This window comes from Bubalus kerabau, chromosome 7, assembly GCF_029407905.1.
Source record: "Bubalus kerabau isolate K-KA32 ecotype Philippines breed swamp buffalo chromosome 7, PCC_UOA_SB_1v2, whole genome shotgun sequence".
In the NCBI taxonomy this organism is placed as follows: Eukaryota; Metazoa; Chordata; class Mammalia; order Artiodactyla; family Bovidae; genus Bubalus; species Bubalus kerabau.
The window spans coordinates 13,856,121-13,928,209 of NC_073630.1; the positions used below are offsets into that span (position 1 = coordinate 13,856,121).

The following is a 72,089-nucleotide window of genomic DNA, read 5'->3' on the forward strand; positions in this document are numbered from 1 at the left end:
TTCCGATGTAGGAGATATTAAGAGCCACAGATTCAATCCCTGGGTCGGGAAGATCCCCTGACGAGAGCATGGCAACCTACCTGGAGAATCCCATGGACAGAGGAGCCTGATGGGCTACAGTCCCTGAGGTCTCAAAGAGTCAGACATGACTGAAGTGTCTTAGCACACACAAACTCCAAATCATGGTCCTATTGTTTGCCATAGAGATTGTAGGGAATTATCTAGGTAAACAAGCAAAATTCTCTTCACAAACCTCAAGAAAAAATAAAATTTATGGAAGAACACAGAGGGTAGGGAAAAAAGGAGGCCCTCATTAAGGTCTGGGGTTAAGAATTGGGTTCAGAAACTGGGATTGCTGTTTTGGTTCTGTAATGCTTACCTATCTCTCTGCCTACAGACTGCCTTTTTCTGGTTCTCTGTAGCTCCAGTTCTCCATGCATTCCAGCTCCACTGCCAAAAGTCACTGGAAATTCTTCATTAACATTTCAAGTTTCTGTGAGAAGGCATTGGGTTAATCAAGCTTGGACCAGGTGTCTACCTCAACTGTGGGCCAAATAGCACGACTAAATAAGCCCCTGTTTCTTACCTGAAATTGACAGCTCAAATAGAAAACTCACTGAGAAAGAAGCAAGAGAGTGGGAAGGGAATTCTAGGATTCACTAGGGTACTAGATCTATATAAAGGTATGCTCATTATCTTCTCCAAATATAAACCAACAACTTCTTATGTATTTGACAACACTATGTTCCAAGAAATGTTAGAATATATTCTTGATACATTCACATATAATTCTCATATCAAACATGTGATTTAAGTATCAAGATTATGCTCATTTTGTGGATAGGAAATAAAGTTTCAAATATTTAATAAATTTTCCAGAGGTCATGTGCTAACAGGGAGCTACTTTTTTATTCTGTATTTGTCTTGTCACCACTTCCTTCAGAGAGAGTTGTGTGTTTTTTGTTGTTGTTGTTTTTAATCTCTTGAAACACTTAGCTCAGTGTCATGAATAGAGCAGGTAAGCAAATAGATTCAGTGAATTAAATTAAATGTTAAAAAAATAAACAGGTAATTTCAATCTTTACTTTGTAAATATGGTATAATATAGATTTATGGAGAAATGCTGCAACTGTTTTTATATTTAGATTGGCCTTTTCTGACTATGCTAAAATAGCTATATTCAAAAGTTTTGAGATTATCCTGCTTTTCAAATGAGCAGTTCCCCATAGTGAACTGGAATAGATAAACTAATTCATTTCCATGCCAAAGCACTTTAAATAAAGAACAATAAAAGTACTGCACATTATTGTAAAAGTCTTACATGAGTTGTTTGTTTTTAAATGTACTTATTGGGACTAGTTTCAATTTATTGTTGAAAAAATAATTTGTATTAAATCAGCTTATTTGAATCACAGAAAACTAAGAAATTAAATCTTTTGAAAGAATATTTTCAAGACTAATGAGATATTTCAGGGGAAAACCTAGTCATATGATTTAAGGAACAAATTTCCTTCTTGCTTGCATAAATGCTAGTGGAATTTACTAAGGATTTACTATAATATTTGCTAAGATTAGATGAGCAGGTGTGGCACATTATATTTCATTAATGTTAGTGACCACCTGAGCTTAAGGAAATGGTTTTTAACTTGAATGTCATTCAGACATATTTTTCAAACCTTTATTTCATCCAAATCCTCCACAGGCCATCAGGGGTGTGCTTACCACTAATCAGGATGGGAATTATTGCAAACAGTATGCTTAGGAATAAACAGAGGTAGTATCATGACTTTCATTTTGCTGAACTATATTCAGGGCCGTACAAATCACGTTGGATTCCAAAATGTTTGATCTGATCTATTTGTGAAGACAACAATGGGAGAAAAAACGCAAACTGTGAGTGTCCATCTGATTGATGACCTGTGTTCAACTTCTACGATGGTGAGCAAAAGTCAAACTGATCAGCCAAATAATATCCTGAGAGACATTAATCACACAGTGTTAGGGATGGAAGGGACCTTAGGGATCACCTGGTGAATGCCCTCACTTAATAATTTAGTAAACCCAGCCTCATAGAGAATGCAGTGTACTCAGTGTTTCACTTCGAGTTATTGGAAAAGCCAAGCTGAAACTTAGTGTTCCCTCCCTCTAAACCATTGTCTTTTCAGTTAGCAATTTTTGAGACATGGGTTAGAGAACGGAAGGATGATCTCTGAGGAAGGATTGGGGCAGTGGGGAAATGCTGCTGCTGCTAAGTTGCTTCAGTCATGTGCGACTCTGTGCGACCCCATAGACAGCAGCCCACCAGGCTCTACCATCCCTGGGATTCTCCAGGCAAGAACACTAGAGTGGGTTGCCATTTCCTTCTCCATTGCGTGAAAGTGAAAAGTGAAAGTGAAGTCGCTCAGTCGCCGCCAACTCGTAGCGACCCCATGGAATGCAGCCCACCAGGCTCCTCCATCCATGGGATTTTCTAGGCAAGAGTACTGGAGTGGCTTGCCATTGCCTTCTCCGGGAGAAATGTTAGTTCCTGTGATATTTTAATGAATGATTAATTTTTGCATAGTGCTCTATCCATGGTGTCTACCTGAATATTTACATACAAGAGACCAAGAAACAATCACAGGAGGTGAAAAGTTAGTTCCATTTTCTCCAGGCCATTTTCAATTAATTGTCTCATGTAATATGTTTGGATCTTGTGCTGAGAGTACACCTATCTTTTTCACATTAATATAAAACTTTATTTATTTAGTGGAGTGCTGGAGCTGCCCCATACCCATATAGGGCAATAGTTAGATTCTCAGGAATTGTATGATCTAGTGGTTAAATACAGGAATTACTAAAAATTAAATTATATAAAATTACAGTGAAATAAATTATGTTTCAATCATAGAACTAAAATACTCACAACTCATCATTTCCTGTTTATTTTACTGTGTGTGTGTGTGTGTGTGTGTGTGTGAGAGAGAGTCTATGTGTTGGGTTTCTGTGTGTTAGTTGCTCAGTCGTGTCTGATTCTTTGTGACCCCATGGACTGCAGCCTGCAAGGCTCCTCTGTCCTTGGGATTTTCCAAGCAAGACTACTTGAGTGGGTGGCCACTGCCTTCTCCAGGGGATCTTCCCAAACCAGGGCTTGAACCCAAGTCTCCTGCAGTGCTGGTGGGTTCTTTACCATCTGAGCAACCAGGGAAGCCTTTACTATGTTTTACTGGTCTTTATTATTATTCACTATTTACTATTTTACTAGTATTTTGAGGTTAATTATGTCTATCCTTACCTATATGATAGAAACACTACACAGTTAGCTACAGAAATCCCTTCCCAGCATCTATTCAGTCATGTACATTTGGCAGTCTGAAATCAGCCACAATGAGAGTATTTATACCAGGGAAACCAGCAAACACTACAAGCCAGGGCTTGATACCTTGATTTTTTTCTACTCCCAGAGAGCTGATTATTGCATTTACTAGCATGCCACTGCTGATAATCTACTTATATTCCACCTTGCACCTTAAGAATTTGAGATCTCAAGTCAGCTACTACTTAATAAAAAGTCCTAACTTAGCTGAATACATTTCAATTTTTTAGGAGGCTGAGGAATGTTTGTGTATTTATTCATAGGATGTGATAGTTTGATACAGTGGCAGGGAACTGGGCTATGGAGACAGATAGACCAAAGTTTCAATCCTGTTTCTGTGAACTTGTGACTTTGCTTAATCTCCTAGACTTTAGTTTACTTATACATTATATATTATACCCATACATACCCATACCCAGTAATACCTATCTTGTAGTGATGTTTTGAAGGTTAAATAGGACAAACAACATAAAATACTTGAAACTTTGGTTGAATTCACACACAATTAATATAATTAATACAGTCTTATTCCATAGTAACCAGAGAAATTTCTGTTATCTAAAAACTGCAATAGTAGCAACAACATCAAAATAAGTTTCTATATCAGCCTCATGTTTATGAATTTGAATTTGAACTCAAGATGGTATGAGTACAGGAGTGTTGAATGTGGCTGAACATTATCCACAGAGGTCACAGCTATGGAAGAAGCAATGACCCATAAATACTGGCACCATGATATGGAACCTCTGTAATGAAGTGGAGCAGACCCACTAAATCTTTGAGTACATCATGCATATAGAAACATAGGCTTGGATTAGCTTCATCAAAGTGTGAATACAAAGTAGGTGGCAACCACTATTGAGCCTGTGCGCTGCAACTACTGAAGCCTACACGTTGTAGGGCCCTCGAGCCACAACTCCTAAAGCCCACTCCCCACTAGAGCCAGCAGGCCACGACTATTGAGGCCACATGCGGCAACTACTGAAGCCCAGGCACCTAGAGCCTGTGCTCAGCAACAAGAGAAGCCACAGCAATGAGAAGCCCATGCACTGCAACTAAAGAGCAGCCCCCACTCTCTGCAACTAGAGAAAGCCCAGGCACAGCAACGAAGGCCCAGTGCAACCAAAAATAAAATTAATAAGCTAAAAAAACAACATAGGTGCCGGCCTACTTCCCAACCATCACTCCTCCCACAAGTGTATTAAAGAGTTCCCTGTCCGTCCTCATGACGTTTCATCTCTATTTACAGAATTCTATGTAGTAAAGCAGCAGATTTATGAAAATGTCATTGCAGCTTTTTTTTTTTTTTTCAAAGTAAGTACCCTGGAGATTTTTGTAATAACTCTTAAGCCAGTTGTTACTCTACAGCAGTACCATGTTATAGGTAGAAATAAAGGCCAGTTGATCAGAAAGCAGACATTGAGATTTTCTTCAGAAAAAGCAAATTGCCACAGAAACACACAACAGGGAATATTATATTTGAAGGTATCTCTGCACTTCCAGCCAGAGAGTGTCTGACTTCACTACCTGATATGGTCGCTGAAATTATATTGACAATGAAAGCACAGCATACGCTCTTGGGTATGCCTAGCTCTGGCTATAAGGTGCCGTGTTTTTGAGAAGTGACTGTATCAGGGACTGGAAAGAACAAGCAGAGATTTTCAAGAATGTAGCTTGGCCCTGAGATAGATGAAAAAAAAAAAAAAAAAAGAGCATCTGGAGAGAAAAAAAGCAAAGGGCTACAAAATGGCTAAGGGAATAGCTTTTGTTAGGGATCAAGTGTATTCATAGGGTTGCAAAGAGTCAGAAACGACTGAAGCAACTTGACATGCAAGTGTATTCTAAGTCACTGCTTCACTGCTCATTTTCAAGCCCACAATTCCTATATAAAACCTGATACATTAGCAGTTTCTCTAAAACTTTTATCCCTTTCTTTTCTCCTTAAGTCTTCTCCCACTCAGATAAAGTTCTTGCACTTGAATATAGGGCTATTGACCTACAACTCCCACCTAGAGCATTTTTGCTGAAGAACCTAATCTGAATCATTCAAGCAGCCAGGAAAATATGCCTATGTTTGTTCTCCCATTCCACTGCAATTCAGGCATATGGGCAATCAATATAGAGTGTGAATAGCAGGAGCACGCTTGGATACACATCTCTACCGGCCTGAGTTACCACCTCCCAAATAGCTTCAAAGGCTGGTGATGATTCTACAATGACAAAATCACCACTATTTACTATGCCCACTTGGAAAATCATTTTTAGCTCTCATAGTCCATGGTCCCATGCTGCTGCTAAGTCACTTCAGTCGTGTCCGACTCTGTGCGACCCCATAGACAGCAGCCCACCAGGCTCCCCCGTCCCTGGGATTCTCCAGGCAAGAACACTGGAGTGGGTTGCCATTTCCTTCTCCAATGCATGAAAGTGAAAAGTGAAAGTGAAGTCGCTCAGTCGTGCCCGACCCTTAGCGTGGACTGCAGCCCACCAGGCTCCTCTGTCCATGGGATTTTCCAGGCAAGAGTACTGGAGTGGGGTGCCATTCTTCTCCAAAACCTGCTAATCCCTCTGATAGGGCACTGATCCCTAATTTGTGGGACTGGAATAATTTTTACTATTTCCCTACTTATCAGTAACTTATAAAATATCTTAATCTAGTAATTATTACAGATTTATTTATAATATATTTGCAAAATATGTATTCTAAAACAAAACATTTAACTCAAGCCTTAGGATCATTTCCTGTTCATGGACATCCCCAGTGGCTTATACATAAAGTGAGACTTAGTTTAGTGGTTTTCGAGACATTTGAAAAGTGTTGTGGCAAAGCATAGTGCAGATTCTATTAACAGTTTCTGTTTAAACTGTGGTGTGGGCAATCATCCTTTCATCCTTTGTTTTTATCTAAGATCTGAGCTGTTTGAATCATAGTGTAACCTCGAAATGATAAGACCACAATAAAACCACCAGAAATATCTTATAGGATGAAAGAATTCTATAAACACCCATAAACTCCAAAAACACTGATTGAATTTTCTTTGGAAGACCAAACTGAGTGTGAGTACAGAGAATAAGATAAAGAACTGCTTTCTGCCAGTTTAAAGCTCCTAGGGGATCTCTGTGTGTAATATTCTACATACTGTTAAAATGGTGTGTGTGAGTGGGTACACAATACCAATGTATGATTATTTCAGAAAAAGATCAGATTGTGTCAGTAGTGTTCAGTTCTAATTTTTACTTATATTGGACAAAACAACAATTACTCCTTAGGTTCCTCATCAGTAAAATGACAATAAATTAGACTTCTCCAAAGCTCTCAGGAATTCAAACAACTATGCAAATGGAAAATCTCTTTCTTGGTATTTCAGTATCTATATTGAGATCTGCACTTTGTCCTCTGCAAAATATTCCACATAAAACCATATAGATTCACCCCCTGGAGTCCTTTTTCAGTTCTCCTGTACCGGAATGGAAAGGGAAGGATCACTTCTCAGAATTCTTATTCTAGTTGAAAATGGTTGAGACATCAGATGTGGCATTTTCCCCCCTTTCAGCATAGAATTTGGTGAATTGAGAAGAAGCCTTTGTAGGAGTAGTGTTTAACTCTATGTTCACTAGATCATCTTTTAATGGATTATAGTCTAAGAAAGTTTGTGAGTGTAAGTTAAGGAGAGGGAGAAAAAAGTTAACATATCAACTTTCTGAACACCCACACTTTTAAAAATAAATAAGAATCATATAGCAAGAGGTAAATCCAATTATTTTAACTAGTGAGTGTGCACAAAACAAGACTATTTATAAGAAATGCATGAAAATATTAATGGCTTACCCAAGCTATCCTCATATTCCAAACTCCTGGAATTGCTACATTTTAAAATTGGTAAATAAAACATCTTAAATTGACTTGCATGTATTAGAATTGTTTAAAATGGGCCAAAGAACTAAATAGACATTTCTCCAAAGAAGACATAAAGATGGCTAACAAACACATGAAAAGATGCTCAACATCACTCATTATCAGAGAAATGCAAATCAAAACCACTATGAGGTACCATTTCACACCAGTCAGAATGGCTGCAATCCAAAAGTCTACAAGTAATAAATGCTGGAGAGGGTGTGGAGAAAAGGGAACCCTCTTCCACTGTTGGTGGGAATGCAAACTAGTGCAGCCACTATGGAGAACAGTGTGGAGATTCCTTAAAAAACTGGAAATAGACATGCCTTATGATCCAGCAATCCCACTGCTGGGCATACACACTGAGAAAACCAGAAGGGAAAGAGACACGAGTACCCCAATGTTCATCGCAGCACTGTTTATAATAGCCAGGACATGGAAGCAACCTAGATGTCCATCAGCAGATGAATGGATAAGAAAGCTGTGGTACATATACACAATGGAGTATTATTCAGCCATTAAAAAGAATACATTTGAATCAGTTCTAATGAGGTGGATGAAACTGGAGCCTATTATACAGAGTGAAGTAAGCCAGAAAGAAAAACACCAATACAGTATACTAACGCATATATATGGAATTTAGAAAGATGGTAACAATAACCCTGTGTACGAGACAGCAAAAGAGACACTGATGTATAGAACAGTCTTATGGACTCTGTGGGAGAGGGAGAGGGTGGGAAGATTTGGGAGAATGGCATTGAAACATGTAAATATCATGTATGAAATGAGTTGCCAGTCCAGGTTCGATGCACGATACTGGATGCTTGGGGCTGGTGCACTGGGACGACCCAGAGGGATGGAATGGGGAGGGAGGAGGGAGGAGGGTTCAGGATGGGGAACACATGTATACCTGTGGTGGATTCATTTTGATATTTGGCAAATCTAATACAGTTATGTAAAGTTTAAAAATAAAATAAAATTAAAAAAAAAAAAAAATAAAATGTATATTGTTTTGAACATTTGAGCTTCTAGACATACTGAACTAATATGTTGCAAGTCATTACACTAGTGGATATGTCCTTTTTTTTTTTAAGATTTTTATTTAGAGCAGTTTTATTCACAACAAAATTGAGAGAAAGATTAAAGATTTCCCATATACCTCTGTCCCACAAACAGATAGTCACCCAATTATCCAATTATCAACATCTCCCACTAGACTGCTGCATTTTTACTATGGATGAACCTACATTGACAGATCATAGTGACTAAAGGTCCATAGTTCACATTAGAGTCACTCCTGGTGCTCTACAATCTACACATTTGGACGATTTTAGTATTGACTGTATCCACCATAATACTATCACAGTATATTCATTGCCCTAAAAATCCTCTGTGCCTGCCTAATCTTCTTTGTCCCTAACCCCTAGAAATCACTGATCTTTTTACAGTCTCCATAGTTTTGCTTTTTCAGAAGGTGATATAATTGGGATCATATAGTATTTAACATTTTCAGATTGACTTCTTTTATTTCCTATTATACATTTAAGGTTCCTCCATGTCTGTTCAGTCGCTCAGTCATGTCCGACTCATTGTGACCCCATGAATCGCAGTACACCAGGCCTCCCTGTCCATCACCAACTCCCAGAGTTCACTCAGACTCAGACTCATGTCCATCAAACAGCTATGTCATCCAGCCATCTCATCCTCTGTCGTCCCCTTCTCCTCCTGCCCCCAATCCCTCCCAGCATCAGAGTCTTTTTCAATGAGTCAATTCTTCGCATGAGGTGGCCAGAGTACTGGAGTTTCAGCTTTAGCATCATTCCTTCCAAAGACATCCCAGGGCTGATCTCCTTCAGAATGGACTGGTTGGATCTCCTTGCAGTCCAAGGGACTCTGAAGGGTCTTCTCCAACACCACAGTTCAAAAGCATCAATTCTTCGGCACTCAGCCTTCTTCACAGTCCAACTCTCACATCCATACATGACCACAGGAAAAACCATAGCCTTGACTAGACAGACCTTTGTTGGCAAAGTAATGTCTCTGCTTTTCCATATGCTATCTAGGTTGGTCATAACTTTCCTTCCAAGGAGTAAGCGTCTTTTCATTTCATGGCTGCAGTCACCATCTGCAGTGATTTTTGAGCCCCCCAAAATAAAGTCTGACATTATTTCCACTGTTTCCCCATCTATTTCCCATGAAGTGATGGGACCGGATGCCATGATCTTCGTTTTCTGAAAGTTGAGTTTTAAGCCAACTTTTTCACTCTCCTCTTTCACCTTCATCAAGAGGCTTTTTAGTTCCTCTTCACTTTCTGCCATAAGGGTGCTGTCATCTGCATATCTGAGGTTATTGATATTTCTCCCGTCAATCTTGATTCCAGCTTGTGCTTCTTCCAGCGCAGCATTTCTCATGATGTACTCTGCATATAAGTTAAATAAACAGGGTGACAATATACAGCCTTGACGTACTCCTTTTCCTATTTGGAACCAATCTGTTGTTCCATGTCCAGTTCTAACTGTTGCTTCCTGACCTGCATACAAATTTCTCAAGAGGCAGGTCAGGTGGTCTGGTATTCCCATCTCTTTCAAAATTTCCCACAGTTTATTGTGATCCACACAGTCAAAGGCTTTGGCATAGTCAATAAAGCAGAAATAGATGTTTTTCTGGAACTCTCTTGCTTTTTCCATGATCCAGTGGATGTTGGCAATTTGGTCTCTGGTTCCTCTGCCTTTTCTAAAACCAGCTTGAATATCTGGAAGTTCACGGTTCACATATTGCTGAAGCCTGGCTTGGAGAATTTTGAGCATTACTTTACTAGTGTGTGAGATGAGTGCAATTGTGCAGTAGTTTGAGCATTCTTTGGCATTGCCTTAATATTTCACTCCACCCACTTCTTACTTGCTTGGTTTCTGAGGAGAAGCCAAATGTAATTGTTTTCTTCCTCTACATGTAAGGCATTTGCTAACTTGCAAGCAGCCACCTACAAGTTGAGGAGCACAGCAGATTTCTAGCAGTCACAGAGAGCTGAAAACATAGAAACTGGAGTTCAAGTCCCACCCAGATGAAGCCCCCATGATAAACAACTTGGATTTTTAGTTGAAACTCCTGACTAATAATATAATACTAAGAGAAGGTAAGAAATTTACAAAATAAGCTGGAAACCTGTATCTAGTCAATTCAATCTTAGCTTGAACTTAATCTTTCCCTAGCCTAAAGTAAATTCTTGTTCGAAAGATGACATCATGCAGAACCCCAAAGAGGTTTTTTTTTTTTTAACACACAATGGTTGGCATCAATAAAAATGTATTAAAATCAATAAAAGCCAAAAGAAATTAAAAGACGGTGTCAAATAAAGTTAGGAGCAATAAACACTGAAATAGAAAAGAAATGCACAATATAGAAAAATTGACAATGACAAAATTGGTTCTTAGAAAAAGTAACAAATCTCTAAAATGTAAGAAGAAAGTAGTGGAGACAGAAGAGAAGGAGGAGAAGGAGGAGGAGGAGGAAGCACAGCAGAAGAAGGTGGTGAAAGAGAAAAGACAGAGAGAGAAGGGGAGGAAGAAGGGAGAAATAGAGAGGAAAAAAGGCTTACAGGTAACAAAAATGAAAGGTGGTCAGCATTATAAGTCCCACAGATATTAAAAACACATAAATACACTTCAAATAACTGTGTATCAAAAATTTTAATTTGAATTAAATTAGAAAAAAATTTGAAAAATCGCTAATTTTGATTATCATGGCATTAGGGAATTTGAACCCTTTTTTCAAAAAGAGAAGAAAATCTTCTCAGAAATACAACTATAAGTCTGAACTGCTTCTCTGAGGAATCCTTGCAAATAGTCAAGAAAGCAATACACTAATTATGTACCAACTGTTTCTAAGGGAAAAAAAATAACACTTTCCAATTCTTCACATCATATTAGAATAAACTTTAGAGTAAAATTCTTAAAAGATGTTATCTAAAGGAAGAATAAAAAAACCCTTTAAATACTTGGGAAATTTTTTTAACAAAAGATACAGTACTTTTAAATACTGAAATTACATATCTGTGAGGGGATAGAATTAAATACTGGAAATAAGTCTTGTTGTTCTTCAGTCACTAAGTCATGTCCAGCTCTTTGCAACCCCAGGGACTGCAGCACACCAGGCTTCCCTGTCCTTCTCTATATCCCAGAATATGTTCAGATTCATGGGAATAAGTCATTCACCTCAAATTATCTGTGCATTCAATGCAATCAAATAAATACCCAAATAAGTTTTTAACATTGACAATATTATTCTAAAAATTACTTTAGGTATAAAGTACCAAGATTTACTAAGACAATCTTGAAGAAAACAAAGTTGAAGAACGTGTAGTAACAGAAATTATGCTTTATTACAATGTTCTCCTATGGAAAACATTGTGGGTTTTGACACCAGGAAATTTAAAAAGATCAATGAATCAGATTAAGGTATCCATAACATTTATGTGAGAACTTGATTTATGATACATAATTCAAGACAAAGCAGTGGAAAAGGATGTTCTTTGCAAAGAACGTGTTGGCTCAATGGGATAGCCATATAAAATATAACGGATCTTGGCCACTTCTACACCATATACGAATACCAGTGCCAACTGGATCAACTGGATTATAAATCTAAAACTGAAAAATAAAATCATAAGTTTTTAAGAAGCCAGGCTTTTAAGCTTTTTAAGAAGCCAGGCTTCAACACTACATGAACCGAGAACTTCCAGATGTTCAAGCTGGATTTAGAAAAGGCAGAGGAACCAGAGATCAAATTGCCAACATCTGCTGGATCATCAAAAAAGCAAAAGAGTTCCAGGAAAACATATAATTTTGCTTTATTGACTAGGGCAAAGCCTTTGACTGTGTGGACCATGACAAACTGTGGAAATTCTGAAAGAGACGGGAATACCAGACCACCTGAATTGACTCCTGAGAACTCTGTATGCAGGTCAGGAAGAAACATTTAGAACTGGACATAGAACAACAGACTGGTTCCAAATAGGAAAAGTAGTACATCAAGGCTGTATATTGTCACCCTGCTTATTTAAATTATATGCAGAGTACATCATGAGAAATGCAGGGTTGGATGAAGCACAAGCAGGAATCAAGATTTCCGGGAGAAATATCAATAACCTCAGATATGCAGTGACACCACCCTTATGGCAGAAAGTGAAGAAGAACTAAAGAGCCTCTTGATGAAAGTAAAAGAAGAGAGTGAAAGAGTTGGCTTAAAGCTCAATATTCAGAAAACGAAGATCCTGGCTTCCGGTCCCATCAGATCAGATCAGATCAGTCGCTCAGTCATATCCGACTCGTTGTGACCCCATAAATCGCAGCACGCCAGGCCTCCCTGTCCATCACCAACTCCTGGAGTTCACTCAGACTCACGTCCATCAAGTCAGTGATGCCATCCAGCCATCTCATCCTCTGTCGTCCCCTTCTCCTCCTGCCCCCAATCCCTCCCAGCATCAGAGTCTTTTCCAATGAGTCAATTCTTCGCATGAGGTGGCCAAAGTACTGGAGTTTCAGCTTTAGCATCATTCCTTCCGCCAAAGAAATCCCAGGGCTGATCTCCTTCAGAATGGACTGGTTGGATTTCCTTGCAGTCCAGGGGACTCTCAAAGTCTTCTCCAACACCACAGTTCAAAAGCATCAATTCTTCGGCACTCAGCCTTCTTCACAGTCCAACTCTCACATCCATACATGACCACTGGAAAAACCATAGCCTTGACTAGACAGACCATTGTTGGCAAAGTAATGTCTCTGCTTTTCCATATGCTATCTAGGTTGGTCATAACTTTCCTTCCAAGGAGTAAGGGTCTTTTAATTTCGTGGCTGCAGTCACCATCTGTAGTGATTTTGGAGCCCAGAAAAATAAAGTCTGACACTGTTTCCCCTTCTATTTCCCATGAGTTGATGGGACCAAATGCCATGAGCTTCATTTTCTGAATGTTGAGCTTTAAACCAACTTTTTCACTCTGCTCTTTCACTTTCATCAAGAGGCTTTTTAGTTCCTCTTCACTTTCTGCCATAAGGGTGCTGTCATCTGCATATCTGAGGTTATTGATATTTCTCCCACAATCTTGATTCCAGCTTGTGTTTCTTCCAGTCCAGTGTTTCTCATGATGTACTCTGCATATAAGTTAAATAAACAGGGTGACAATATACAGCCTTGACGAACTCCTTTTCCTATTTGGAACCAGTCTGTTGTTCCATGTCCAGGTCGAACTGTTGTTTCCTGACCTGCATACAATTTTCTCAAGAGGCAGATCAGGTGGTCTGGTATTCCCATCTCTTTCAGAATTTTCCACAGTTTATTGTGATCCACACAGTCAAAGGCTTTGGCATAGTCAATAAAGCAGAAATAGATGTTTTTCTGGAACTCTCTTGCTTTTTACATGATCCAGCGGATGTTGGCAATTTGATCTCTGGTTCCTCTGACTTTTCTAAAACCAGCTTGAACATCAGGAAGTTCATGGTTCACATATTGCTGAAGCCTGGCTTGGAGAATTTTGAGCATATCACTTCATGGCTAATACATGGAGAAACAACAGAAACAGTGAGAGATCTTGCTTTTGGAGCTCCAAAATCGCTGAAGATGGTGACTGCTGCCATGAAATTAACAGATGCTTGCTCCTTGGAAGAAAAGCTATGACCAACTTAGAGAGCATATTAAAAAGCAGAGACATTACTTTGCCTACAAAGGTCCATGTAGTCAAGGCTATGGTTTTTCCAGTAGTCATGTATGGATGCGAGAGTTGGACTGTGAAGAAGGCTGAGCGCCAAAGAATTGGTGCTTTTGAACTGTGGTGTTGGATAAGACTCTTGAGAGTCCCTTGGACTGCAAGGAGATCCAACCAGTCCATCCTAAAGGAAATCAGTCCGGAATATTCATTGGAAGGACTGATGCTGAAGCTGAAACTCCAATATTTTGGTCAGCTGATGTGAAGAACTGACTCATTTGAAAAGATCCTGATGCTGGGATAGATTGAAAGCGGGAGCAGAAGGGGACAACAAAGGATGATATGGTTGGATGGCATCACTGACTCAATGGACTTGAGTTTGGGTAAACTCCGGGAGTTGGTGATGGATAGGAAGGCCTGGTGTACTGCAGTCCATGGGGTTGCAAACAGTCGGACATGACTGAGTGACTGAACTGAATTGAACTGAGGTTCTATTTAAAATGTGAAGTTCATTCTTGAGCAAACTGAATGTCAACCTCTTATTTGAGAGTCTTAAATTTACAGCTTCATGTGATGTCTGTGAGATACTACAACATCTAACTATCGAGTTACTGGATGGTGTTAATATACCCGATACTGATCTCTTATTTGTTCACTCAGAAAAGATTTTTCACACTGCTTAAAAGCTATTTACACATATGTAGGAGGAAAAAAAATAAGATTCACAAGAAAATAGAACAGAGATTTATGTAATTTTGTAGTCTATAACTTAAATGAGCAGCCTAGAGCAATCCACAGACTCCTTTAAACAAAATGAAGCATTGTGTTCCTTCCTTTTGATTGTTGTTATTTAAGATCATGTCTTTACCTGAAACTATCTTTAATGCTAAATGTTATTTTAACTCAACGGAAATAAAATTATCATTTTTATTTCTTGGGTTTCAAATAGTTTTACAGCCTACCCTCAATTTTCACTAGTAGACAACTATAGAAAATATGTGTTTAATTATAGCAGTTAGGTAACTGAATGGCAAATTTCCCTATAATTTCATTTACTACTAATTAAGGATGCTTTTTAACCGTGGTGTTGGAAAAGACTCTTGAGAGTCCTTTGGACTGCAAGGAGATCCAACCAGTCCATTCTAAAGGAGATCAGCCCTGGGTGTTCTTTGGAAGCTAAAGCTGAAACTCCAGTACTTTAGCCATCTCATGCGAAGAGCTGATTCACTGGAAAAGACTCTGATGCTGGGAGGGATTGGGGGCAGGAGGAAAAGGGGACAACAGAGGATGAGATGGCTGGATGGCATCACCAACTCGATGGACGTGAGTTTGAGTGAACTCAGGGAGTTGGTGATGGACAGGGAGGCCTGGCGTGTCGCGTTCATGGGGTTGCAGAGAGTCGGGCACGACTGAGCGACTGAACTGAACTGAAGGATACCAATTTTCCTGACAGAACATGACTATTTTTTACTTACAAATAATAAGGAAGAAATATTATTAAAGGGAACTTTGATTCAGGCACTATCCCAATGAGCTGATTATGTGTGCATGCTTGTGTATGAAGTGTACACAGTTGTTAATTCATGTACTCATCAAATATGTATCTAACAACAGTTGCTCGGAACCATAAAGACAAGAAATCATTAACTTGAAAGTTGATGTAACCATAAAATCCAAAATGAATATGCCAGTTTGGTATCTCTGAAATACCCACATTCCCTCAGCATCTATAGTTTAACAGAGAAGAAGTTAATTTGTGTGCTTTTGGCCCCTTTATGAACAAAATCTAATAGTTATTTAGATTTTTGTTGTAGATATATAGTTCTAGACTAGTTAAGAGTACCCTCCCTTTACATGTGCTATATAACTATAGAGAAGATACATAGAAAGTTTGGTGGTATTACTTAAATTTCAGGTTATTTTCTTACCACCTGCCTTGGGTGATCTAGTATTGCCTGTGGGATTAATTCTAGGTTTCCAACTTTTTAAGGGGAAGCTTATATATTTTTAGGCTTCATATGCTGCTTTATCATAATGCAAGTGAATTGAAGGTTCCTTCTCAATGTGTTTTTAAAAATGAAAGAATGGGCTTTCCTGGTGGTTCAGTGATAAAGAGTTTGCCTGTCAATGCAGGAGACACAGGTTAGATCCCTGATCCAGTAAGATCCCACATGATGCCTGTGCGCCACAACTATTGAGCCTGTGCTCTAGAGACTTGGAGCCACAAATACTGAGCCCGTCGGCTGCAACCACTGAAGCCCATGCACCCTAGAGTCCGTGTTCCATAATGAGAAGCCACTGCAATAAGAAGCTGGTGCAATGCAGCTAGATAGTAGTCTCTGCTCATCACAACTAGAGAAAGGCCCACACAGCAAAAAGGAGCAAGCACAGCCAAAAATAAAGTTGTGTTATTTTTTAACGGTGAAAGAATGATTTCTAAGTTCTTCTGTAACTCAAAATTTTGACACAAAGGAAATTTTAACCTGAAATATTCTTATTTAGAGTGAGAATGTTTAATATATGTTAATTATTTTGATTTTTATTCATTCACAAAAGCAAAGGGGAGAGTTTTTCAGAGTATATCAACTATAATTTTACCTCATATATCTGGATAATTGTTATTACTCAGTTATCTTTCGGTCAAAAAATATGATTTCTGCTAAAAGGCTACTGGATGTTCAGTTTCAGTTCAGTTCAGTCACTCAGTCTTGTCCTACTCTTTGTGACCCCATGAATCGCAGCACGCCAGGCCTCCCTGTCCATCACCAACTCCCGGAGTTCACTGAGACTCACGTCCATCGAGTCAGTGATGCCATCCAGCCATCTCATCCTCTGTCGTGCCCTTCTCCTCCTGCCCCCAATCCCTCCCAGCATCAGGGTCTTTTCCAATGGGTCAACTCTTCGCATGAGGTGGCCAAAGTACTGGAGTTTCAGCTTTAGCATCATTCCCTCCAAAGAAATCCCAGGGCTGATCTCCTTTAGAATGGACTGGTTGGATCTCCTTGCAGTCCAAGGGACTCTGAAGGGTCTTCTCCAACACCACAGTTCAAAAGCATCAATTCTTCCTCGCTCAGCTTTCTTCACAGTCCAACTCTCACATCCATGCACGACCACTGGAAAAACCATAGCCTTGACTAGACAGACCTTTGGTGTCAAAGTATTGTCTGCTTTTCAATATGCTATCTGGGTTGGTCATAATTTTCCTTCCAAGAAGTAAGCGTCTTTTAATTTCATGGCTGCATGTTAGGATTACTGAAATATAAAGGATACAGCTCTGTTCTTTGAGGATTGTATTTCAGGTCTTGTTGTTTACTGAATTGTGCATATAAGTAAATTCTCCTTTTACTATTTAATAGGTAGACAGTTTTAAAGATTAATCAGAAAAGCAACTAGCACAATTTTCCTCCTGGAAGTGAGAAAATCACTTTATGGTTTCCTTGTGGTGTTAAAAACCCCATTCCATATACTAATCAGGGAAAATTGCTAATTCCCTAAAATTAGAACCTGGAAATAGCCTCCCACCTAATTCAATATCATTCAAAATGTGGTTCATAGAACATCTATTTCAGTATCATGTAGTTTGTTAAAAATAAAGACTCTGGAGCTTCAGACTGAAAAATTAGAATCTTATAAAACATATTAAAGGCAAAAGTAAGACCAAAATTCATGTTTACTAACTTCCAGTATTATGTTTTAACCTTTCACTCTTCCTCCATTCCAAATAAAGTATTCATATTTTATGGTGCAAATTTTTTAACTTGTCAAATTAATTTCTGTTTATCAATACAAAGGAATGATATAGTGTAGCAAGGATCAAAATATTTATGAAGCTTAATATATTGATTGAACCTTTTTTCACTTTCTTGGGTTTAACATAATTTCATAATGTGGCAAGATTTGAGTCCAAATTTATTTGAACCCAGCCCTTGTAAGATTTCTCTGCAGTTTAACCTGATGAAATATTTGTAAATATCTATTTTCTTGTGATTTTACTAACTTTCCCCTTTCCAGTTCATATTGATGTCATGAAAGCATCTAGCTAAATCATTTATATTATAGATCTTTAAAATATCAAAATTTCCCAATGAAATATTTTATCACTGAAAAAGCACCAAGCAAAACATATTCTAGAAGAAAATTAAAAAATAAAAAACTACTTCTAGTAAACAAGACACCAAGAGGGAGGTACATTTTGAAATTATCTTTGTAATTAACATCAATTTAGCAATTTTATTTTAAAAAATATAGAATAATGGTTATTAACATCTGAACTAAATTGTCAGATGACACATATAAAAGCAAAAATCTAGTGTTTGAGAGATCAAAAACTTTGCAGAGAAATTCTGAAATCTTTATCATTAATAGCCAAATTAATCAAAAGTATTAAACTGCAGTGTAATTTTTAAAATGGCATATAAAAAATTAGAGAAAAAACTGATATACATATTTAAATGATTAATATAGCACATATGTTTTCTCCTTAGTTGAAAATTTAAGAAATAATTAAAATAATATTTTATGCACTTATTAGTAATATTTACTATATTAAACTGTTTTGTTTAATTTGTTCATGTACATTCCTGTGTTTTATCTTGTACAAGATTTAAAGAAATATAAATTTTGAAATGTTATGTATCTTTTTGAAATATGCCTCCAGAGAATATTTATAATTCTTTAATAAATGTCTGTGTCCTAAGAGGATGAGGACTATGGAAGAAAACTGGATGTATGTGAGTTCTTAGGGTTCAAAATGTACGGTTAATTCATAGTGGTAATTATTCAGTAGGGCTGCACATAAAATTAATACAAAAATAACTAGCTCTATATTATTTATTTAGCCCTCTTAATGCCTAAATTAAGTCTTAAAACAGAAAGTGTTCAATAAATATTTCTTCAACTGATTTAAACATAACACCTTATATAGTACCTTTATGTAAGTGATTATGGAAATGCTTATATCCAGTAACATTCCACAAAGTAAGTTTAAGTGAGTAATAAAACTAAAGTTAAGAGTTATCAAAGATCTTGGAGCTAAACAGAGACTCAAACCCTAATCTGCAGACTCTAAAGACCATCCACTATTGTACTCTTTAATACACAAGGTATTTTAAAGAAAAATATTTAGAACTCCATCACATAAAAGGTCAAGCCCTACATGTCTAGAAAAAGTAACATCCAGAATAATTCCTTTCCTAGATGAGTCAGAAATCACTACTCTGAATATTGTAAAACCATGAATGTTACACACAGGTCAGTTTAAGTACATTAGATATTGAATACTACCTTCTTCCAATTGACCCTTTAACTTATCTTCTCTATTGACTCATGAGGAAGTAGGGTTGACATATATACACTACCATGTGTAAAATAGATAGCTAGTGGGAAGCTGCTGTATAACTCAGCTCAGGGCTCCCTGACAACCTAGAGGGGTGGAGGTATGGGAGTGAGGCCTGGAGGGAGAGGATATGCGTGTACTTATAACTGATGCACATTGTTGTACAGTAGAAACCAACACTATTGTAAAGCAATTATCCTCAAATCTAATTAATTTTTTAAAGTACATTTAAAAGGTAGCTAATACCCAAATGTAGATCTATTAGGCTTCCAATATTAATCATGATATCTTTGGCATAGATTTTTTTCCTCCTGGTTTTGAAATCTTGCTTCAACACTCCTCAAGCCCCTACTGGATACTACAGTTTTCTGACCTGACCTTCCCATTATCATTTCTGAATCAGCCCTATTCTCCAAGTTCAGTACCTTCCCTTGTCTTGGGTGAGTCTTTTATACTCCAGTTCTCCACAATTTAGCTAAATTTTGTCCTTTAGCCACCTCTATTCCTGTTCTTAACCTTCTTTTAAAGAGAAAGACAATTCTAGTATTACATTGTCCAAGGCTATAGATCCATATAGCTAATGTATTAATATAGTATTTAGCTACATAAGTAATTTTGTAAGCATCTCTCTGGTTTTCAGTATTTACCCAAGAACTATAAGCATTTAAATTCAAGTTAACAAATGAACTTATTAAGTACACTCTACACCTCCACATTCAAGGGTGTATCAAGGATAGACAATGCACGTGATGTGGTCCATCCAAAACTATATTTTAATATGAATGAGTGTATGTGTGTTTGTGTGTGTGTCCATATACATATAGTAAGCATAATAAAAATCTCATTTAAAATTATATGTAAAAACTGAAGAAAAAATAGATATTCTGGGAAAACCACTCTGAATAATTCTATAAACAAAATTTAGAACTACCCTTAACAATTATTTTCTTTTGTCTATATTTAATTCTTTCACTTATCTTACAATATTCTTCAACCTTTCTGTCTGTGTGCTATTATATTGGAAGTATTTTCTGAAAGGTAACTTTTCAGTCTAGCTCAGTATTACATTTCTGGGGCTTAGAATATTGTCTAACAAATGTTGGATGCTCAAAAATTATTTATTTAATACCTGCAATTCAGTCGCTGATTCAATACATAACTGGCACTTCTAAAGTAATAACAATTATTAGTAAATTATAGTGGAATCACTGTTGTTAAGATAGTTACTATCACACTATTCTTGATCAATAAAAATATTTATCAAATCATCCAATGTATACATTCCCATCAATTAGATCTCCGCAAACTTCACTGTCAGACAAATAAGGATCTTCATGCAGAATTTCCTATCTGTGGATCATAATTAATGGTGGCAAACTTAATTGTTCAGTCACTTAAATTCATTACATTGAATCAGTGCCTTGACAAAGATCCTGGTTAATAAAGAAGAGGTATCAGAGAAAGGATAATCCAGTGGATTGTATTAAAGGAGTCATATAAAGGCTCTAAACTGTTTATATAAGCAACACAGAGATAATATGTATTTATAAGAATTTCTCTCATTTGATTCTGAGGGATTTGGGGGGTACCTTTTCATTGAAAAATACAATTTTGTCACTATAATAAAATTGTATTTTGAAAACTCATTAAAATAATTGCATTTTTCTTACTTCATGAACTGTTAGCCTATCAACTGGAAATTATAAATATCCCATTGCCAGTGACAATTTATTAGTTTCTCCGATACAGAAATCATAGTATTTCTTATTTTAATACAGAGTCTTGGAAATAAAAAACTATATTATCGTTCTTCTTTACATTCACATCTTTGGTGAAGTTTGAGTCATGTAGTAGAATTTATTATAATGGAAATGTTTATAACATGTTTTTAATTGGAAACTGATGTGAGATCCACAAACACAGCTTATTGAAGATCATTGGATTATTGAACTTGAAAACAGAAATAAACATTCAAACATAGTACTTAAAAACAAAGTTTGTGTGCTCAAAAGGTATTATTTCATAAATTTTTTCGTGATTGATACTTCACTGTAACAGGCTCATTTATTTAATTTTAATAAGCTATATCTATCTAAATAATAATAATATAATGGAATATATTCCAAAGTTAATTAACATGTTCAATGCTGTGGAGTTCATACATGGTATAATACTATAAAAATAATATAAAATTTGAACTAGAAAACAATATGGTATGAGTTTTTGCTATTGTTTTGTTCATTTTCCTTTGGAAATTATTGGCATATTTGTTTTAAAATCTTATTTTTCTCATTGTGACTTTGTCTCCTTACAGAAATGTAGATTATTTCTTAAATTTAATTGTATCAGAGCTTCAGAATATGTGTATGTGTGTGTTTGTGTATACAGAGAGACAAACAGCAGACATTCATATTTTTAGTAGTTAATTTCTGTTTCTTTTAAGGTATTTTCTAGTATTTTTATATAATGCAACACTATGAGAAATACTATGTATTTTTCTACTTTTAACAATTATGAGTATCGTGAGTAGACTTTAAATTCTTCATTCATTTGTTTATTTAACAAATATTAAGGATATGTTGCTACGGAGCACAGTTCCTGTTCAATTTAGCTTCCAGTGAGGAAGGAGATTTAATACAAATATTATACCATTTTTTCCCCATTATGATTGTGCTAAGTACCATAAAGGGAAGTTATCAGATCAGATCAGATCAGTCGCTCAGTCGTGTCTGACTCTTTGCGACCCCATGAATCGCAGCACGCCAGGCCTCCCTGTCCATCACCAACTCCCGGAGTTCACTCAGACTCACGTCCATCGAGTCAGTGATGCCATCCAGCCATCTCATCCTCTGTCGTCCCCTTCTCCTCTTGCCCCCAGTCCCTCCCAGCAACAGAGTCAACTCTTCGCATGAGGTGGCCAAAGCTATAGATTGTATAATAAGGGAACAGAATCTGGTTTATGGGATGGGGAGCCAGAAAGTCTTTCCTGAGCTCAGTTCTAAAGAATTTACAGGCGTGAGACTCACCAAAACTGAGGAAAGGATCTTTCCAGGTAGAAGGACCAGCAGGTTTGTGTAGGTTAGAACATGAGGTGACAAAATCCTAAATTAAATATAGGTTGTCTGCTGCTGCTAAGTCACTTCAGTCATGTCCGACTCTGTGCGACCCCATAGACGGCAGCCCACCAGGCTCCGCTGTCCCTGGGATTCTCCAGGCAAGAACACTGGAGTGGGTTGCCATTTCCTTCTCCAATGCATGAAAGTGAAAAGTGAAAGTGAAGTCGCTCAGTCGTTTCCAACTCTAGAGTATAATAATTAATTGGAGGAGAAATTCAAAGCAAAATGTTAGAGGTACGTGATAAATTTATTTATATAGTATTATAATCCTTACACAAGATTTTGCATAATATCTAAAAAGCCTGGAAAGTCACTGAAATATTTTAAGCAAAGGAGTGATCACTTAGGTTTGCAGCACCACAAACAACACTAATCTGCCAAGCCTACACAGGGATGCTGCTTCTTTTCTGCCTTCCAAATTACATAGGTATTTCTTGTGAGAATCACACAGAGAACAGAATTGTTGGAAGCATAGTTCCATTTTAGCTAAATTAACAGTACAAAATCACCACATTATTCATGATTAAGTGTGTGCGTATGTTTTAATTCTCATACTGACAATCTTCCAAGTTAAAAAATACAATGTATTTATTTTAGTCTTAAGAACTATGCAACATGTAAAGGTAACTGAATAGCCTGAATAGATATAGGGAGGTTATAATTTATTATATTTTATTAACTTCTTTGAAAATATTATATATAGATAGAATAACTTTATTATTATAATTAGTATTATTAGCAAGAATAAAAACTGGATGAATCATTAATTACTGCTGCCTTGAATGTGAACCAAGATTTTTTTTAATTATAAGATAGAATACTTTCTATATTTTTGTTTAATAAGATAATGATACTCATTGTTTTCAATAAAGACAAAAATAACAAATCATTCACAACACTGCAACATTTCAAAATTTATGTGATGTATTCTATGTTTTAGATTAACATGCTTCAGATCCCTATGTTTCAGGTTAACAAATTAAGCTCAGAGCTATTATGTACTCGGCAGAGGTCAACTGCTTGATATACAGTAGTAGTGAAAGTTAATTCAGGTTTATCTTTTTACTCTAATCACAGAGCTCTTTAACTATAATACACACATATGCATGCAACATATATATGTTTAAGGATATGCTTATATGCCTTGTGATTCAAAGTTAAAAATTAAGTCCATACATTTATCCTCTCTTTCCAAAGACACGATAAAAAAGCTAGTATATTGATTTTTTAAAGATATACATTTATATCAATGAAAGATCATAAAATTTGAGAGATTTCAAATATTTTCTCGAAAATCAGTATGGATGGAAGTGCAGTGGCTAAAGAAGCAAAGTGGTTTCGCAAACTGGAGTGAGGAGAGAGAGACTGAGCTCAGGGAGACAGAACAACCAGACACGTACACACAGAATATTATAAGTACCACAGAAGCTCCTGTCATCCTCACTTTCAGTCTGGCTCTCCCTTTGCAGCATATATAATTACTTTTGCTAATTAGTTCTGCCTATTTTTTTTTAATTTTACATGTGTTTATACAGTAAACACTTATTTTGTATAAACACTTATACTGTAAAAATATGTGTTTATACAGTAAAACTCTTGTGACTGGCTTCTTTTGCTCAACACTTTGTAGTAGTATTTCATGTTACATTGCTCAGTTGTTTGGTTCACTTTCTTTGCTAAATAGTGAACTGTTATATATGAATATACTACAACTTATTAATTCTACTCACGTTTGGCTTGCTTTCATTTTTAGGGTTATTTGGACATCACTGAACTTGTGCTGCTATGGACATCATTGCTGCTATGGACATCATTGAATTTGTTTTTCAGTTTACAAATATACACATTTCTGTTCCACTTATACCTGGAAGAAGACCTGTTGCTTTAGAGCCCATGCAAACATTCAATTTCAGTAGATACTTCCAAAAAGGTTCTAATCGTTTACATTCTCTAGCAGTTGCTTTACATTGTTGTCAATGTTGGTGCCAGCCTTTTCATTTCTGCACTCTAATGGGCTTCCCAGGTGGCGCTAGTGGTACAGAACCCGTCTGCCAGTGCAGGAGACTTAAGAGACACAGGATCAATCCCTGGGTCAGGAAGATCCCCTGGAGAAGGAAATGGGAACCCGCTCCAGTATTCTTGCCTGAAGAATCCCATGGAGAGAGGAGCCTGGCAGGCTATAGTCCATGGGGTCGCGAAGAGTCGGATATGACTGAAGTGACATAGCATGCAGCATGCACGCAATAGATATATAGTAGTAAGACGTTAGGTTTTAATTTGCATCTCCTTAATGACTAATGAATGTGGAGGAGAAAATCCCATGGACGGAGGAGCCTGGTAGGCTGCAGTCCATGGGGTCGCTAGGAGTCGGACACAACTGAGCGACTTCACTTGCACTTTTCACTTTCATGCATTGGAGAAGGAAATGGCAACCCACTCCAGTGTTCTTGCCTGGAGAATCCCAGGGACGGGGGAGCCTGGTGGGCTGCCGTCTATGGGGTCACACAGAGTCAGACACGATTGAAGTGACTTAGCAGCAGCAGCAGCAATGACTAATGAGTGTAGTATTAGTACACTTCTTGGTAATTTCAGTGGTGTCATTTGTAAAGTATCTAGTCAAGATATTTGCCACTTCATCATTTTCTTAGTGATTTATAAGAGTTTACTCTCATTTATTTATTTATTTATTGGCCATACCACAGGGCATGTGGAATCTTAGATTCCAGACCAGGGATCAAACCTGCACCCCTGCAGTGAAAACATGGGGTCTTAACTGATGGACCACCAGGGAAGTCCTTTAGTGATTTATAGGAATTTTATCTATAAATATACAGGGCATGAGTTCTCTGTCAAACATGAATGTTGCAAATATCTTCTCTCAATTTGTGCTTGAAGTCTTACTCTTTCAGTGATATCTTTGGAGGAACAAAAGGTCTTTATGTTTAACTTAGATTAGTTTACCAATTTTCTCCTATTTGTACTTTTCATGTCTCTTAAAAAAGCTTCACATATCCTAATGTCATTAAGATTTCTTTTTGTTTTCTTGTAGACACATTACACAGAGAAGGCGATGGCACCCCACTCCAGTACTCTTGCCTGGAAAATCCCATGGACGGAGGAGCCTGGTAGGCTGCAGTCCATGGGGTCGCAAAGAGTCGGACACGACTGAGGGACTTCACTTTCACTTTTCACTTTCATGCATTGGAGAAGGAAATGGCAACCCACTCCAGTGTTCTTGCCTGGAGAATCCCAGGGACGGGGGAGCCTGGTGGGCTGCCGTCTATGGGGTCGCACAGAGTCGGACACGACTGAAGTGACTTAGCAGCAGCAGTAGCAGCAGACACATTACAACTTGTCACATTTTGATCTGTAATACAATATTAGAGTCAAGAATTTTTTACGTGAATATTCAGTATTTTCAGCAAGTTATTGATAATGAAAACATAATCCATTTCCAATCACACGCCAGTGCTACTGCTGTCCTCAATCAAATGACCATATTTGTGTGGGCCTCTTTTTGGAGTCTCATTTCTCTCTATTCTCATGTTGCTATCACACTATCTTCATTACTGTGGTTTTATACTAGGTTTATCAACACACCAGATATGTTCTTCAAGATTGACTTGGCAATTCTGATTTTACAACTTAAAAAAAAATTCCAGAACACTTTTTTTAAATTAATAGACAGTTTGGAAGACAAAAGCAAGGAAATACGCTAGCATGTAGGATTTAAAAATAAAAGACCACAAAGTAAGAAAAATAAGAGATATAGGATAACAAAACAGGTGGTACAAATTGCCAAAATAGAATTTTCTTGGAAAAAAAAACAGAGACAGAGGGAGAGAAACCTGGCAATTATACAAATTTTTTAGAACAATTAATGACATTTTTAATGGAATTCCTAAGGAGCACATTTTTCATCTCAAACCCCTCTCCCTCCTTTAGTATTCTCAACAAACACCAGCCTAATCATTGCTTAAAATTGATGTTCTAAATGCCTGAGATTGCAAACATTTTTAAAAATAAAAGGGATAGCTCATTTTGATTTGATTAAGGTATATTTTTAGTTAAACATAAGCATTTCAGCAATTTAATGTCAGGGTTTTCAAGTTTTATAGTTTTTAACAAATGAGATTTCATTGCACTTAAAAACAGTGTCTTTTCTAAAGTATTAAGTTGTTCTCCTTAAGTATACAGGTAATACAAAGAAGCAAGTTGCTAATGTATACATTCAGATGTCCAGGAAAAGAATAAATTCAATAGGTAAATACCCTGTAAAAATTCAAGTTACATTATTTTATGCAATAAATCAACTTGTATAGTAAAAAATTATCTTTTTAAAATTTTAATTATTTTATGGTTTCCGTTTTTCTATCTTTGTAGTAAACCTCATAGGGCATGGACAATGCTTCTTTAAAATCTACTTGAATTTCCACATAATTGTGTTAGAAAATTAATGGATCTCTGAAATTTTTCAAGGTTCATTTAGATGCTCTCAGTTGATGCCATGGAGTTTTACTTTTGAATCATGTCCTTGTCAAGGAGTCTGGACTATTTGATTCAGGGTGTGATTATAACATAGTTTTTCAATTAATGTGTACTAGTTTCATGACATAACTCTAGCCAATATTAACACTTCAAACTCATTAAGATATAATGTTATATTGTTAGCTCTAATATTAATTCTCTGTCTTCAAGTAATTGGACCTAATAACACTGGTACAGAATTACTGATTTAATTTAGGCCATTTCTCAGTGAATGTCTTAAGCTAAGTTTAATGTAAACTATCATGAGTTGACCTAGGATGAGTACAAATAATATTATATTAAAATAAGAAATCATTCCTTTGGAAAGAATTGATATTATAGTTGTTCAAATTACAGGAGCAATGCTAACTGTGGTTGTTCACAATTACTGCCACTAAACTTTATACTCAGATTGTATGTGATCTTTGAGGTTAGAAAATGTATCCTGCTTGCTCTTATCAACTAATGTAATGATTGCACATATCAGAAAGAGAATACAGAGAAAAGAAAGAAGGAAGGAAAGCAAGCTAATGAGGAAAGAAAAAAAAGGATAGTTTAACAAGCTCATCCAAATTTTAAGAGATAATTGTTTTGGACAAAATAAAGCTACACCTTACAGTTGACACTAGGGTAGACGAGCAGGCAGTGTAGAGAGATATGGATGAAAAAAGAAACCTAATGTTTATTGAGAATTCATTATATATTTATCATTTCACAAAAAATATATAAATACACATACATATGTGCAACTTAAATATATGTTATATATATTACATATAACAACTTTAAGTCATATATATTTATATGTATTATATAGTTATATATATATATATTCATATATATGTATACATATATAAAACGTATTTAACTGTCATAAAAATTCTGGAAGGTAGATGTTATATGATAGTAAAAAAATGAAACCCAAAGAATTAAAAAACTTCCCTAAGGTAACAAAGGCAATAGTTGGGCTGTATTGTGTATGTTGTTTTTGCCTACTTTCTTTTGATAACTTTAAAGCAATTTTCTTCTGGAAACTGTGACTACACAGGTTCAATTCACCACATCTATGGGCTTTAGATAGAACTGACTCCCACCCTTGTAAGTTTTTTTTTTTTTTCTTTTTTTTGTAGGGGAGAAGAGGGTAGGGTGGACATATGAATTAAGCTTGGCCAGTCAGAGTGCTTCACTCGTGCCTAAGCTTTTGGTTTAGATATGAGTTCATGACCTAGGTCCAAAAATTAGTCTAACTTTTATTTGAGGTATCAAAAATATATTCTTTCTAATCCCAGTGAGCTCAAAAATGAAACAGAGGCTGTTAGTTATTGTCTAATGAAAACAGAGCTTGCCAGAAAATTGAGCCCAAGGGATGAGATTTAAGTTACTACAGGGAGAGAACCAATATTTAACTATAGCATTTGAACTCCTAGATTGAGCAGTAAGTAAAGTTTGACCACTAATAAATCTCTCTTCCACTTTTATTTTTTGTATTTTTTCTTGAGTCTGTTTGCGGTGGATCTTCTGTAAATGATAACCGAAAAAGTTCTCATAAGTTGAGAAGCAAAGTTAGGATTCAAACCTATTTTTTTGTACTATCTCCCTGTATACTTGCTGGAATTGTCCATGACAAGTAGCTTTTATGCAGGCTAAATATTTTAATAATTGCAAGTTGAATTAAAGGCAGGTAAGCATTTCCAGTAAAAAATGTTAAAATGTTTTCATTCAGAAATATCACAGATGAAGGTCAGGGAGACATTTCACAATAAATATAAATCATGATTCATGTTTTATGCCTCTTGTGCTGTGTGCAGTGTTAAGTTGCTTCACTTGTGTCCAACTGTGTTATCCTCTGGACCGTAACCCACCAGGTTTCTCTGCTTATGCGGTTCTCTAGGCAAGGGTACTGGAGTGGGTTGCCATGCCCTCTTCCAGGGGATCTTCCCCATGTCTCTTACATTTCACCTGCATTGGCAGGCATGTTCTTTACCACTAGCACTACCTGGGACTCCCCCTTTGTGCCACTTAAAAGGACATAAAATTCAAACTGAATGAATTAATAATGAGATAATAATAAGATAATATGAAATATACGATATGCTATAGAATAACCTTAGCTTCTAAGGATAAAATTAAAACCAAATATAATAATCAGGATTTTGCTAATTGTCTTTGTTTCTGTTTTTAACTACCTGAAGTCTCCTTCTTTTATTGCAGTCAGAGAAGGCAATGGCACCCTACTCCAGTACTCCTGCCTAGAAAATCCCATGGACGGACAAGCCTGGTAGGCTGCAGTCCATGGGGTCGCTGAGGGTTGGACACGACTGAGTGACTTCACTTTCACTTTTCACTTTCATGCATTGGAGAAGGAAATGGCAACCCACTCCAGTGTTCTCGCCTGGAGAATCCCAGGGACGGGGAAGCCTGGTGGGCTGCCATCTATGGGGTCACAGAGAGTCGGACACGACTGAAGTGACTTAGCAGCAGCAGTAGCAACTGACTAAATGTTAATGAGAAATATTATGTTAAATGAACAGTATTGCATTTCAATCAATTATAAAATATTTATTAAATATAATATTCATTCTCTCATTATGATGTGCATGATTTGAAAATATTGGCCTTCATAAGTATAAATCTGGCTGAGCAGATGAAATAAATTTGCATAATTTAACACATAACACTTCAGAGTAATCTGTAATACACAGTCATATATATGGATTCACTCTACCCATCAAACATCCTGCACAGTCATACAGACATCTTGGTAACATATGCATATACAAAAGCTAAGTTGCACAATAATCTACTAAAACAGCACCTTAAAAGATGTAGGCTGTCATGCTTCCTGTGATATGAGGCACCACCCAGCACTAAAGAAAAATTTAGTGCTCACTCTATTTACTAGCATTAGTTCTTAAAAGAGATTTAGACCATCTTGCCAGTATAACAGATATTATGCATCAGGATACAGCAAACAACTGACCATCAAACAAAAATTGATATAACAAACATTTTTTTCTGTCCCAGGCATGGTCATATCTAAAGTAACAGAGCAGGGAGGGACCATAGAAGTATAAACCAGAGATGCTGGTAACAAGGAATCTGTTGAGTCTGAGCTGTTTGGAACTCAGGGCTGACAGATAAAGAAAGAGAAGCAATCCAAATCAATTCATGGATGTACAAATGCCACTGTTCTGGAGAAATTCAAGAGACTTAGGGAAAGATACCCAAAACTCAAGAGACCTGGGTAATGAGACCAAAGATATCAACTCTTGACAAAAAGACATTTATGGGGGCCACTGCCCAATGACAGCTAAAGCAATATGGACTTTGGTTTTCATGGAAAAGAAGCTAAAATTGTGAAATCTTTCCTAGGTTCATAGATAGGTGTTAGGTGGTCTCTAGTTCTTCCAAAATTATATGCCAAAATTTACGTGTGTGTGTGTGTGTGTGTGTGTGTGTGTGTGTGTGTGTGTGCATGCCTGCACGTGCATAATTTCCTGGGCCAAAATCAAATTCTTAACAGGATCTATGATCACCAACAAATTTAAATGCCACCAACTCAAAGCCTAGTCCCAAATTCAAATGGGTAATAAAGGGAAAACTCTTAATTACTTGAATAGCTAACATCTGCCTAGTTCCAAGGGAAAGAAAGGAATATCCTTTGTACTTATTACTGACTACTGAGATCCTACTGAGATACTCCCCAGCATGAATTCAAAACAAGGCCAAAAATTATGGAGATGTTTTAACAGATTGCAATAATTTAAAATATGACATCTAGATATTATGCCTAGAAAACAAAAACTTGTATTTTTTTTAAATGTTACATGTTTATGTGTTACTCATGAGGTTGAGTGAATGGAAACTTTTCTCTCCCAAACTGCCAAAACCTCAGCCATGCACTGTTACACTGAACCTATACAAAGTCTTACCAGCCAGGTCCTCAATGCTTTTGTTCTCAGGCCCTGCTGGGCTCCATTACTATATTTTCTTCAGCTTGCCAACAGCATAGCCTTCAACTCAATAAGAGAATGGGGAAATTGTTCTCATTATCATTCCTGGGTCTTCACCACTTAATCCATCATCTCCTACCACACTCTTTATAGGAAAAAAAAAAAAAAAAGCACTTTCTCCCTTTCTCCCAACTCGTTCATTTCCAGTGGGCAGCTTCTCTTTTTGTATCTCTGTATTGCTGCTATTGAAAGATATATCAATTCATTTTTTTTACAACAGAAATTGGATACAATATTTGATATTATTCACTCGTCTTACTTGGCATCATTGACTAGTATAATTTCACAATTCCATTTAATTAAAGTCCAAGCAGGCACATTGAAATCCTAGCAATGAGAAACTGCCCACTGGGGAAGAACAGTGAGTAAATACAAACTTGTTGAATGAATAAATGAATGAATATTTGTGAAAGTTAAATGAAATGATATATAGGAGACTGAAAATGAAACAGTTTCATGACATTCTTTTATCATAATCCTTTCATCTGTGTTATCCACCTGTGAAGAATTCTTCACCTGTGATAAAAGGACTATAACAATAAAATGCCATAGAAGTGTTTCATTTTCAATCTCCTACATATCACTTCATTTACTTTTCACAAATATTTTTTTTTTCATGAATTCTTTTATTCAACAAATCTATATCAAATTCCTAACATGTGCCAAAAGTTGCTCTGGGCATGAGAAATAAAATAATAAAGTTAGATAAAGTTCTAGCCCTAACACTGCTTAAATTCTAGAATGCACAAAAAGGATATAGATATCCTAAATATAAATAGTGAAATTTCTAGTAATAAATAGGGTAAAGGGATTTATAATGGGAACGAATAGTAAGAGGATCTACAGTTTTAAACTATAGAAATGAAGTCTATATATTTTTCACTGAATATCTTGGTGGTGGTGGTGGTTTAGTCACTAAGTCATGTCCGACACTTGCAACCCTATGAACTGTAGCCTGCCAGGTCCCTCTGTCCCCGGGATTTCCCAGGTAAGAATACTGGAGTGGGTTGCCATTTCATTCTCCAGAACATCTTGGTATTATCTATTATAAATTAGTCTTCACAGAATTAGAAAACCGAGGCTAGGAAGGTTATTCTGCCTGAGGTCCTACTGCTATAAGTAGTAAAGGTCAGATAGGAACCCAGTTCTATTCCTGTCTCCAGGGTTTGTGACTTCAATCTTGTTTTCAATTCTACTGTAATTTGAATAATCAGTGGTTGCTTAGAAACCACGCTAAAGGAGATTGTCAGAACAGTGACTATCACTACCTGTTGCTGCTGCTAAGTCACTTCAGTCATGTCCGACTCTGTGTGACCGCATAGATGGCAGCCCACCAGGCTCCCCCATCCCTGGGATTCTCCAGGCAAGAACACTGGAGTGGGTTGCCATTTCCTTCTCCAATGCATGAAAGTGAAAAGTGAAAGGGAAGTCGCTCAGTTGTGTCCGACTCTAGTGATCCCATGGACTGCAGCCCACCAGGCTTCTCCGTCCATGGGATTTTCCAGGCAAGAATACTGGAGTGGGGTGCCATTGCCTTCTCCAATCACTACCTGTTGAGAGTAAAATAAATATTAAAGTCATCTTAGGAAATTCCTTGGTGGCCCAGTGGTCAGGATTCCATTTCCACTATAGTGGCATAGGCCTAATATATAGTGGGAAACTAAGATCCGGCATGCGGCATGACCAAAAAAAATACAAGCTATCTTAGAAAAAGAGGTATTTTTAATGGTATCATCAAGGAATACTGTGTTGACAAGGGTATGTTTGAGACAAGATGTGAAATAAGTGAACGAGCGAGTCTTGTAAGGCTCTAAAATAAACACCAACTAATCAGAAAGTTTAAAGCCAAGGGCCTGAGGCAGAAACCATCTCTGCCTATTCACGGATCATCTATTATTCTAGTAGTTTTCATATTTTTCACCAATAATCAAAATGAAACTCATAGAAATGTTGTGATCTTTCTCAAGACCACATAATAATATGATCTTTCTCAAGACCATATAATAATATGGTCTTGGGGATGAGTCATGTAGAGTCAGAGGCAAGATTGGTAACTGGTCACTCACAGGTCACAAATATATATACCACTCACCCAGAATCATCCTTCAGAGATGCATGATTCAGAGAAGGCTTGAGAACTTGTAAAGGAAAGTTGGTCACTGACACAAATGGAGAAATGTACATTCTCTCTCCAATGTCTCCTTAAGACAAAGAGGGTTAATTTTATTCATCTTTGTACGCTCAGCCATTGGTATAATGCCTAGTATCAGGTAGTTAAAATCATGATTACATTTAACTCTGAGATTTGAAGTTTGGGGTACTGAGTTCAAGGCTATATAATTTAATAACAATATACTTTTTTGGCCAATCACATAATTATTCTGAGTTTTATTGCCTCCTTTTTTATAAAAGAGAATGTAAAACCTTATATTGGTGATGTATTAATTAAAAGATAACTTATATGTGAAAAACATTCATTAAATATAATATTAAATATTTTATATAACTATAACTTTCTGTGTGTATATATATATATAATTATGTATATAAATTATTTTCACAGATGGCTGTGCCTAAGAGCAAGGAATATACTTATATGGTCAATGCTAAAGTATAGCCCCAGGAAATGTGCAAGGTGAATGTATAGCCTCAAAAGCCAAGGTTTTAAAGCACTTGAGGATAAATGGAAGCTATTTCTTTGGAAATACCAAAGAATCTTCTTATCAAATATATAAGGTAACATCAGTGTAAAGAATAGCAGAGAGGATAATAAAAAACAGAAGGATCAGAGGTTGATAATGCTGAAATAAGCCATGAATGTATATAAAGCTAGATAATCCCTTGACAATTATTTTTAAAGCAGGTTATTTTAATAGATCACCTGTTACATGCTTGGGTTATTCTGGATTAAAATATTGGAGTGGATGTGAACACCTATTAAGGACATATGAGTTTATTTGTTACAGTTTATACACTTCAAGATTTCCCCAAATGCAAAAGACTCCGGAGATGCAGGTTTGATCTCTGGGTCAGAAAGATCCCCCAGAGAAGCAAATGGCAACCCACTCCAATATTTTTGCCTGGAAAATCCCATGGACAGAGGAGCCTGGAGGGCTACAGTCCTTAGGGTCACAAAAAGTAGGACATGACTGAGCACATACACGTACATTTCAAAGTTTCTAAAAGACTAGATGTGAAATATTCTCACCGCAGAAAAAGAAATAATAATTAAGTGACATAATGGAGGTGTTAACTAAAGTGGTAAACATACTGTAATATATCAGATCAACCTAAAATTTATACAATGATATATGTCAATTATATCTTAAGTTTTGAAAAGAAAAATAATGGTTACAGTGTTATATAACCAGAAATCCTTATGATTTTTAACATATTGTAGAAGTCCAATAGAAAACTGTGAAACCAATTCCACAGTTAACAGTAGTCTTACTTGGGTAGGTCACCTAAGGAAACCAGCTTGGCTGAAGCACTGAAGTAAGAATTAGAATAGCCTGGAATTATATCCTACTTTCAAGCTAACAAGTTAGCCTGCTACAGTTTTATGGCTGCTGAGTTAGAAACAGAGAACCTTTTTACTCATGACATAGCAGTTATTTTAAATATAATGTTTGCTTTGGCTCTGCTTGTCCTCGAGTCCCATGAATATTGAATGGAACAGCTCCGTGGATGCAGGAAGTTTATGTCAATGGGGAACCCTGCAGAAACCTGAACCTAGGAAATCCCAACCTTAAGCAATTCTGTCCTATCTTTGCCCCAGAGGGAAACATCACCTTTATTATCCTGGACTACAAACAAATCTACCTTTGCCTACAAGGAGATACAAGGCTGTATCTTTCAAGGCTGTTTGTTATACAAATATTCTTGAAAAGACAGTCTAGAACAAAAGCTGTCAACCCCCCTGTTCAGAAGACATATAGAAAAGTAAGCGATCCAGACAAATTGTCTCCAAAAGGTAAACTAAGAAAAAAATGTATGAAAGCACTTCAAGAGTTCAAAGAGTATGCCTAATTAATGATCTAAGAATACATTTGAATCAGTTCTAATGAGGTGGATGAAACTGGAGCCTATTATACAGAGTGAAGTAAGCCAGAAAGAAAAACACCAATACAGTATACTAATACATATATATGGAATTTAGAAAGATGGTAACAATAACCCTGTGTACGAGACAGCAAAAGAGACACTGATGTATAGAACAGTCTTATGGACTCTGTGGGAGAGGGAGAGGGTGGGAAGATTTGGGAGAATGACATTGAAACATGTATAATATCATGTATGAAACGAGTTGCCAGTCCAGGTTCGATGCACGATACTGGATGCTTGGGGCTGGTGCACTGGGACGACCCAGAAGGATGGTATGGGGAGGGAGGAGGGAGGAGGGTTCAGGATGGGGAACACGTGTATACCTGTGGCGGATTCATTTTGATATTTGGCAAAACTAATACAATTTTGTAAAGTTTAAAAATAAAATAAAATTAAAAAACACACACACACAAAAAATAGAACAAGCTGAGAGTCAGCATAAAAAGGAAAAGAATATTTTATTTTAGTATTATGTTAATAGGAGGATCAGTTAGAAAATATGAGAAAGGGAAAGTGAAAGTCGCTCAGTCGTGTCCGACTCTTTGTGACCCCATGGACTATAAACAGTCCCTGGAATTCTCCATGACAGAATACTGGAGTGGGTAGCCACTCCCTTCTCCAGGGGATCTTCCCAACTCAGGAATCAAACCCAGGTCTCCCACATTGCAGACAAACTCTTTACCAGCCACAAGGGAAGCTTGAAATAATGAGGGTTTGTCCCTAAATGATATCAGTGAGAATCTTAAAGTTCATGGGAAAATTTGATGAAAATTGTGCAATATTACTATTAGGACATAATAACTTATTGTGGGAAATGAAAGAAAAGGAATATTTTTAAATGAACTCCCACTGATACATATAAAATTTAGTATATAAAAAATGGAAATCTTAAGTACATTTAAAAAGAAGGATATTTTAAAATCTATCAGGGCAATTGGTTAGCTATTTGGGAAAAAAAAAATCAGCATCAATTTGTATTTTATATCATTCCCCAAAATAAGTTTTAGTTAATTGAAAAAAATATTGAATTTGAAAAAACAAGTATAAAAATAGAAATACTAGCAAGAAATGTACATACTTTCTCCATAATTACATAAATAAGTAGCAAAACAAGAAAACAAATATTTATGTTATTATAGAGAAAATCTTCCTAAATACATAGTAAATACAAAACTGATAAAGGCAAGTGCCTTGTAACACTTAACTTTTATTTATAATCATGACACTTTGAGGCTATTTTCATATTTCATTCTGTTTGACAACCACACAAAGTATTATTATTTTTAGAGAGACAAAATTAAGTTGTATTTACTCATCTATTTACCTTTCCCAGGAATCTTATTCCTTTCCTGAATTTTCTTACTTCTATCTGTGTACCTCTTAGATTTTGCTTTAAAACAGACAACCTCAAATTATAGAGGTTGGCTTAAAACAATTGCTCTGTTGGGCCTAAGTTTCCATGTATCAGCCTGATTGTGGCCTGGCTCAGCTGACAGCTAGGTTCTCTCATGTTTCTGTGGTCAGTTGCAGACCAACTGATCGCAGGATCTAGAATGGCCTGCTTCACATGTCAGGTAGCTGGTAGGCTCAATGGTCTATGATTTATTTCAGCAGGAACTTTATTCCATGTGGTAGTTCATCCTCCACTAGATTGGCTCATCATTTTTCAAATGCTGGTTTCAAAGTTCCAAAGAGTGGCTAGAGCAATTTATAGCTTTTTTTAAGCCTCTGTATCATGTTTGCCAGTTTCCAGTGGCTAAGGCAGTATGTCTGTGTATTAGTTTGCTAGTGTTGCTATAACAAACTACCACAGACGGGCTAGCTGACACAACAGAAATGTATTTTCTCACAGTTCTAAGGCTAGAAGTCCAAAATCAACATGTTGACAGGTTTTGCTTTTTTCTGTCGGCTTTGAGTGAGTGAAGCATGGATCTTCTTCCTGTGTCTTTTCACATTTTCTTCCCTCTATACATGTCTTCATGTATAAATTCCCCTTTATTTAAGGAAACTAGTCAAATTATTTAAGGTAACTTGACTACTGACATGAAAATCTTATCTCAAAATAAGGTCACATTTTGAGATACTGGTGGATAAGACTTCAGTATATGAGTTTGGAGGGGTTACATAATTCAATCCATAAAACCTGGCAAACAAATTCAACTGGTAGTAAACTGACTCAAGTCTTAATGGGAGGATCTGCAGCAACACATTGCAGGAGGTGGATGTAGGAAGGGGTACCAATTTTGGCCAATCTACAATCTTACAATCTACAACAATCTCAAATCATCATATCATCTTCCTGGAAAACACTTTCAATATTTATTTTAGTGAAAGACTAGTATTGCTGTTTTCCCCTCATTTTTTGTTTTTCTAGGAATGCCTTTATTTCACTTCATCCTTGAAATTGATTTTCAGTGAGTATAGAATTCCAACTTGCCAGGGAATTCCCTGGCAGTCCAGTGATTAGGACTTGACAATTTCTTTCTTTTTTTTTTTTTTTTACTTTTTAATTTTTTATTGGGGTATAGCCTATTAATGCTGATGACAGTTTAAAGTGAAGAGTGAAGGGACTCAGGCACGCATATACATGTATATATTCTCCTCCAAACTCCCATCCCATTCAGCCTGCCACATAACCTTGAGCAGAGTTCCATGTGCTATACAGTAGATCCTTGTTGATTATTGGTTATTAACTTTAAATATAGCAATATGTACATGTCAAAACTCAGAAAACTAAGATCATGGCATCTGGTCCCATCACTTCATGGCAAATAGATGATGAAACAGTGGAAACAGTGTCAGACTATTTTGGGGGGCTCCAAAATCACTGCAGATGGTGACTGCAGCCATGAAATTAAAAGATGCTTGCTCCTTGGATGGAAAGTTATGACCAACATAGACAACATATTAAAAAGCAGAGATATTATTTTGCCAACAAAGGTCTGTCTAGTCAAGGCTATGGTTTTTCCAGTCGTCAGGTATGGATGTGAGAGTTGGACTATAAAGAAAGCTCAGCAAGGAAGAATTAATGCTTTTGAACTGTGGTGTTGGAGCAGACTCCTGAGAGTCCCTTGGACTGCAAGGAGATCCAACCAGTCCATCCTAAAGGAAATCAGTTCTGAATCTTCATTGAAAGGACTGATGCTGAAGCTGAAACTCCAATACTTTGGCCATTTGATGAGAAGAACTAACTCATTAGAAAAGACCCTGATGCTGGGAAAGACTAAAGTGGGGAGGAGAAGAGTCAACAGAGGATGAGATGGTTGGATGGCATCACTGACTCGATAGACATGAGTTTGAGTAAACTCCGGGAGTTGGTGATGGACAGGGAGGCCTGGCATGCTGCAGTCCATGGGGTCACAAAGGGTCAGACATGACTGAGTGACTGAACTGAACTGAACATGTCTGTCTTAAACTCCCTAACTATCCCTTCCATCAATCCCTCCCTCACCTCCCTCCCCCCAGCAACCATAAATTCATTCTCTGAGGACTTGGCACTTTCACCGCTGTGGGGCCTGAGTTCAATCCCTGGTCAGGGAAGTAGTACCCTACAAGCCAAGCAGCATGGTCCCCCTCCCCAAGAAAAAAGAATTTCAATTTGCCAATTATTTTAGCACCTTGATCTCATTGTGCTGTCTAACTTCCAGGGTTTCTGATTAAAAATTGACCATTAATTTTACTATTTTTTCCTTGAAGTTAATATGTTTTTTATCTATGATTTATTTTATAATTTGTCCTTTGGCTTTTTTTTTAATCAGTTTACTTCTGGATAGTGCATAGGATATGGGCATATCTTCTAGCTAGATCTCTTGTTTTGTGAGGACTGGCATATTTCTGGATTTCTCTTCTTCTTAGGGCATTACCAGTGAAGGTATGTCAACTGAAAGTCAAGGTCATTTACCAGGGCTCCTAGTAATTGGTAAACACTAAGGTCCAAATTTTGTCTCTCCAAATCTCTTATATTCTTTGCTTAACTTTTTATCATTTAATTAACTATGTTCTGCTCAGATTCTCAGTAACTTGCCTTGGGATTATGCAGTTAAGAATCCACAAATGTTTTAAAGAGAAGTTGCATTCTCCATTCATACCACTCTCTCCTTTCCCCACCATGAGAAAGTAGCATTGACGTATATACACATATTATGTGTAAAACAGATGACTGGTAAGAAGTTGCTATATAACATAGGGAGCCCAGAATGAGGCTCTGTGATGACCTAGAGGGGTAGGATTGAGGGAGGGAAGCTCAAGAAGCAGATATATATGTGTGTATGTACATATATATATATATATATATATATACACACACACACACACACATACGTAACTATGACTGATTTGCATTGTTGTATTGGAAGGAAAGTTATGACCAACATAGACAGCATATTAAAGAGCAGAGACATTACTTTGCCAACAAAGGTCCGTCTAGTCAAGGCTGTGGTTTTTCCAGTGGTCATATATGGATGTGAGTGTTGGACTATGAGGAAAGCTGAGTGCCGAAGAATAGATGCTTTTGAACTGTGGTGTTGGAGAATACTCTTGAAAGTCCCTTGGACTGCAAGAAGATCCAACCAGTCCATCCTAAAGGAAATCAGTTCTGAATCTTCATTGGAAGGACTGATGCTGAAGCTGAAACTCCAATACTTTGGCCACCTGATGTGAAGAGCTGACTCATTGGAAAAGACTCTGATGCTGGGAAAGATTGAGGGCAGGAGAAGGGGACGACAGAGGATGAGATGGTTGGATCGACTTGATGGACATGGGTTTGAGTGGACTCCGAGAGTTGGTGATGGACAAGGAGGCCTGGCGTGCTGCGGTTCATGGGCTTGCAAAGAGTCGGACATGACTGAGTGACTGAACTAACGGAACTGAACTGATGCAGAAACCAACACAACATTGTAAAGCAATTTTCACCCAATTAAAATTAAATTGAAAAAAATTGCCAGAAAAATAACACTTTACTTCCCCACAGTTTTTTTTTTTTCTCCAAGATTCTGACTCTTCAAGTCATGGTTGCTTTGTCAGCCTTGAACTCTCATTTTACCTACATTGCCCTCAGAGACTGCCGTAGGCTCTAGGATGCTGTTTTCTGTTTGGTATTTATGTTTAGAGAATAAGCAAAATACCTCAAAAGGAAATAAAGATCTTACTTCAGAGTGTTTCCTTCTCTTGCAGAAATTGTGCCCATCAAAATCTGGCTGCCTTGGTTGCTTTCTGATGTCTGCACACTGATTTTTAAAATATTATTTTAATATAGTTTTTACAATTGCTACCATTAGAACAGTGAGTTTTATATATTCTTTTCTGTCATAGTTAGAAACAGAAGTTACCGTAACATTTAAAGGTGAACCAACATTTGGGCATGCACACACACACATGCCTGCTCACACAAACATGCACACACATATACACATACCCCACCATGTGACTTAATTATTATATGATTTCAAGAATAAACTTCTAGGCAAATTAGCTCAAGTTTAGATGGATACGTGGGAATCTTAGGGAACCTAATGGCTAAATGTAAAGCTGAGAATGTCAAAACAAAATCAGCTGTTTTTGAGATTGAATGGTCTACTTTTCAAATATTTTCACTCTTTCCTTCATTCTTTTATTTTATTTTATTTATTTAAGAGAGCCAATTAACTTAAATTGTTGGCCAAAAGTTGGAGGTAAATTCCAAGTCCATCAACTTTACAGTTCTAAGGCCCATTCTATCTACTGGATGATTTGATGTTTTTAACTATTTTTAAAGAGAGATCATTCTCAACATTGTCAGATATGGGAAACAATCACACTCACACACTGATTTCATCAGAACCCTTATATTCTTATCTCCTTATTTCTCTGGATAAATTGTATGTGCTCCTAGCTAATTTCCCTCAATTATTTGAGGACAGTATTTAGAAATCTCCTTTTTTCTCCCCTACAAGATTAGCTTTCTGGCTCCACTGGATCATTACCATTGAAATATAAACTCTGTTATGGTTTCTTCCATCTCAAAGAATAAATAAATATGCAAATAAATAGGGGAAAATTAATTTTTTAAACATTTTTGTCGAAATATTGCCTTTATCACATGCTTTTGCAGCAATACTTCTTGAATGCATTGTCTATACATGTATTCTTTCATTTTTTTCTAGAATCTACCTCATTTAGGATTTGCCATGTCGAATCCTCTAAAACTGCTCTTGTCAATATCACCAGTGACTGTCTCCAGTGATTAATAAATGTAGTGATCGTTTAACTTGCTCAGTTGGCAGCATTTGATCATCCCTCTTTGGAATACTTTTCACTTGCTTCTGGGACATTTTATTCACTTGTTTTACTCCTACCATTATCTTAGACTTTTTCTTTTTAGTCTTTTTTTTGTTTTGCTGTCTCTTCCTCAACTTTCTAACCTAGAAATATCAGGGTAGACCAGAACTCAATCACTGGAATATTTTTCCTTTTTTATCTGCATTCTCTCTATATATGTTTCTAAGTGTCCTAGCTTCCAAATCTATATTGTGAGATTTCCAGTTTATGCATTTCATTATTTCCCAGACTCACATATCGACTGTCAACAAACCTTCCTACTTATGTGTTCAATAAGCATTTCAAATGCTGTTGTCCAGTCACTAAGTCGTGTCCAACTCTTTGCAACCTCATGGACTACAGCATGCCATCTTCATCTGTCCTCCACTATCTCTCAGAATTGGTTCAAATTTATGTCTATTGAGTTGATAATGCTATCTAACTGGAAAAGGTCAATTTTCATTTCAATCTCAAAGAAGTTCAATGCCAAACAATGTTCAAACTACCACACAATTGCATTCATCTCACACACTAGCAAAGTAATGCTCAAAATTCTCCAAGCCAAGTTTCAACGTTATGTGAACTGTGAACTTCCAGATGTTCAAGATTTTAAAAAAGCAGAAGAAAGAGAGATCAAATTGCCAACATATGCTGGATCATCAAAAAAGCAAGAGAGCTCCAGACAAACATATACTTTTGCTTTATTGATCACGCCAAAGCTTTTGACTGTGTGGATCACAACAAATCTGACCTGCCTTCTGAGAAATCTGTATGCAGGTCAAGAAGCAACAGTTAAAACTGGACATGTAACAACAGACTGGTTCCAAATCAGGCCTGTATATTGTCACCCTGCATATTTAACTTATACGCAGAGTACATCATGCAAAAGGTTGGGTTGGATGAGGCACAAGCAGGAATCAAGATTGCTGAGAGAAATATTAATAACCTCAGATATGCAGATGACACCACCGTTATGGCAGAAAGCAAAGAATAACTAAAGAGCCCTTGATGAATGTGAAAGAGGAGAGTAAAAAAGTTGGCTTAAAATTTGACATTCAGAAGATCCTGGCATCTGGTCCCATCACTTCATGGCAAATACATAGGGAAACAATGGAAACAGTGACAGTCTTTATTTTGGGGGGCTCCAAAATCACTGCAGATGGTGACTGCAGCCATGAAATTAAAAGACGCTTGCTCCTTGGAAGAAAACCTGTGACCATCTTAGACAGCATATTAAAAAGCAGAGACATTACTTTGCCAGCAAAGGTCCGTCTAGTCAAGGCTATGGTTTATCCAGTAGTCATGTATGGATGTGAGAGTTGGATTATAAAGAAAGCCAAGCGCCGAAGAACTGATGCTTTTGAAATGTGGTGTTTGCGAAGACTCTTGAAGTCCCTTGGACTGCAAGGAGATCCAACCAGTCCATCCTAAAGGAAATCAGTTCTGAATCTTCATTGGAAGGACAGATGCTGAAGCTGAAACTCCAATACTTTGGCTACCTTATGTGAAGAACTGACTCACTGGAAAAGACCCTGATGCTGGGAAAGACTGAAGATGGGAGAAGGGGATGACAGAGGATGAGATGGTTGGATGGCATCACTGACTCAATGGACATAAGTTTGAGTAAACTCTGGGAGTTGGTGATGGACAGGAAAGCTTGGCATGCTGCAGTCCATGGAGTTGCAAAGAGTTGGACATGACTGAGCAAATGAACTGAACTGAACATCTCATCCTCTGCCATCCCCTATCAAATATAACAAGTCCAAAATTCTGCTTTTTATTCTCCCCCCAAGCCCCAATGTGATAATATTTGGAGGTGGGTCCTTAAGGTAACTTAAGTTCAGATGAGGTCATGAGGATTCACATTATGGAATTAGTGTCTTCATAGGAAGAGAATGATTTCCTTGGTGATTCAGTAGTTAAAAAAAAAAAAAAAAATCCACTTGCCAGTGCACTAGATGTGGGCTTAATCCCTGGGTTGGGAAGATCCCCTGGAGAAGGAAATGGCCATCCACTCCAGTATTCTTGCCTGGGAAATCCTATAGACAGAGAAGCCTTGCAGGCTGTAGTCCATGGTCACAAAAGAGTCAGATACCACTTAGCTACTAAACCACCATCACCCACATTTCAGTCTATAGCACTTATATAATTTATATATAAATAAATATTATTTATCATGAATATTTTGTCTTCTCTTTGCTAAAATGTAAGCTTCATGATGTCCTGGATGTATGTCTGTTTCATTCACTGCTATATCCCATTGCTAAAAAAATTCCCATTAAGTGTAGAACTTGATGAGTTCAAACATATGCAACTGTAAACTGCCACTGTATTTCCAGAGAACAGTTTGGCAACATACATCCAAAGCACAAAACAAACATATTCTCTTTTTGGTAATTTTAATGTTGGGAATTGATAATACAGGAATAAGCGTTTGATTATATTCAGCATTTTTATAAGAACAAAAACTGAAAACAACCTAATAGCCACATCTAGTGGACAATGTCAATAAATTATGACAATATATGGTAAAATACTACATATCAACTAAAAATACCAAGCTAAAAAATAATGTCATAAAAATTTTTGAAATATACTTTTAGGGGGAAAATGTATTAAAAGTATAAAAATACCAGCTTACTAATATGTGCATAAAATAATAGAGAAAAATTATTCAATTCTGTAAAGAGTGATTTCTCAAGTTTGCTATTATTAGCAAAATTTAGTTTGAAACAAGGGCTTTCTTATACTTTCTAAAATTTGTTCAACATATTGACTCTGCAATCAAAATATATTAAATAATTTGACATAAGAATCAAAATATAAATCATTAGAAGAAAATATAAATGATCATTAAACTTTACATTGAAAAAGATATCTATACTAATATGAAAAGGCAAGGGATGTAGTAGGGAGGTAACATTTTAAAGAATTACCTCTATAAATAAGAAACATCTAAAAAAATTGTAACGTAAAATAAACCTTGGACTGATAGACTATTATTTGTTCTGAGTTTATTTAAAATAGTGAATGTTCACTACTTAAGATTTCAAAATATTGCTGCATTCAAGGACTATTATACAAAATACAAGCAAAAACAAAAAGATGCAACAAAATAAGCATTATATTTTAGGAGTTTATAAAAACATTCAAAGGCATAGATGTTCTAATTTGGATAGTTAGAAACTGACTGTAAGCGTTCTAGGTCATCCTGACACAAATTCTTCCCAGAATCAGTTTATACAGATATTTCATTGTATCTCTCATTTTGTGTGAGGTGAATACCAAATCAGCTAGAAAATTCCATAACAACATACAAAAAGATTAAATGAAATGGACATCATGTCTTTGGAGGAAAAGACTCAGTACTGTAAAGATGCCAATTTTTTCCAAATTAATATGTGAATTCAATAAAAATCCAGCCAAAATCTCTTTTTGATTTGCTTGCTTTTTTGTAGTGTGGTTATTTCACAACTTGACATACTGATCCTAAATATCATCTCAGAAAAATGTGTGAAATAGCCAAGAAAATAATGAGAAGAAAAAGAATAATAATGGAGAAGTACTTGCACTATAAATCTTTATTAATGAAAAGTATGGTACTGATGGAGGCATAGGCAAATAGATCAATGGAAAGCACAGAGAATATGTGAATATGTGAATTTACTGTGCAATAAAGTGTAGCATTTCAAATCAAAGAGGAAAGCTTTGATTGATTATTCATGAAATTACTACCTATTTAAAGACAAAGGAACAGTATGTTTTCTGTATTATATTACACACATTGTGAGGTTATATATGGAAATAAATTATAAAGTACTAAATATACAGTCGAATATTTTTTTAATTTTAAGATATTCTTATATTTAAACATATAAGCATATTTAAACATTTCATAAAACCCAAAGAAAGTAAATATATAAAGAGGATTAATCAATATTTTTTAATGTTTATGTTATGTAAGACTCCATAAACAAACTAAATACACTAAAAATTTGTTAAGTGAACTATTTTAAAGCAACTTTTATCTGTTAACTAACACAGCAGTGCTAACTGCATTTGAACAATAGTTTTGGAGAGCTACTTACTAGAATGTATGAAGAATTTTGAACAATCTTTCTATTGAATGAATGCTGGGGTGCCATGCCCTCAGGAAAGAACCTACACTTCAGCTCTTAATGTGTTGCCAGCAGACAGCCCTCTTTGGGATAAAGCATATTGAAGAAGCTTTCTTCCCTTAGGTCTCACCCTCATCTTGGGCACCTCATGTCCAATAATTTAGTCAGTGCTTTGCCACAAAGGCATGACAACTCACCCCAATTCAGGACAACTCTGAAGGGCCACCTCAATTTCACAATTGACAAGAAGTTGCCTGAGATCATTTTGAAAATGTGCCACAACCCAGTTTTTCCTTTTAATCTAACTCCATGCCCTGCCCCTACAGAGAAATTTACTGCACAGCAACGTGCCTCAAAGTCAGCTTTTTGAGAAACTAACTTGCAACATGCTTTGATTTATGAATTCCAAATAGAAAATAAATAAACCAGGTATATATAGAAAATACATGGGTTTCTTCAGGGATTTCATAAGATAACAAAAAGTTTGAAAACATCTAAATATTCTACTAAGCTGTATATCATATATTATGTATAACACACACATACATATATGTACATACATACATATGAATATGTCATTGTACCAGTAACTATTGTTATCTATCACATATCATAAATTTTTCTTGCAAATAGTTTGTAATAACACAGAAAAATTTCCTGTCATAATGTTAACTGGAAAAAGTAATGACATCATTTATGTAGAATGATTATTATCATGTAAATACATGCATAGGCATAAAGACAAAATAAATAATCTTTTTTTCTATATTTCTAAATTTTCCATATTTTAAGAAATATTATATAATAATTAGGATAAAATTTTCTATTTTTCATAAATCTTTAAATGTTGACCAAGAAAGATAATTATAATTACCTCTAATTGTTAAAGAAAAATTTAAAGCTTAGTATGAATTTAAAACTCATTAAAACAAAATCATACCCCAGTTTACATAGCTAGTATCTGCAGCAAACTTAGGAATCAAACTAAGTCGCTGACTTCAAATCCAATGTTCATCAACTACAGCATGACTTGATCTTCAGTAGCATGCAATAATCATAACATATCCCTATATATGGATATAAACTCAGAATTTTAATAGTTAACATAAACATGGCCCAAGTTATATAAAAATTGTTATTAAGATTTTAAAGTCTCCAAAACTATTACATAAATTTAAAGATATCCCTTAAATTGCTATAATTGTCTTAACATGTTTAATCTAGAGTACCTTGTACAGTGGAAGAGCACACAGCAGTTTCTGGAAGATTATTTAAAAGTGAATTCTATGACTGAGAAACAATATTTTAACTTCAAAGTTTGGAATACTTTTAGTTGCAACAGTTGTAAAGAGATTCCTCATACTCCTTTCTCACCAACATTCATACTTTACATACCCTAGTAAAATTATTATAATTAGAAATTAACACTGAAACAATACTATTAACTAAATTTCAAGACCTCCAGTGGATACCTGGATCTATGAATACTGCTAAACTCTATACATACTATGTTTTTTCCAAGGCATATGTACCTATGGTGAAATTTAATTTATAAATTAGGCACAGTAAGAGATGAATAACGATAAGTAATAAAAATGGAAGAATTATATTGCAAAAAAGGTTACATGAAAATGATATCTCTCTCAAAATATCTTATTACACACATTTAATGCCTTTTCCATGTTAACTAAGCACTAATCACTTTCTATGACTATAACTTTTGCAGTTTGAGGTGCAGCAGTAAAACTAGCACAAATTTATTTTTCCTTCTTCACAATTTCACCAATAGAATATTCATTCTTACCATAGATCTTAGTAACCTCAGCAAACAATTTTTTTTTCTTTCCATATTAGGTCATTAACGTTCACCTTTTCACTGAAAGGAAGCACCTAACGGCTTCTCTTTGGCGTATCCAAACTGCCAGCTTGCTACTTTAGAAAATAAGGGTTATCTGAACACAACCATCGTGCCACCATCACCAAGACAGTGATTCAGAAAATCAGGATGGTTGTTAAGTGACTGTAAGCAGATGCGTGAGGCAAAGAGATGATTCACACCCCAAACAGGATTGCACGAAGTTTCATCAAGCTACTCAGAATGGTGAACAAATTTAAAACTTAGGAATAAAACATTAAATTTCTCATATAATATTTTCAGACCACTGTTAACGGTGGATGGCTGAAACCACAAACAGCGAAAACAAGGATGCTGCTGCTGCTAAGTCACTTCAGTCATGTCCGACTCTGTGCGACCCCATGGACTGCTGCCCACCAGGCTTCTCCGTCCATGGAATTCTCCAGGCAAGAACACTGGAGTGGGTTGCCATTTCCTTCTCCAATGCATGAAAGTGGAAAGTGAAAGTGAAGTCGCTCAGTCGTGTCTGACTCTTAGCGACCCCATGGACTACAGCCTACCAGGCTCCTCCATCCATGGGATTTTCTGGGCAACAGCACTGGAGTGGGGTGCCATTGCCTTTTCCAAAAACAAGGATAAGGAGGGACTAATGTGCACATAGATCAGATTCCACTAGTTTCTTCATTGACATATATATATATATATATATTTCTGTTTAAGAAGTCAATCCAAGATCCTACATTACATTCCCTTGAAGTGTCTTCTTGCTTTTTCTCAAATATGTGACAACTAAGTCTTTCCTTGATTTTTATGACCTTAGAACTTTAACACTCAGATCAGGTATATTTATATATAATGCTCCTCAATTTAGGTTTTTCTGATGTTTTATCATGATTAGATTGAAGTTATGGATTTGGGAAAAGAACACCACACCCTCAGTGAATTAAAGTTAATACATACATGAGATATTTTATTAGTAGTAATAAAAGTGAAGTGAAAGTGAAAGTTGCTTAGTCATGTCTGACTATTTGTGACTCCAAGGACTATACACACCATAGAATTCTCCAGGCCAGAATAATGGAGTGGGTAGCCTTTCCCTTCTCCAGGGGATCTTCCCAGTCCAGGGCTCGAACCCAGGTCTCTCGCATTGCAGGTGGATTGTTTACCAGCTGAGCCACAAGGGAAATAATATTAACCTTAATTACTCGATTAAGATCGTTTCTGTCAGGCATCATCGTGGTAAAGTTACAGTTTAATTTTTTGTAAATAACATTCATTGGGAAATATATTTTGAGACTACAAAAATATACTCTTTCTGGAACATGTCCTGTTTCTCCTTAGTTTCCAGAATGGTCAGTGCTTTTTGTTCATAGTAATTATCACTGTGATGTTCTAATGTTTTCCTATTTCCCTTGCTCCTTCTAAATTCATTAATTGGAAATCTTTCACAAAGAAAAACTGTCCCTTCTCCACTATTTGATCATTTGCTTACATTGGTTTGGACATATGAATATCTAGTTTTCTTTATGTTACAATTCAATATTACCATTGTATTTTTACTGCTTAAATTCTTTCAGTTTTTTATATTGGGGCTATTTTCAGGTTGACTTCTGTCTTTTCAATAAACCCCCTTACCCTCATTGAAATTACTTTCTGGGATTACAAAATGCTCCAGTCTTAACATTGTGTGTGTGTGTGTGTGATATCCCTAGAATCAACACTTCCCTAAGAAACTTCCCTAAGTTAGATCTCCTTGCAGTCCAAGGGACTCTCAAGAGTCTTCGCAAACACCACAGTTCAAAAGCATCAATACTTCAGCGCTCAGCTTTCTTTATAGTCTAACTCTCACATCCGTACATGACTACTGGAAAAATCATAGCTTTGACTAGACAGACCTTTGTTGGCAAAGTAATGTCTCTGCTTTTTAATATGCTGCCTAGGTTGGTCATAGCTTTTCTTCCAAGGAGTAAGCATCTTTTAATTTCATGGCTGCAGTCACCACCTGCATTGATTTTTTTTTTAATTTAATTTTATTTTTAAACCTCAAACACTGTATTAGTTTTGCCAAACATCAAAACGAATCCACCACAGGTATACATGATTTTTGAGCAGAAAAAAAAAAAATGTTTTTCATCTAGTTCCAACAATACAGTGATGATTTAACAACTAAAATTGCTTTGATATCTTCAAAAGGTAATAAAAAATTTTATATAAAAATATTTGCTTTTCTTTCTTCTTATTAACTGAATTACCTCAACAGTTTTAATCTAGTATAAATGACTTCCTGACCATCTAAACTAGAACAGCAAAACTGAGAATATAGAACAAAGTCTATCCAAAAAACTACATTAAATACCCATCTTATAAGTTAAATCTCTATTCTTTTTAACAATAAAATTATTTCTGACTCTTAAAGTACATTTACATTTGAAAAATTGGATAGTGATTCAAATATTAGTATTATGGGTGTAGCATTCTGAATATGGAATATAAATTGTGAATAAAATTACAGTAACAAAAATCTTTGGGAGATTATATATTCCCTCAAATTCTCTGAGTGGAATATCAATAGTAAACCACTAGACTTTCCTTTCCTTTAACACCCTGAATGCTTATTATTTGACAGACCTCATTTCTATCAGGGCAGAAATTGCATGTTAATGACATTTATAAGAAGAAGTGGACATTCAAAGTTACAAAGATGCTGACTAAACAACAAACTTGAAAATTGTTTGGCAGGATAAAAGAGTTTAAGGAGTCATTAGAAGAGAGAGTTAAGGATAAGTAAGGATAAGTAGGAGGATAATGATAATTACAATTTAATCCCGGATAATAATGCAAAGGTTAAAAGTTGAATACAATAACGTGCAGTATATTACTTTAATGTTCCATCATTTTGATAGAAAGGATCTGATATAAAGATTGATTTGATGCAGGTCACCCCATCAGCTCCTCTATCTAAAGATAAATCTCTCTTTGGGCTGATATGGTTGCAGCTTGCCTGATTCTGACCTGTTATATCAAGAAAAATTGTCATGTACTAGATGTGTTTCATTTTGCTTACTAGTGTGACCTAAAAATACTTTGTTCTTACAAAACTCTAACTCTGAAGATTATAACATGTACAAAACAAGGAACTGTTTTATAGAATACATCCCAAAGCTCTAGATAGTCAAATCTGTTATGTATCGACTTAACGTGTAGAGTTATTGTTATAGACACACGAATACTAATTTGTTTCCATTTGAAGTAATGGACTATACTATGAATTGAAATCCATGACCTTAAGTTATTCTGTGGTTTTGAAGAATTTCTTTTTTAAAAAGATGTTTCAAATAACAAATATTCTTTTTATCACTAATTTTTATCTATAAGTAAAGTCTCAAATCTTTTACTCAAGATTGTATATATATACACATATATATGGAATTTAGAAAGATGGTAACAATAACCCTGTATACGAAACAGCAAAAGAGACACTGATGTATAGAACAGTCTTTTGGACTCTGTGGGAGAGGGAGAGGGTGGGATGATTTGGAGAATGGCATTGAAACATGTATAATATCATATATGAAACGAGTCGCCAGTCCAGGTTCGATGCATGATACTGGATGCTTGGGGCTGGTGCACTGGGACGACCCAGAGGGATGGTATGGGGAGGGAGGAGGGAGGAGGGTTCAGGATGGGAAACACGTGTATACCTGTGGTGGATTCATGTTGATACATGGCAAAACCAATACAATATCGTGAAGTTAAAAAATAAAATATATTTTAAAAAAAAAGATTGTATGAAGAATCTGGGCCCAATGTTTCCCCCAGGTTCAATTTAAACCTCACTTTCTTCAAAAGTCTACAACAGAAAAACTAAGAACTAAGTATTTCTCAAAATTTTAGTTTGGCTTTCCTTTTTATATCATACTTCACTTTTACTTTTAAATAGTATATGAATATTAATAATCTAAGAGCAGCAATATGCTTAAAATAAAATATATCATTTTTCTACCTTGAAAATAGATTATGACTTTCAATTTTTGAAATATTTTCTTCTGATATTTAACAAATGTAGTATTACACTGCTGTGTTTTTACTTCGGAGAAGGCAATGGCACCCCACTCCAGTACTCTTGCCTGGAAAATCCCATGGGCAGAGTAGCCTGGTAGGCTGCAGTCCATGGGGTCGCTAAGAGTCGGACACGGCTGAGCGACTTCACTTTCACTTTTCACTTTCATGCATTGGAAAAGGAAATGGCAGCCCACTCCAGCGTTCTTGCCTGGAGAATCCCAGGGACGGGGGAGCCTGGTGGGCTGCCATCTATGGGGTCGCACAGAGTTGGACATGACAAGCTGTTTTTACTTATTTACTTTAAACACTATCTATTGACTTTGTGTTTTAACAGTTGAGAATATAAATCTCTTATATCTCTACCTCAGACTTCTCCTACTCCTCACCTTACACTAAAATTCAATCAAATTTTTAGTTAAATTATTGGTTAATGTTGTGCTTAATTGCCATAAAATATTGCTTATTTCTGCTATGCCCAATAGACCAAAATTGTTTTTTTTTTGTTTTCCTCATTTTTATGAGTTCAATCTACCAACCTAAACTAAATCAATTTATTTTTATTATTTTGACTTTCTTTTTTTCCTTGCTGCAATCTTTTCCTACTTTATTAGAAAGTTATCAGTGAAAAAGTCACAGTTCAGAACAATCTCTTCATTCTCTAAAACTTACAATGCACATACTTTAACTATATAAGCCAATGAAAATCCTATTTTTACACTGTATTTATGTACAATATGAAGAGTGCAATCACTTCATGTCAGCTTCAAGAGTGGCTTCTGTTCAAATTTTGCCATATTTCAACTAGATGATAAAACTTGTCCAATCAATATTATGAAGTGTATTTTAATTATACCATAGTGTTGGTTTTGAAACTGAGATATGTGATCCAGATTTAAAATCTAAGTAGACCTGTAATAATTCTGAATTTGTGCATGTGTACATATTTATTTAACATAAAACTTATATTGTTTACTTGTAAAAAATGTAAATGAAGCTGAAAACACTAAAGTAATTTCTGTATATGCTGACTTAAATATATATATGATATATCTAATATACTCATAATTTGAATATATAGAACTCCTACAACACACAAGACACTATTTTATTTAATCTTCTCAACAGCCCTGTAAGTATGGCCATATAATTTAATGTTTAAGCCAGAACATTTCTGAGAGTAACTACTACTACTACTAAGTCGCTTCAGTCGTGTCTGACTCTGTGCAACCCCACAGACGGCAGCCCACCAGGCTCCGCCGTCCCTGGGGTTCTCTGAGAGTAAAAAGGGGCACTATTGATAATTACTTTGGGCAAGAGGCAAAAATGAGGATGAATACTCACCCCACATATAAAGTGAAAGTTCTCCTCACTAAGTCATCCCAGAATGATTTCTTCTTTCTCTGAATTCTTACCCTACATACAAACCAGGAAATCAACATTTAGAGAGACAAAGAAACTTATCTAAATCAAACATCTATTAAGCATATTGGTTGGTATTCAAACTTGGGACATATGATGAGGGACATGACCAGAATAGCAAGTGAAGAAAATATACCCACAACAGAATAAAAAATTATAGCACGTTATCATTGGTTTAATGTGTATATGAATGTTTAATTTTGAAAGATGTATATCTAAAATGATATATAAGCAAACTGCTAACAATGTTTAATCAAGGAGAATGAGTGATTGAAAATGGAGAGACTTTAACTTTATTATGTATATGTTTCTGTATAGTCCATTCCATCCTGGAATGCGAAGTTAAGTGGGCCTTAGGAAGCATCACTACGAACAAAGCTAGTGAGGTGATGGAATTCCAGTTGAGCTATTTCAAATCCTAAAATATGATCCTGTGAAAGGGCTGCACTCAATATGGCAGCAAATGTGGAAAACTCAGCAGTGGCCACAGGACTGGAAAATGTTGGTTTTAATTCCAGTCTGAGTTGAATGAGTTTGAATAGGCTCCAGGAGTTAGGGTGGACAGGGAAGTCTGGTGTGCTGCAGTCCAAGGAGTTGCAAAGAGTCGGACACAACCAAGTGACTGAACTGAACTGAACTGATAGTCCATTACCGTGCAGCCCCATCACCATAATATCCCCACTCAGCCAATGGGCATGCATTATTTTACTTAAATAAAACATTTCACCAGTGTAAATTTTAACTTTCTCTAAAGACTGATAAAAGTTAATTTGCCTAAAAGTATTAAAGATATAAAAATAAGTTTGAACACATCAATTACATTCTGCTTTGAAAGTATTTTGAAGGATTACGCTGATTTCAGGTTTATCATACCTGAGCCAATATTTTTAACTTTAAATAAAAACGTTTAAAATGTTTTAATTGTATAATTAAATCACTGAAAGTATATTCATATATTGGTGAGGTTAAAAAATTAGGTTGTATTAAATACTTTAAAATGCAATTAATTAAATAATAGACTTTGCTTTTCAGATCTAATTGAGATTTTATCTTATTTTTTCCCTCACTTTAGCAGGGTTTTTGCTCTAGATAAATGAAATGATTAGTTTAATAAATTATTAAGCATATATATTTGTATGGAAACACAGAAAAAGGTTCACAACGATAAGATGATCCATTTTACTGTAACTGAAGGAAATTAAAACCCCTTTAAAGTCAAGCTTAGTTTTCATGAATTCCATACCTCAGAGACTCAGGAAGACAGATTCCTTCCTGAAAGTATATTGAAAAATTTACAACATTGGAGGACAAGATTTGGTGCTTAAACAAAAATCACATAGAATTTCAGATATAAAATATCCTTTTCATAAAATACAAATCAAAGATAACCAAAGCAATCACATAATTTTAGTTTACTTTTCTCCACAGGGATAAGAGAGAAACAATATGAAAGGGATAGTTCCTTGAATCACTGGTACCTCAGCTAAACTATCGAGTTATAGTTATTTCCACAGTTTCTCCATAGAACAAGAACACTTAATCTTTTCTCACTACCCAGTAGGTACACAGCAGCTACTTGGTAACAGGAAGCTATCACATTGCAAGTGAAGAATTAATAGATTGTATATGTGTTTGTGCTTCAGACATATGGTTTAGGATATGAGAATAGTTTTCTAAAGATCTTGAGCCTTACAACATGCGTTCTACTCCAGCCAAGATTGATGGAACCAGCAAATGCACTCTCAAAGAAGGATTAGTCAGATTTTATAACCATGAATTAATCTAAGGAAAACTGTAATTTCAAAGGACTAAATTAAAAATTACTTCTTTTCCTTAGCCACTGAAAGGCATAAATATGGAGCTTGATTTTGTGATATAAAACAATTGAAACACAACTTTAATAGCAAACATGAATATATGCCTTTGCCCTATATCGTATCTACCATGGGGTAGCTGCAATAAGATGAACATATAGTCCCCTTGCACATATGCAGGTAAACAAGATTAATGTATGAAAAGAGACTCAGTACAGTGAAAGAAAACTTTCACATGACATTAACAATAATCTGCACTGGTCTCTTAATCAATAATAGAGACTATATAAAAACAGAGCCACAAATTACTTTGTAATTAATTGCCCTTGACTTTCTACTTTAAACTTAAAATATGTGCTCTTTGAATCAAGTGACTCTCCCTTGTTGCTTCACTATGTAATCTACCACCAAGTACACTGTCAACTACATACTGATGTTTAATCATTATTGATTATGGATGATGGGGCAGAAGAAAGAATGACTAAGAAACTATGCTCCAGTGGTAACATGAGACAGAAGGAAAAATATAAGGATTTTGATACGAATGAAAAGAGAAAAAAAATGAGAGCTGTTTTGTGCGTGATTTACTGCATCTGGTTATATGGAAGTTGAAAGTTGCTCCAATATCCAGCACTTAATCTTTTTTAAGGGAGCCTACTCTGCCTTGGAAACAGCTGAACTGATACATGGCCAAACAGTGGGAAGGATACTGGTGTCAAAGGACTCACTTTCCTTCATTCCATAATTGTGATGTTATCTGCTGTGCTTCCAGAAATGAGAGCAAGGGAGAGAGAAGAGAAGATAGATGCCTCCTTGGTGTCCCCCTGCTGCAGCTAAAGGATTGTGCACTTCAGAAAAAAAAAAAAAAAAGAATAATATTATTTCAAAAAAATCGTCACCCAAACTTGATCCTAAGCTAAATATCTTTTAAAGTGATAGTGATGCTTGGGGCTGGTGCATGGGATGACCCAGAGGGATGGTACGGGGAGGGAGGTTCAGGATGGGGAACACGTGTATACCTGTGGCGGATTCACGTTGATGTATGGCAAAACCAATACAATGTTGTAAAGTAATTAACCTCCAATTAAAACAAATAAATTTATATTTTTTAAAAAAAGGATATTAAAAAAATAAAATAAAATAATAAAGTGATAGTTTTAGGTTTACTTTCATTCCTTTTGATACCTACCCTCCGCCCCAATTTCTACTTGAAACTAAAGGTTATACTTGGGAAAAAAACCACACTGTTGATACTTCCAGTCAAAATTAAAGTGAAAATTGCAACTGGTCTCACAGGAACACCTGAAGGAGTGAGAGGTTTTTGTTTCTTTTGAACACACATGTTTAGAGGAACTTAAAAAGTTTTAAATGAAAATTAATTTTTAAATTATATAAAATTCTTGTCTGTATCTCAACGTATCTGAAGAATCTTCTACCTCTACTCAAAAGTCCAATAATCCTTAGTAAATTAAGATAGAATGCAATTCAAGATGGTTTAGAAAAAAAGACTTTTTATATAACTTGGCGAAAAAATGGTAATAGACGGATTCATGATTTGTTAACTGAGAGCACTTAAGCTCGCATGACTGTGCTAGCCCATTGTAAGGTGAGTGGTTGGACAGACTAAGACGTGATACAAGTAAAGCAATACATTTTTCTGTGGTCGTCTTTTGCTGCCAATAACTGTGTGTGTGCGGGAGTGTGTTTTTAATGAGAGTTCAAAATTTCAAGTTTGGGGACTACAACCAAATACTTAACAGTATGTCTTATTTTACTGAAATAACAAAGAGGAAGCACTGTGATTAAATTATGCTTAACTCAGGCCTTCATAAATTAACCAACATTATTTTAACTTAAATTTTGTATGGGGTTATAGGCAGTAGTAATCTCTTCTAGTTAAAGTATTTCATATTAAAGTGAAAAACAAGTTATTTATATCTACCGTCCCCACTCCTCAGTGAGCAAACCTTATTTTTTCCTAATTCCTAGTTAGCATGGACAACAAAGATTTTCCTCACTGTCACTATTAACTAAATTTTTTCTCTAGCTAGAGTCATCATTCCTCTTAGACTACTAACCCTGTGCTAAGAGCTAATGATCTCTCGGGTTATCTCTGATCTCTGACCTCTAAAATTAGAAAAAAATAAAAATAAAAAAGGACAATGTCTCATCTTAGTGCTAGTAATATGATTTTTATTGTTTAGTCACTAAGTCTTGTACAACTCTTTGGCAACCAATCAGTACAGTTGTTCACTTGTATCTGAACCCATGGACTGCAGCACTCCAGGCTTCTCTGTCCATCACCAGCTCCTGGCGCTTGCTCAAACTCATGTCCATTGAGTCAATGATGCCATCCAACCATCTCGTCCTCTGTCATCCCTTTCTTCTCCTGCCCTCAATCTTTCCGAGCATCAGGGTCTTTTCAAATGAATCAGTTCTTCACATCAGGTGGCCAGATTATTAGAGTTTCAGCTTCAGCATCAGTGAAGTTTCCAATGAATATTCCAATGAATATTTAGGAATGATATTCTTTAGCATTGACTGGTTTGATCTCCATGCAGTCCAACGGACTCTCAAGAGTCTTCTGCAACACCACAGTTTAAAAGCACCAACTTTTGAGTGCGCAGTCTTCTTCATGGTCCAACTCTCACATCCATACATAACAACTGGAAAAACCATACCTTTGACTACACAGACATTTGTCAGCAAATTAACGTCTCTATCTTTAATATGCTGTGTAGGTTGGTCATGGTTTATCTTCCAAGGAGCAAAAGTCTTTGAATTTCTTGGCTGTGGTCACCACCCATAGCGATTTTGGAACCCAAGAAAGTAAAGTCTGTTACTGTTTTCATTGTTTCCTCATCTATTTGCCATGAAGTGATAGGACCACATGCCATGATCTTTAGTTTTCTGAATGTCGAGTTTTAAGCCAGTTTTTCACTCTCTTTCACTTTCATCAAGAGGCTCTTCAGTTACTCTTTGCTTTCAGTGTAAGGATGGTGTCATCTGCATATCTGAGGTTATTGATATTTCTCCCGGCAATCTTGATTCCAGCTTGTGCTTCATCCAGCCCAGCATTGTGCATAATGCACTCTGCATATAAGTTAAATAAGCAGGGTGACAATATACAGACTTGACAATATACAGACAATATACAGACCCCTTTTCCTATTTGGAACCAGTCTCTTGTTCCATGTCCAGTTCTAACTGTTGCTTCCTGACCTGCATACAGGTTTCTCAAGAGGCAGGTCAGGTGGTCTGGTATTCCCATGTCTTTCAGAATTTTCCACAGTTTATTGTGATCCACACAGTCAAAGGCTTTGGCATAGTCAATAAAGCAGAGGTAGATGGTTTTTTGGAACTCTCTTGCTTTTTCAATGATCCAGTGGATGTTAGAAATTTGATCTCTGGTTCCTCTGCCTTTTCTAAATCCAGCTTGAACATCTTCAAGTTCTCAGTTCGCCTACTGTTGAGGTTTTGCTCACAGAATTTTGGGCATTACTTTGCTAACATGTGAGATGAGTGTCATAGTGCTATAGTTTGAACATTCTTTGGTATTGTCTTTCTTTGGGATTGGAATTAAAACTGATCTTTTCTTTTTTTTTTTTTTTTTTCCATTTTAAAAATTTTAATTTTTAATTGGTGAAAATTGCTCTACAATTTTGTGCTGATTTCTGCCATACAGCAACATGAATGTCATAATTTTATATATATATATACACACACATCCCTTTCCTCCCTCCCCTCCCTCCCCCCATTCCACCCTTCTAGGTCATCACAAGTACCAGGCTGGGCTTCCTATGTTACATATCAGCGCCCCACTAGTTATCTATTTTATACACGACATAGTATGTATGTCAACTCTACTTCTCAGTTCATCCCACCCTCACCTTTTCCCCTACTGTGTCCACAAGTCTGTTCTCTACCATTTTCCTCAGTACTGGTTTTCTAGATTCCATATATATGCATTAGTATATTATACTTGCTTTTTTCTTTTGGACTCACTTCACTCTGTATAAGAGGCTCTAGGTTCATCCACCTAACTACAACTGACTCAAATTTATTCCTTTTAATGACTGAGTAATATTTCCATTATATGAATGTACTACAACTTCTTTATTCATTTATCTGTTGATAGACATGTATGTTGCTTCTATGTTCTGGATATTGTAAATATTGCTACTATGAACATTAGGGTGATATGTCTTTTTTTTTTTTTTTTTTTTTTACCACCAAATTTTATTCTTTCCTTTCTTCTAACTTCTTTTTTTTTTTTAATTTTATTTTATTTTTTAAACTTAACATAACTGTATTAGATTTGCCAAATATCAAAATGAATCCACCACAGGTATACATGTGTTCCCCATCCTGAACCCTCCTCCCTCCTCCCTCCCCATTCCATCCCTCTGGGTCGTCCCAGTGCACCAGCCCCAAGCATCCAGTATCGTGCATCGAACCTGGACTGGCAACTCATTTCATACATGATATTTTACATGTTTTAATGCCATTCTCCCAAATCTTCCCACCCTCTCCCTCTCCCACAGAGTCCATAAGACTGTTCTATACATCAGTGTCTCTTTTGCTGTCTCGTACACAGGGTTATTGTTACCATCTTTCTAAATTCCATATATATGCGTTAGTATACTGTATTGGTGTTTTTCTTTCTGGCTTACTTCACTCTGTATAATAGGCTCCAGTTTCATCCACCTCATTAGAACTGATTCAAATGTATTCTTTTTAATGGCTGAATAATACTCCATTGTGTATATGTACCACAGCTTTCTTATCCATTCATCTGCTGATGGACATCTAGGTTGCTTCCATGTCCTGGCTATTATAAACAGGGCTGCGATGAACATTGGGGTACTCGTGTCTCTTTCCCTTCTGGTTTTCTCAGTGTGTATGCCCAGCAGTGGGATTGCTGGATCATAAGGCATGTCTATTTCCAGTTTTTTAAGGAATCTCCACACTGTTCTCCATAGTGGCTGTACTAGTTTGCATTCCCACCAACAGTGTAAGAGGGTTCCCTTTTCTCCACACCCTTTCCAGCATTTATTACTTGTAGACTTTTGGATCGCAGCCATTCTGACTGGTGTGAAATGGTACCTCATAGTGGTTTTGATTTGCATTTCTCTGATAATGAGTGATGTTGAGCATCTTTTCATGTGTTTGTTAGCCATCTGTATGTCTTCTTTGGAGAAATGTCTATTTAGTTCTTTGGCCCATTTTTTGATTGGGTCATTTATTTTTCTGGAGTTGAGCTGTAGGAGTTGCTTGTATATTCTCGAGATTAGTTGTTTGTCAGTTGCTTCATTTGCTATTATCTTCTCCCATTCTGAAGGCTGTCTTTTCACCTTGCTAATAGTTTCCTTTGATGTGCAGAAGCTTTTAAGGTTAATTAGGTCCCATTTGTTTATTTTTGCTTTTATTTCCAATATTCTGGGTGGTGGGTCATAGAGGATCCTGCTGTGATGTATGTCAGAGAGTGTTTTGCCTATGTTCTCCTCTAGGAGTTTTATAGTTTCTGGTCTTATGTTTAGATCTTTAATCCATTTTGAGTTTATTTTTGTGTATGGTGTTAGAAAGTGTTCTAGTTTCATTCTTTTACAAGTGGTTGACCAGAGTTCCCAGCACCACTTGTTAAAGAGATTGTCTTTAATCCATTGTATATTCTTGCCTCCTTTGTCGAAGATAAGGTGTCCATATGTGCGTGGATTTATCTCTGGGCTTTCTATTTTGTTCCATTGATCTATATTTCTGTCTTTGTGCCAGTACCATACTGTCTTGATAACTGTGGCTTTGTAGTAGAGCCTGAAGTCAGGTAGGTTGCTTCCTCCAGTTCCATTCTTCTTTCTCAAGATCGCTTTTGCTATTCGAGGTTTTTTGTTTTTCCATACAAATTGTGAAATTATTTGTTCTAGCTCTGTGAAGAATGCTGTTGGTAGCTTGATAGGGATTGCATTGAATCTATAGATTGCTTTGGGTAGTATACTCATTTTCACTACATTGATTCTTCCAATCCATGAACATGGTATATTTCTCCATCTGTTAGTGTCCTCTTTGATTTCTTTCACCAGTGTTTTATAGTTTTCTATATATAGGTCTTTAGATTCTTTAGGTAGATATATTCCTAAGTATTTTATTCTTTCCGTTGCAATGGTGAATGGAATTGTTTCCTTAATTTCTCTTTCTGTTTTCTCATTATTAGTGTATAGGAATGCAAGGGATTTCTGGGTGTTGATTTTATATCCTGCAACTTTACTATAGTCATTGATTAGTTCTAGTAATTTTCTGGTGGAGTCTTTAGGGTTTTCTATGTAGAGGATCATGTCATCTGCAAACAGTGAGAGCTTTACTTCTTCTTTTCCAATTTGGATTCCTTTTATTTCTTTTTCTGCTCTGATTGCTGTGGCCAAAACTTCCAAAACTATGTTGAATAGTAATGGTGAAAGTGGGCACCCTTGTCTTGTTCCTGACTTTAGAGGAAATGCTTTCAATTTTTCACCATTGAGGATAATGTTTGCTGTGGGTTTGTCATATATAGCTTTGATTATGTTGAGGTATGTTCCTTCTATTCCTGCTTTCTGGAGAGTTTTGATCATAAATGGATGTTGAATTTTGTCAAAGGCTTTCTCTGCATCTATTGAGATAATCATATGGTTTTTATTTTTCAATTTGTTAATGTGGTGTATTACATTGATTGATTTGCGGATATTGAAGAATCCTTGCATCCCTGGGATAAAGCCCACTTGGTCATGGTGTATGATCTTTTTAATGTGTTGTTGGATTCTGATTGCTAGAATTTTGTTAAGGATTTTTGCATCTATGTTCATCAGTGATATTGGCCTGTAGTTTTCTTTTTTTGTGGGATCTTTGTCAGGTTTTGGTATTAGGGTGATGGTGGCCTCATAGAATGAGTTTGGAAGTTTACCATCCTCTGCAATTTTCTGGAAGAGTTTGAGCAGGATAGGTGTTAGCTCTTCTCTAAATTTCTGGTAGAATTCAGCTGTGAAGCCATCTGGACCTGGGCTTTTGTTTGCTGGAAGATTTTTTATTACAGTTTCAATTTCTGTGCTTGTGATGGGTCTGTTAAGATTTTCTATTTCTTCCTGGTCGAGTTTTGGAAAGTTGTACTTTTCTAAGAATTTGTCCATTTCTTCCTCGTTGTCCATTTTATTGGCATATAATTGTTGATAGTAGTCTCTTATGATCCTTTGTATTTCTGTGTTGTCTGTTGTGATCTCTCCATTTTCATTTCTAATTTTATTGATTTGATTTTTCTCCCTTTGTTTCTTGATGAGTCTGGCTAATGGTTTGTCAATTTTATTTATCCTTTCAAAGAACCAGCTTTTGGTTTTGTTGATTTTTGCTATGGTCTCTTTTGTTTCTTTTGCATTTATTTCTGCTCTAATTTTTAAGATTTCTTTCCTTCTACTAACCCTGGGGTTCTTCATTTCTGCCTTTTCTAGTTGCTTTAGGTGTAGAATTAGGTTATTTATTTGACTTTTTTCTTGTTTCTTGAGGTGTGCCTGTATTGCTATGAACTTTCCCCTTAGGACTGCTTTTACCGTGTCCCACAAGTTTTGGGTTGTTGTGTTTTCACCTTCTCTAGGATAGATCACATCCTGGGCCATAAAGCTAGCCTTGGTAAATTCAAAAAAATAGAAATCATTCCAAGCATCTTTTCTGACCACAATGCAGTAAGATTAGATCTCAATTACAGGAGAAAAACTATTAAAAAATCCAACATATGGAGGCTGAACAACACGCTGCTGAATAACCAACAAATCACAGAAGAAATCAAAAAAGAAATCAAAATTTGCATAGAAAACTGATCTTTTCTAGTCCTATGTCCACTGCTGAGTTTTCCAAATTTGCTGCCATATTGAGTGCAGCACTTTCACAGCATCATCTTTTAGGATTTGAAATAACTCAGCTGGAATTCCATCACCTCCACTAGCTTTGTTCATAGTGATGATTCCTAAGGCCTACTTGACTTCACATTCCAAGATGACTGGCTCTAGGTTAGTGATTACACCATCGAGGTTATCTGGGTCATGAAGATCTTTTTTGTATAGTTCCTCTCTGTATTCTTGCCACCTTTTCTTAATATTTTCCACTTCTGTTAGGTCCATGCCATTTCCATCCTTTATTGTGCTCATCTTTGCATGAAATTTTCCCTTGGTATCTCTGCTTTTTTTGAAGAGATCTCTAGTCTTTCCCATTCCATTTTTTCCCTCTATTTCTTTGCATTGATTACTGAGGAAGTCTTTCTTACCTCTCCTTGCTATTCTTTGGAACTCTGCATTCAGATGGATATATCTTTCATTTTCACCTTTGCCTTTAGCTTCTCTTCTTTTCTCAGATATTTGTAAGGCCATCTCAGACAACCATTTTGCCTTTTTGCATTTCTTTTTCTTGGGGATAGTCTTGATTACTACCTACTGTACGATGACATGAATCTGTCCATAGTTCTTCAGGAACTCTGTCTGTCAGATCTAATCCCTTGAATCTATTTCTCAATACCACTGTATGTCGTAAGGGATTTGATTTAGGTCATACCTGAATGGTCTAATGGTTTTCCCTACTTTCTTCAACTTAAGTCTGAAGTTTGCAATAAGAAGTTCATGATCTGAGCCACAGTCAGCTCCCAGTTGTGTGTTTGTTGACTGTAGAGAGCTTCTCCATCTTTGGCTGCAAAGAATATAATCAATCTGTTTTTGGCGTTGAACATCTGGGGATGTCCATGTGTAGAGTCTTCTCTTCTGCTGTTGGAAGAGGGTATTTGCTATTACCAGTGTGTTCTCTTGGCAAAACTCTGTTAGCCTTTGCCTTGCTTCATTTTGTACTCCAAGGCCAACCTTTTCTGTTACTCTAGGTATCTCTTGACTGCCTACTTTTGCATTCATGTCCCCTATGATGAAGACATCATTTTTTGGTGTTAGTTCTAGAAGGTCTTGTAGGTCATCATAGAATCATTCAATTTCAAATTCTTCAGCATTAATGGTTGGGGCATAGACTTGGATTACTGTGATATTGAATCATTCGCCTTGGAAACGAACAGAGATCATTCTGTTGCTTTTTGAGATTGTACCCAAGAACTGCATTTCGAACTATTTTGTTGACTATGCAGGCTATTACACTTCAAAGGAATCCCTGCCTACAGTAGTAGATAGAATGGTCATCTGAGTTAAATTTTCCCATTCTGGTCCATTTTAGTTCACAGATTCCTAAAATGTCAATGTTCACTCTTGCCATCTCCTGTTTGACCACTTCCTATTTGCCTTGATTCATGCACCTAACATTCCAGGTTCTTATGCAATATTGTTCTTTACAGTGTCGGAATTTACTTCTATCTTCAGTCACATCCACAATGGGTGTTGCTTTCACTTTGGCTCCTACTCTTCATTCTTTCTGGAATTATTTCTCCACTCTTCTCCAGTAGTATATTGGGCACCTACTGACCTGGGGATTTCATCTTTCAGTGTCATATTTTTTGCCTTTTCATGTTGTTCATGGGGTTCTCAAGGCAAGAATACCGAAATGGTTTGCCATTCCCTTCTTCGGTGGACCATGATTTGTCAGAACTCTCCAACATGACCCTTCCTTGGGGACTGATATTAGCCCCACAACCTCTTTATCCTGGGAAGTATCTCTACAACAGAACCACAGATACCAGCCAGGAGGATGTGTGGTTACTCAATGAAAACATGGCCTTGTCTATCAGCCCAGCCCACCTGGCAGGGGCTGTCAATCAACTACTTGACTGCATGACTAGTGTCTCCACTGGCTTCCCATCGTGTTTTGACGGGATTTATGTTAATAGCACCAAAAGAACTATGCCATATGCCTTCGAACTGATTGCCTCAATTCTTGTTCTGTCTTTTCCTCTGACTCATTTTTAGCAATAGCCAGACTCCTTAAAAACAATAAACAAATGTTGTATAGTCCCTTAAATATTTATTCCAAAAAATTCATTGAACACCTGGCATTGTTTATTTCTGTAGAAGGTGAAGGAAACAACAACTTCAAGACTCCAAGAAGCAAGGCCTCTGAATGTGTGACTTAACCAGCCCATATGTTTTATCTTTGGTATAGCCTCTCCAGGATACAGAAAAGTAAGTAGGCTCTTTGAAAAGACAAAAAAAAAAAAAAAAAATTAAGGAAACAATACTGAATTAGAAGTAAAAGTAGAGACAGTTCAGTTCAGTCACTCAGTTATGTCCAACTCTTTGCAACCCCATGGACTGCAGCACGCCAGGCCTCCCTGTCCATCACCAACTCCTGAAGTTTACTCAAACTCATGTCCATTGAGTTGGTGATGAAATCCAAACATCTCATCCTCTGTTGGCCCCTTCTCCTCCGTTTTTTCCAAGCATCAGGGTCTTTTCCAATAAGTCAGCTCTTCACATCAGGTGGCCAAAGTATTCAAGTTTCAGCTTCAACATCAGTCCTTCCAATGAACATTCAGGACTGATTTCCTTTAGCCTGGACTGGTTGGATCTCCGTGCAGTCCAAGGGACTCTCAAAGTCTTCTCCAACACCACAGTTCAAAAGCATCAATTCTTCAGCATTCAGCTTTCTTTATAGTCCAACTCTCACATCCATACATGACCACTGGAAAAACCATAGCCTTGACTAGATGGACCTTTGTTGGCAAATAATGTCTCTACTTTTTAATATGCTGTCTAGGCTGGTCATAACTTTTCTTCCAAGGAATATGTGTCTTTTAATTTCATGGCTGCAGTTGACATCTGCAGTGTTTTGGAGCCCAAGAAAATAAAGTCTGTCACTGTTTCCACTGTTTCCCCATCTATTTGCCATGAAGTGATCTTAGTTTTCTGAATGTTGAGTTTTAAGCCAACTTCTTTCACTTTCATCAAGAGGCTCTTTAGTTCTTCTTCAGTTTCTGCCATAAGGGTGGTGTGATCTACATATCTGAGGTTATTGATATTTCTCCCAGCAGTCTTGATTCCACCTTGTGCTTCCTCCAGCCCAGCATTTCTCATGATGTACTCTGCATATAAGTTAAATAAGCAGGGTGACAATATACAGCCTTGATGTACTCCTTTTCCTATTTGGAACCAGTCTATTGTTCCATGTCCATTTCAAACTGTTGCTTCCTGACCGGCATACAGATTTCTCAAGAGGCAGGTCAGGTGGTAGTATAAACAGTGAACACAAAACCATAAAAGGAAACACAGAATATAACAAGAGAATTAGAATCCCTATGGGACAAAATTTGGACACTATCATTTTTCCTTGCTAAAAGTAGTGTATTTTATTTGCATAATTCTTACTGTTCTTAAAGATAACTTGAAAAGTTCAAGTTCACAATACATGCACTTCTTTGGATAAATATTCCAGGGCTTTGGTCTGCATGCTGTTCTTTGTCTTGAGCTGTGAGGTACCACTTCCATAGCTGATGTAACTCTGGTTCTATTGCAGGCATTCTGGAAGTTTGTACAACTACCTCTTCCTGCACTGTAAGTCCTGCTTCTGCAGTCATCTTACCGCAGAGCCCTTGATGTCCATTCAATGCCCATTAAATGTTAGATCAATGTACATTCTAACTATAGGCCCCCAAATGAACAGTCAGCCATACAGCATTCTGTGTATACTCAGTCTTATCTTCATTACAAGAAACATCCAGTTAAACACACCAGCCAATTCTCTGATATCCTTCACTACCTCTGGGCAGGTGTGCACTTGAGACATTCTATATATTCCTATTTTCTATTTGCCACTTCAGGGATCTACTCCCTGTCTAAATGTACTGACCCATCTTTCCTACTATTTGTGCCAAAGCACAAGATTCCTCTGCCTTTTCCTTTCCTTTGGAAACTGCCTACTTCCCCTTTCTCAGCACCTTTTGAGATTCAGATCAAAAGATGTCCTTCTCAAGTGTAATATCCCTCTATCATTCCCTGACTCCTCTTTCCAGTGTCTAAAAAGCTTCCCCTTACCTTCTGATAGGATCCTATTCTAAATTACACACTTCTCCTTTCCTGATTGATGTTTGCTCTTCTGAAATGTAATGCAGGAAAAGACCAGAATAGAATGAACAAAAATTACCTTCCTAGAAAGGAAAACACATGCATGAAGAAGAGATGGGTTTAGTGTAGGAGATCAAATGTATTATCCCATTATATATGGAAAGTAATTTCATTTATTTTCCTAAAGAAAATAGGAAAGTACAAAGACCACAGTGCCAAGATACTCTATCTCAACCTCAAATAGTCTTTTTTTTTTTTTTTTTAAGAAGAAGGCCTTTACATCTCTGCCTGATAGGAATTCTCCCTTTGTCATGTACTTCTCCTATAAAAAATACTATTAAGAGCTATTGATACCTTGAAGTAGTAATAACTGAAAAGCTCTATGGAAAGAAAACAAATTACTAAAATGGTTGAGAAGAAAATAAGGTTGGAGTAGAAAAAATATACTGCATATATATTGGAGAATATTAAGAATAGAATAAAAAAGGAGAAATAAAAAGTATTAAGGATGATAGATACTATGGAGATATACAGATGTAAAATCTTATAGAGATTTTGATAAAGAAGCTAGACCCTTAGAACAGAAGTAATGTGCAAAGAAATAATTAAGTAAACTTTTAAAAATTAAAAACAACTTGAACCTACAACCAGAAAAGAATTATACCAAACGTTAGTTTAAAAAAAAAAAAAAAGAAGCACATCTTAGGGATAATGTTGACTAAAATGAAGGTTTAACAAGCATGCTAGCAGAAAAATAAGTGGTTACTTACCCAAGTACAAAACTCAAGATAAGCTCAGATTTTTCCACAATACAAAATGCCATAACTATTAATAAAATGGTTAACTTGAATTGTCTTTCTTTGATGTGCCACACATTGATGTAAAAACCAATGTGGATGCTATCATATAATCCCAATTGCAAAACTAAGTGGTATGTAGTATTAAAACTGGATCTCACACAAGAAGAAGGACATAAAGGTTTAGGAGGCTCCATGACTTGTCCTTGATCATACAATGTGTATATGGTAGGGTGAGGATTGAAGCCCACATGTGAGTCAATTACCATATAAGGAATACATCTATACAGTTTTGACATGGGCTTCTCTAGGAGCTCAGTGGTAAAGAATCTACCTACGATGCAGGGGATGTGCCAGGAGCTGTGGGTTCAATCCCTGGGTAAGGAAGGTCCCCTGGAGAAGGAAATGGCAACCCACTCCAGTATTCTTGCCTGGGAAATCCCATGGACAGTGGAGCCTTGTGGGCTACAGTCCATGGGATCACAAAAGAGTTGAATAGGATTTAGTGACTAAACACACACACACATATAATTAAAAGATGGATTAAACATACATAAGCCTTGTGTACCATTTTCCAGTATAAAATGGAAGAAAATTAAAATCTGCCTGGAGAATCCTATGGACAGAGGAATCTCGTGGGAAACAGTCAATAGGGTCGCAAAGAATCAGACATAACTAAAGCGACTTATTTATGCATACATGCAAGTAACAAAAACAATTTCATTAAATTAATAAAGCAGAATACTTGGAAATTTTGGCTTTATTTTCACACTGTTAAATACACAATATAGAAGTAGTAATACAGCTTACAGAAAATTACTAAGCTTTTGAAATATGTTCTTTAAGAAATCACTTAAATTGTGTCAAGTGTTCTAACCAATCTTGTCATGAGCAGTAGATAGAGTATGAATTCTTTTCTCAACAGGTTTCTTAGCCCCAAGCAAATATGCATTTGGAAACCTTGGAGCGTCAGTGTATGAATACACACAATTGTGTCCAATTCTTTGTAACCTCACAGACTGTACCCCACCAGGCTCCTTAGTCCATGGAATCAGGCAGGCAAGAATACTGGAGTGGGTTGCTATTTCCTACTCCAGGGGATCTTACTGACCCAGGGATTGGACCCATGTCTCTTGCATCTCCTGCATTGGCAGGCAGATTCTTTAGCACTGCACCACATGGGAAGCCTCTTGGAGGCCACTAGGCAAATTCACTTTTGCATAGTTCTCTATTAGGCTCAAACTGAGGCTCTTGCTATATTTTCTTTCCCCCCAATTTTAAAAACATCTTACTAAGTTTTAAAAACCTTGCTTACCTAAGGCTAGGATTTGGGCACTCTGATAAATTTCCTAAACTTGCTTCCAGGGAATGATTCCATTATATCTAATAGTGTAAGTCTGCCCTGTAAGTCATTTACACACATCCCTAAACCCTTAGGACAGCCCTATTTCCACTTAACAGCCTTTAGAGAATCAGAACTTTTTATCAGTCCTATAGTGCACTTAGGGGAAGAAAGGAAGTGATGTCACTCATAGAAAATTGCAAGCATTTCATTCTTCCAAGGTTACTAATAAAAATGATATTTGCTATCATTTATGTTTATCATAAATATCTATTCAATAAAGTAGAAGCAACATAATTCCAAAAATAAGTTAAATATACTTGTGCTTTGTCACTCAGTTATGTCCGACTCTTTGAGACCCCATTGATTGTAGCCTGCCAGGCTCCTCTGTCCATTGAGATTCTCCAGGCAAGAATACTCAAGTGGGTTGTCATGCCTTCCTCCAGGAGATCTTCCCAAACCAGGAACTAAACCCAGGTCTCCCTCATTGCAGGCGGATTCTTTACCATCTGAGCCACCAGGGAAGCCCTAAATATACTTACCTTTAGGAAAAATAATCTTTTTCTCATTTTGCTAAATATTATTGAAATCTTTGTTATAAGTAAGTGTTCTTACATCAAAGTTAGGAAAATACTTATTTCTTTTATGGGTTTAATTAGAAAGGAGACAGCTGCAAGTTCAAACTGAGATGCACCACAAAACTCATGGATAAAATTAAACTACTACTGTATATAGACGGAACTTCTAATATACCAACACAGAGAAGATATATGAAATAAAAGTTCTCTAGCAACTGATCTTATATTATATTTGGATTTAGCTTAGGTAGTTGTGTCTCACTCTATGTAATGGAGAGTGGCCACTCTAAATTGTATTCTACTTCAAATGATATAACATTAATAATGTAAACTTCATGAAACTGGTTATACAAATAGAGGAGTGTATACATAGGTTGTGAAGTAGAAAAGCTATAGAACAAGAACAAACATGTGTGTCCAACAGTGTTCTCAGAGCCTTTTGTGTCTTACCTGCCACCACGGACAGATGATGAAGCAGGGATAATTTCCCATATTCCACTTAAGGATGAATGAAAATATTCAAGTATTTTTGCTATGATTCCTAGCAATTTGATTTTTTTTTCAAGAAACATTTAAAAACCAAAAGGTACTGTATATAATAAAATATTTTCCTGAATTAAAATAAATTGTCCTTAGGAATCTGGTTAACCTCATCAACTCACTCTGATAATCCCGGAGCAAACTGCTAAAGTTTCCAAACAAACAACATTTACGATCAGAGTCAATACTCCATGTGCAGACACCTCAGGAACAGAGAAACATCTTAACACACTAAATTGTATTCTATTTCAAAAGTGTTTACCCAATTTTGCAAAACAGATTGCCTCATTACATCATAAATCATGTTATCCCACTTACAGAATGAGTCAAGGGACTTTTACTCTCAGTCTTAAAATAGACATAAGATAATAAACATATTACTTTCGATCATTTGATAAAAATTTATGACATTTAACACTAGAACTTTAATATTATGAAACTCTTTAGGGTACAAGAATTAGTATGTGTATATATGTTACATAAACATTACCTAATTAGTTTATCCTAATAGGCTCACAGAACAGGTAAGGATGTGAATGCTTTCTGCTGTTTATTACACACTAATTCAAATGCAAATGTAAAAAGCCTTTTTTTGTCAAATAATAGGTACCCCACTGAAGTATCAATTAGAATGTGATTCTAAGTACCAATTGACAGTTAATTTTTGATATTTACAGCCATCATAATTGAATCTTTCTGGAGCATAAAAGTTAATTGCATGTAAGAAAAACTAGTCAAATTACGTAAATGTGGAAATTGTACAAATTTCAGAGAAGTGCTATTAAACACTCTTATTTCAATAAAAATAAGGTAAGATTAATGCTTTGCTGCTTTATAAAAATTGACATGAGAAAAATCTGCTTCACATTCCTTTTTTTTCTTTTTTTCAAAATTCAAAAATTCTTAGGTCTCCAAAGTGGTATAATTTTCCATAATCACTTTATTTTTACATAGAAAATTAGATTTCTGCATAGATAAAGTTGACATAAATACTCAAATGGATTCGTTTTAGATTGAATTTTCATTAATATGGAATTCCAAATGTTTATATACATGGTATTTTCTGTCATCATATTCTTTTTATTATTTTTTTTACCTGAATTTGCATCTTCATTTGATTGGCATTAGATTTGTTGACAAAGCTAAACCAACAATTCCAACTGGGAAATGAAAAAGGTTAAGTTTCTAGGTAATCAGAAAGCTTACTCTAGACAATTTAGTCAAAAGCCACAATTCATGATGCAAACTTAAGTGTCTTTAGTTTTGCCTTGTTAATTCCACATTTACAGAATACACTTTGATGATTTCCTCTCATGAGACTGTTTAAAGACATGAAACAGCAAACAGAGGAGTTTGTGTCCCTATCCCCAAACTGATTAAAATCCAAAGCTTGATTAAATGGTAACATTGTCTATTCTTTGGGTTTAAAAACCCTCAACTGAGTTCCAATTCTCATTTCACCACATTCTCCATCACAGTCCAGGAAACCCACTGTCCTTTATTTAGTTAAGTAACTAAGAAAAGGCACAGCTCTTGTTGCCATGTTCAGAAATTACTCTATGTGTAAAGGCAGGGGGAAAAATGGATCTCAGACACTATAATGAACCTCAAACATTCAATGAATTTAAACCAATCATTCTTATATAATTAAATTATCAAGTTATAAAACTTACAATGTTGCAATGAATATCATAAAAAAGATATAAAGTATCATAATGATGGTTCTGATTTCTAATTCTATATTATTTTTGTTTCTTTAAAGGATTATTTCTTATACATATTTCTTCTTATTACTCATATATAACATGTATATACATGTGATATGTATAAATCTGAACTACAAATTTGTTTTTCCTATTTTTCATAGGACTTACACTTTGTTTGGCAATGTATCATGTCTATAGTTAAGCTATAGTCTCCCTTTTCTTTAAAATCTCTTAATTATTCTAGAAATGAAATTGCTTTATCATAATTAGGGTGGGACCATGATTAAAAATAGAATTAATAGTATTACTATGCCACAAATGCAGAGATTTTAAAAATCAGGTACTTCTAGATCATCATCAGTTTTTCTTTTCACAACTGGATAGGCAAAATAACTGTTCCTCTGAAATTTGACCAATTTTGGGAAGGATTCACTACTATTTTCTAAAACTCTGAATGTATTTCCTGCCATATCAACTTGACTATTTAACCAAAATATTCAAAATGCTCAATTAAAAATACTTTTATCTATTT

General features: G+C 36.1%; 1 long non-coding RNA gene across 3 annotated transcripts; it reads left to right on the plus strand.

Annotated features, from left to right (window-relative positions):
- The first annotated feature begins 594 nt into the window (after positions 1–594).
- On the plus strand, positions 595–29,462 carry LOC129657466 (uncharacterized). 3 transcript variants are annotated; one of them, XR_008716748.1, is made up of 4 exons: positions 595–683; positions 1,813–1,893; positions 24,146–24,322; positions 25,442–26,279. It is a non-coding gene; the product is annotated as an uncharacterized LOC129657466 (long non-coding RNA). The 3 variants fall into 3 exon arrangements; XR_008716747.1 differs by lacking the exons at positions 595–683; positions 25,442–26,279 and adding an exon at positions 29,131–29,462 and having other exon boundaries at positions 1,800–1,893; XR_008716746.1 differs by lacking the exon at positions 595–683 and having other exon boundaries at positions 1,800–1,893.
- The last annotated feature ends 42,627 nt before the right edge of the window (positions 29,463–72,089 follow it).